Below are 72,089 nucleotides of genomic sequence, written 5' to 3'. Positions count from 1 at the left end.
ACTTCTGAAAAATTTGAAGGAATGTGATTCACAAACAGAAATCCATGCCCAATCTAACATACATATATGAGGACAATGACATTTTTTACACATGTAAAACTTGAAAAATTAATCTCTCATGCACCCTTACTGGGGAAAATGTTATACTTGAAGCAGAATAAATTAAGAAGACAACAATAGAAACAAATGCACCACAAGGATGATGATGATAATAAAGGAAGAGCCCAGGATGTTAGCTGTATGAGTCATAGAAAACAACATTTGAACTGAAATAAACCAGAGGCTTCAGACTGAAACTGACTAAGTGTACTGAAAGCTAGTGAACACTGAAGTGTTTGGGGGCTGAATTATTGACAATTATCCCTCAAAATATGCAAACAAAACTGAAAGAGAGGAAAAGAAAAGATATAATCAAGTAACTTAATAAGTTTTGCAAGAAAGAAGAAATAATTTTAGCAAATGGTACAGCTGAGCTGTGACTAGGACTCACATAATGATATAAATACACTTAATACCTGACTATATTACTATATTGGGAGGTGGAGAAAATGGAAATATATGAAGAGTGGAATCAGATTTAAGTGTTTATCTGAGATAATGGAAGTAATGCTTAAAGTATAAGATAAATAATGTTTATAACTGAAAAAATTCAAGAACCTATGATAGATATTAAGGATGTATTTTTTTTTAAATTCACATGACCAGGATCATCCCTGGACTGTTAAGATTGAATAGACCAATCCTTCTGTTTTTATTAAGTATTCCACATATTTTTTTTTAAAGAGAGAAAGAGAGAGAGAGAGAGAGACAGAATTTTTTTAATATTTAGTTTTTGGCAGACACAACGTCTTTGTTTGTATGTGGTGCTGAGGATCGAACCAGGGCCGCACGCATGCCAGGCGAGCGCGCTACCGCTTAAGCCACATCCCCAGCCCGATATTAAGGGTGTTATTGAGAGATATGGAGTTAAGGATCAGCTAAAACAGTGAAATGTTCTTCTGGAGTAAAGAATGTAACAGGACAGTGAAAACTGCTTTTTCATATCAAACCTAAAAGAATATTTTGACTCTATGAGGATATATAACCAATATTTTTTAAATAAATAAAAATGATATAGTCAAGTTATATTCAATTTCCAGTGATAAGGCCCAGGAATTAATTTTCCTAGGTGAGACCAAGGCATAGTCAGAATTAAGAAGCACTAATTTGGAAGGATTGTCCAGCATATAAAGCAAAACAGTATAGAAAAGATAATAAAATTACAGAACAAGTTCAGAAGATCTATATTCAAAAAAATAAGTGTTATGGAGACAGAGATATTGATAAGAAAACTATGAAGATACTGATAAGAAAACAAACCCAAGGTAAGTTAATGACTGAGCCAAGTTCCAATTAAAAAAACATGGGGTTGGGGATGTGGTTCAAGTGGTAGCGCGCTCGCCTGGCATGCGTGCGGCCCGGGTTCGATCCTCAGCACCACATACAAATAAAGATGTTGTGTCCGCCAAATACTAAAAAAAATAAATAAATAAATATTAAAATTCTCTCTCTCTCCCTCTCTCTCACTGTCTCTTTAAAAAAAAAAAAATAGATAAGCTAGTATTTCAGTCATGTAGAGCCATAGAAATTCAATTTAAAATCCCAAAGGAAATAATTAAGTCAAAGTATACAGCCAGGAAAGACTGAGCAACATATATACATTATTTAAGCATATGATAAACATAGGTAGAGTACCAAAACTTTCATTTCCAATGGACAAGGATTATGGATCTTAACATTAACTTTTTATAATGCCATATTATATAAGGAAAAATACAATTGCCCCTTTGGAGCTCCTAAGAAGGAAAAAATGAAAAGAATAAGCCCCAACAGTGACTGACAAGCTGTTTTTTTTGACATATTCATATGATGACATTCACATGTATAACACATTCCCATGGGCATAACCAAAATTTTATTAAAGGATGTAACATGAAGCAATAGGTTATACTTAATTCCAAGAATAAAACATTATAGCTCTACTCTCATTCTTTCCAGTGTTCATAAAACAGTTGAGAACCGTTGGGCTAGAAAAGTCTCCACAAGAACATTAACAACTCTATAAATATGAAAATTCTGTTTTTTAAATTTAAAAAGTTGGCAAGGTGTGAATGTATTGGCAACTACATTTTCAGGTTAACTATATGTGGTAAGAAAAAAGATTTTTCTTTTCTTTTTCCCTGTTCCCTACTCCCAAGCACTGGGACTGAACTCAGGGCAATGCATGACAGACAAGCACTCTATTACGACTGAGCTACCCACAGCTTCAAAGATTTTTCTTTAAGAGATCCAGTAAAGAGGACCTTTTCAAAAGAGCTTAACTGAGGGGCTGGAGTTGTACCTCAGTGGTAGAATGATTGCCTAGCAAGAGTAAGGCACTGGGTTAGATCCTCAGCACCACATAAAAATAATAAATAAATAAAATAATATTTTATATATATAATATATATAAAATATATATAATATTATATATATTTTATATATAAATATATATGATATTATATATAATATCATATATATTATATATATAATAGCTTAATTGTGCCAGTGTGGTGGCACATGGAAAAAAAAAAAAGTCCTGGGTATGTGGCTCAGTGGTAAAGCACCCCTGGGTTCAATCCCTAGTATGGAAAAAAAGTAAAAATAAGAAAAGCTTAATTTCTGTAACTTACTAATTCCCTTTACCACCTGATATGATACCCTTGAATTTCCTAAGTAATTTTTAAATTAAAATAAAAATCTAAGAAAAAAATGCAGTTCAGTTTACCTGTGATGAACCATCCTTAACTTCTTGGAAGCTTTCAGATACAAAAATGTTATAAGCTGAGCGAGGTCTTTTTGGTTTTCCAAGCATTGTTAACTCCTGAATAAAAAATAGAGGGGAGGGTCAGGTATAAGTTTTAACCTCTATAAGACTTAATTTTACTTATAGAAACCATTCATTACTACATATTATAATTAAAATGTCATAGTTTTATATAAAGTATGTGATTATTACATCTTGTCAGAATTTGTTGATGGCACTACATTTTAAAAATTGTAATAGATTTTATGAATTATTTTCCAAAGATATTTCCTTTACATTTTATTTTCATGGTCTCTACCGACTGAATAACTGAGCATATAAATACGAAAACTTTTTAAAGGATATAACAATCCAGTTACATGCATTTCAACTCTTTTTTTCAAAAGAAGAGTATTTCAGTGATACTCACTCTTTTTTTTATTAAAGCTTTCTTTTTTAAACGTTTTTGCATGATTTCTTTTTCCAAAGATATCATTTGACTTGGAGTTAGCTGTTCCTGAATTCTGTTTATCTCTTCTTTGTATGCTTGCCAGTCTGCCTTATAAGCATCTTCATACATCTATAAGTTAAAAAAAAAAAGTCAACAAACTATTGTTGGCAAATTCAACATAGCACATCTGCCAGAGAAAGAAAATCACATGACTTCAGATGAAGACAGACTGATAGTGGGAGAATAATGTGTTCTGAGATGTCTTTTTCATATACTTGCTAAACAAGGTAAGAGCATATTGCCAATCATTTACCTTCATTCCTATACATCGATACTCTCATCGTTTATGTATATCAGAAGGTATAAAGTGCCTTTGTTGACAGTGTTTAAAAAAATGTGGGCCATCTGGTCCTCTAAATAACATGACAATTGTTCCCAGTTGTAGAATAAACGGCCAACAATGTTGAAAACCTATGTGCTTACTTTTTTCTGTGATTCAGGAAGTTCCCTCCAAAGCTCAGCAATTCTTCTAACTAGTTCTGATATTTTCGCATCTATGAATTGGAATAAAATGAAATAAGATGTCACAGTTTTATATCTCAGGATTTCTTTCTTTCTTTTGGTATTGGAGATTGAACCCAGGACCTCACAAGCTACTACTGAGCTATACCTTCAGTCCTTTTGTTTTTGTAATTTTATTTTGAGACAGGGTCTCATTAAAATATCCAAACTGGCCTCAAACTTGCATTCCTCCTCCCTTAGCCTCCCTAGCACTTGGAATTACAGGCATGAGCCACCATACCTGGTTCTTGGGATAAATTTCTAGACTTCTAGGAAAATAGACTCTTTTAGCACTAAAAATCAACTTATATTTCAGACACAGCTATGCCATACTTAATAACAAGATTTAACTTTTCTTATCCAACGAATTTAATGTAAATAATCTAAAACTTTATATGACATTAATGTCTATTCTTTAAAACTAAATAAATTTGGGCTGAGGCTATAGCTCAGTGACAGAGAGCTTGCCTAGCATGTGTGAAGCACTGGGTTCCATTCTTAGCACCACATAAAAATAAACAAATAAAGGCATTCTGTCCATCTACAATTACAAAAAATAAAACAAAAAACAAAAACCTAAATAAGACTTTAAAAATAAAGAACAGATCACCAAAAACAGTCCTTAAAAACTGACTACTTTCAAGTAGCTGGGTAATCAACTGCTTCAAGTGTTTTACTTTCATTATATTTCAATCAAGTCTTTCAGGAATTACTAAGTTCATAAAACCTGATTAAAACACAAAATATAGTCTTAATTCATATAACACATCTTGTACTTCAATTACAGAAATATCATTTGAAAGAAAAGTATTCTAAAATTAATACATGATTCTTCATTTCCATCCTTGTCTTAACTGGAATGATGGGGAGCAACTGCTTTATCAACTACCTGTTAGTCTCAAGTCTATAATGTGTTATTATTGTTCTTCCGATTTTCACAGGTGACCTTGTGAGGTACTAAATGTAAAAGGGCTTTAAAAATCATAAGCAAAAATTAGTTATTATTAATTTAGCCTATAGCTTTATAAAACCCCAAATGATAGACACTATAGCTTTTCTAAGGAGTTAACAGATCTCCTATTTGGGTATCTTTTTTCAGGAACTCAGAATTGAAAATGTTTTTGAAATTTGCAATAATTTGCATACAGGTTTACAAATTACAGAACAGTTCTATATAAATTATTTCATTGCAACTGTATGAATACCCTAAAGAAGAATAAGCAGACAACTAAGCAAGAGATAACCTGATTTGTCTGTGACCATGTAAGCCAACCACAACAGGCCCCAAACTGAGTTTTTGCATCCTCTTGTTTGGGTGTTTTCCACACTACAGGTTATTTTAAAAACATTTTTCATTAGTTCCCTTTTATATTTAAAGCATTTCTATTTGATATAAAATTACATTTCCTATTTTACAGATCCAATAAAATAATTGTTCCAGTAGTCACTAAATGCTTTGGTAGTGCAAATCAGGTTTGCAATTTAACTCTTAGTGGCCTTTTTATTACATAATAAGAATACAAACCCCCAAATTCCTTACCTGGGTTCTGAGCTTTAAATATGGGTAGCTGTTCCTTAGAAAATCGAAGGTATGAACTCATAGGTTTCTTAGGATAACTACCCAAGGTGGATGAAAACCACTTCGGAAAATACACGAAACTACACATAAGTAAAAGAAAATAAATAACCATGTCAGGTATTTAATTGCCAATATTCATAGGTACATGAGCACAGATTCCAAATGAGATGTCAGCGAGATGCTATATATCAGACACCTTCAACAACAATGCTACTGACTTCTTTATCTTTTGGGGTTGTTTGTGGTATTCAAGATTAAATCCAGGGCCTTGTGCAGACGGGGCGAGAGGTGCACCACCAAACTACACCCCTATCCCTAAGAAATGATTAGAAACCCTGCTCTAGACAAGGGGAAGGGCCCGAGGGCTTAAGTCTGAAAGCTGCTACCTTATAGAATGGAGAAAGCATCTATACTCCAGCTCCTGGACTCACCTTCCCCCTGCCTAGATGATGGCGAGAGATTCTGGGGGACAGGTGCTCTATCAGAGGACAGGTGCTCTAAGGTTGGCCGACAGGTCGGAGTGGGAGGAGTGGGGGAAGGGGCAGGGAGGGGAGGGGGGCAGGAAGCCAGGTACGAGGTACTAAAGATATAAGGCTTACTCGAAAAGCCACAGTACATTTGGCAAGGTCGAGACTGAATCACAGGGCCAGCTTGGCTCTGGCCTCCAAAGAGGCAGAAAGTGTTTAATTTCCAGCCCCGAGACGTTCTGGGCCCCGCCAAGTGCGGGAGCGCGGTCTTACCTGAAGGGTGAGCGCAGACGATTTCCACAGCCGGAGCACAACTCCATTCCAGACTTTCCCAGTTCCCTCAGCACGCCCCACACTCCCCGGAGCAGCGCCATGGCGGCGGTGATGCCGACAAGGCAGTGGCCGGGCCCAAATCCCCGAGGACCCTTCTCACAAAAATCTAACGGCCTCAACAATGACAACTCGCTGCGAGTGGCCCGACTGGATTTGTTATCATGCCCGCCACTCGCGAGGCACTATGGGAAGTCAGTGAACATCCGGTCGGGACTTAGGGGGCGGGACGGGGCTGATCTGGCGCCGGCGCCGGAGGGAGTCCCCCCCTGTAGGCGTGGCCAAGGGAAGGAGGAGGAGCGTCGGGGCAGTGAAGAGAAACTGCGCACCTCTAGCCTGCGGAGGGCCGGGGCCTCGAGGGGGCGCTGCTGAGCCGCCGCTGCCCCCGGCCGCCCCCCGCAGTTGGTTGCAATGCGGGGCCTGGGAGTTGGCGGAGGGACAGCGGTGGCCTCGCCCCTAACAAGCAACAGCAGGCGTCGGACAGTGACGGCCTAGGGGCTGGCTGTACGTAACAGACAGTCTTACAGCGAGGGTACCCGACAGCTGTGCAACCCGTTCCTCTGGCTGCTGTGCCCCTCGGTTCAAGCCCAGAAACGGTTCCAGGAGACTAGGGGATCAGTAAACCTATAAATGCAGATTCCCGAGACTTGCTGCAAACTTAAGTCAGTCTGTCTTTGTGGGGGCTCTAGAATCTGCGTTTTAGGCGAATTCCGCTAAGTCTAACAAGTTCTCATGTCAGTGGTCTTGGGACTACATTTAATGCAAACTGGATTTCGGCTTCCATCTGCTGCACAGTCTTGACTTCTAGCCCTGCTTAATTTGAGCAGAGGAGACTTTTTCACAGATGTGATTTCTAGTTTCAGCATTAACGTTAATGCATCAACGTCTTGTCCTGGGAAAGTCGTATTCCCTTGCCAAGATTTATTTTCTGCCTCTGCAAATGAAGATGGGCTCTAGGTGAGTTTTCCCAACAAAAGCCCCGAGAACGTGTGACAATTACACCTTGAGATAGTGATTGATGTCATGTACAGTTTTTGGTTTGTGTTGTAGAAATACCATTTCCTGTATACGAAATGACCTGAGAAAGATAAGGAAAATCTAGATATCTAAGAGCCCTTCCACTATTTAAATGCCGTTATTTAAAAGATAAAACACTTTTTTTTTAAATATTTTTTTTTAGTTGTTAATGGACCTTTATTTTATTTATTTGTATGTGGTGCTGAGAATTGAACCCAGTGCCTCACACATGCTAGGCAAGCGCTTTACCACTGAGCCACAACCCCAGTCCCGATAAAACACTTCTTGAGACAGCTTGTGTTCTATTGGATAGTTGTTTTGTAAAAAAAAAAAAAAAAAAATTCTTACGGTAATATTGAGTGGAGTATTGCCTTCCTGTTGCTTCAAAACATTGGCACTTTGGTGCTACAGAAGACTAAGCCCACTTCTTCTTTTAAGTGGTAAACAATTATCACCACTTCCCTTTTCATAAACTCTCAGGGTTGAAAGGGATCTTCCAGGTCACCTATTCAAACCTCCCCTCTGTCATAGAAGCAACAAGTTTTTTGTTGTTGTTGTTGTTGTTTTCTTCTTCTGAGTATATAGTATGTATAAGGCCCCCAACAGTCAAAAGACACAAAACTTCCCCAAATAGTTGCAAAGGCAAAGAATTAGACAGCACAGTTTTCTAAGAAGAAAGTGAGATAGAATTCCTTATACTTACATTCAAAATGATTGCTAAAATGATATTTCCTTTCTATTTTTCTAGAATGTTTTCATTCTATCAGATGTTTGATATAAAGTTAAACTTCTCTTGGATAATTAAAAAATATTTTTGTTTTCAAGTGTTACTTTGAAAAATTTGCTGCAAAGTTCTTATAAATCAAATTGATCACCTTTGTTTTCAGACACTAATCATTACAATGCAGTGATAATTTTAAGTGCAATATTTACAAAGAAATATAACTGTACCTACTTAAACTGCCCTCCAACAAAAGGACACACGGTTTTGTTTACATTTGCTTTATAAAACAAAGACTTATGGCAGCCCTTTTACAGAGTTCTGTCCTTTACTTTGTTCTTTGTGCATGGTGGTGCACACCTGTAATCCCAGTGGCTCCAGAGCCTGAGGCAGGAAGATTGCAACTGTCAGTTATATCCATTGGTCTCCCCATATTTTATATTGAATCCAGACCTTGCCTTTCAGTTTCATATCTGTATGTCCACTGTCTTCTGGACATCTTCACCATTGCTTCTGATAGGTACCCATTTCAACATTTCCCTGAACAAAATTCACTCTTCCTGTCTTGAACTCTCTTAGTAAGAGGTGCCAGTTTCCTATTCAATCATCCAAGTCAATAACTTGATAAAACATTTTAAAATCTCCCCATTGACACTCTTCTCCCATTAATCAAGTATGAGTATTGCTCCATCTACATTATTCATCCTTTTAGTCACCATGGGTGACTAAAAGGATGAATAATGTAGAAATGAGAATAATTAGGTCTTCAACCCAATACAGTTGCCTCCTGTCAATGGTTCATACTCTGACATCTTTTCTCAAACTTCGACAGTAATCTTCCAACCTTCAGTTTTACATGCCTCCAAACCAAATACCACAGTTATAGGGGCAGTCTTTGTAAAAGGCAAACACATTCATTTATTCATTTCATATGTATTGAGCACCAACTAGATGTCAGGCAGGCTATGATCCTATTTCTGATCTTGAAACCTTCAGTGGCACCTGACTGCCCACAGAATCAAGTCCAATTCTCATATGCAGCATACAGGTCCTCTATGAAATAGCCTTTCTGTTTCCTCCATAGCTTTATCCCCACTATGCCTTTTCTTGAAATAATTTATGATTTAAACACTTATTTCTTCTATTTAATAGAAACATCAAACCATTTATTTTAGCTCTGAGTGTACCATTGCTTTTTGTGATATGCCAGAGTAATGGAAATCACTCAATCAAAATACAAGCTTAAAAGTAAGACAGATCTAGGTTCAAATCCTGCTCTTATACTTATTAGATGTATAACCTTGACAATAACAATCTCTCACCCAGAGATTCCCCCTCTCTTAAATGGGAATAATAATGTTTGACTCTTAAGACTGTTGTGAAGACTAAATTATATACTGGCCAAAAATTTCTTAACAGAGTCCCTAGGATGTAGCAATGGCTCAACAAATAAAGAATGGCTATTTTTACCCTCATAGTTTCAGAACAATTACAATTACCCTCAAATTTATAGATATTGATTATCTTCCAACAAAAATCAAATCTGCGTCATTGCTAAAATGGAACCCAGGGCCTTGTGGGCACTGGAGAAGCACTGTGCTCCTGAGCTATATCCTCAGCTCCTCTTCTAATAGATCCTGTAACTTTTCTTAAATCAGTAATTTATATCACAAACACTGTGGTAGATGAGAAATTGAAATAACACACCCTCAAGTTGGAATCATACATTAATATTTTCAGAACATCCTTATATAATTTTGATTGTATGATTTATAAATCACCTTAAAAGACAAAAAGTTATCCGATCATTGTTCCCAAGTACCAGATGAGAAAAACGAAATTCAGAAGGTCCAAGGGATATAGTTCTAACAATGAGTTGTGTAAGTGAAAAACTGGTCTTCCAATTCATTGTCTTGTGCATTTCAATTATATCAGATCATTCTTCAGACTTAGTCAACACGCCATACCACTCCAGCCCCAAGTAATCCTCAGTTCTTCTAGAGTTGTGAGCTCATATCACTTATTGTGACTTAACCATATACCACTCTTGTTTCTAATCACTTCTATATTTGCATTTCTCTCCCTCAGTAAATGGCAAGCTATTTGATGGCATCCCCTCAATCTTGATAGGTAGGCAGGTAGGTAGGTAGGTAAATAGAATCTGTGAAAAAAAATGAGCATCTGCATACATTATTTTTGTACAAATTTGGCCCCACAGAAAATAACTTCCTGTTAGAAATATCATTTGCCAAAAGAAGGGACAGTTATATGAAGATATAGGAACCATGTACAATTTTGGAATATACATATGAAAGTAATAATCTTTGTTGATATTTGTACTTTGGTAAAGCAGAAGGCAGAACCAATAATAGAAGCAGTGACTAGAGGCCTGGATAATTCCCCGCTGAATAATAGACTTAGATATGTGAATATAACTAAAATGAAGGGAAAATATTCTTAAAGAGAAAGCAGTATTGCTTTTAAATTATAAAGGATTTATAACTTAGCTCCAATAGAAGCAATCCCCCACAGGTCAAGCGCAGAAAACAGATGTGATTTTGAATTTAAAAGCAAAATATATTTCTGGAAGTAAGATAACACCAGAAGCACTGCATTCATAGATAATTTATTCAAAAACAACAATATAGCACCTTGATAGAAACTGGAAGTGGCACACAATGATAACATATTACTGTTCCAAAGAGGTCACTCCAGCCAGGGAACAAATTATAGACACAAATTACAGAAGTATAACAATCCTTTACAGGGCTGGGGATGTAGCTCGGTGGTAAAGTGTTTGCCTAGTATGTGAATTCTTGGGTTCAATCCCTGGCACCATAATAAACAAATAAATAACAATCCATTACAACAATATGAGAAAAAATTTACAATTTGTATACATCTCTTAGATTACCTTTTCTGTAAATCAAGAGTTTAATAAATTATATGTATAACAACTACATGTATAATTTTTTTCTTTCTAACCATTTTCATTTACTTAGGGTCTATTTTCACATCATTGGAGTTTGCCTTTAAAATTATTATAGAAAAGGAAAGAAGGGAGAGAGAAATCAGAAGAAAAATATTTTGCATAGTAAAAGTTTGCAGCTATTCAAGTTATTTTATGAATTATTTGTCAATTAAAACAAGTCTGCATATCAGAATTATTTTTAGCTATTGCTGTAGCAGCATTATGAAGAATAAATATAGCTTTTCTATTTTAAAGCTGATTGTATGAGTCAGCAGGAGGTAAGACAAGCAAAAAGGACAGCTATAATTTTATGCAAATTCGTAAAACCTTAATTCATATTACCAGACATTCCTGAAAGTTGACTTAAAGATTGGAAGAAATCCATGGTTGACAGAATAATGCTACTAATAAGACAATATAACTTGTGTCTACTTTCATATTGCTGAAGCACCTAGTTCATACAAACAATAATTGTAATTCGTTGCTAAACTATGTCCTAAGCATTCTACGTACATTATTTCTAAACCTTTCATAAATCCTACAAGGTGGTATTATTTCTATTTTGTGGCTATAAAAACTGGCATTTACATATTACATATATATTTATGTATATATGAGAATATCTTCTGTCTTGCAAACAAAATTTTCATCACCAAATCCATAGCTTGTAGCTTTTACATTATCTTTTATTCTATGTAGGTACAACAGAGCCAAATCAGTCATAAAATTGTGGGTTTGTTTAACACTTGCTCACATCCTATTTCATTTCTATTCCCATAAGTACTCTTTCTTGACTTCTTTAACTGAGTGAATTATTAATATAGCATCTTAATTTATTTTATTTACACATTCATCCAGTTATCCAAAAACACTTAGTAAGCCTCAAACAAAACAATAACATTACACAAAATCAGTGTTGTGGCTCATGCCTATAATTCTAGCTACTCAAGAGACTGAGGCAGGAGGATCACAAGTTCAAGGCCAGTCTGGGCAACTCTGACCCTGTCTCAAAAAAAAAATAAAAAATGAAAAAAGGACTGGGGATATAACTCAGTAGTATAAGGACCCATAGGTTCAATCTCCAGTACTGCAGAAGAAACAAACAAAAATACTATACATATCATATTGCATGGGTATGCATGTGTAAAAAAGTTCAGAATAATATAAAATTTGGTTTAATGGTGATTATACCAGTATTGCTGGTACTCATTATATATATATATATATATATATATATATATGTATTGTTTTCATTTTTTAAAAAATAAAATAGTAATAGTCACCTTTTTGTAATTTTTTCAAACTTGGTTCCTAGCAGAGGCCAGTACTATATTAGATACTGTGATAAGTTCTAAAAATACAAAGATGACTAAAGCATGACCCATCTGTTTAAATCTGCCTGGGAGATTAGGGGATGGTTTCATGGAGTACGTGCCATTTGAACTGTTTATTTAAGTGGAGCAAAGTGGAGGTGCTTTCCAGAAAAGGGAAACAGTATATGCAAATCAGATACACAGGAAGGCATGGTGTACTTAAGAAAACAAAGTATATGTGGAAAGGAGTGGTCTGAAACAAACATAAAGAGGTTGGGTGGTAGTAGCTTGTGAAGGTCTGTGCATAATATGCTGAGTTTGTTAGCAAAGATAGCAGAACATCTTAGGCAGGTTAGAGGCACACTTGTTTTTAGGAAATCTCTTTGGTAAGAACATAGTGATGAAAGAGAGGAGACTGAAAATGAGATCAGAAAGGAAGCTGCTGCTCTAATTCAGGAAAAGAGTGGGGAGAATCTGAACTGACATAGTGCCATGCTTCTCAATCCAAAGACATTTCTAAGGACAACAGGGTTCTACTGTCCAGTGAAGCACACGGAAGCTAGGAAGTAAGAATTCTAGCTTGATGGACTATTCCAACTACACACTCTGGTAAGTAAACATTCTTAAGCAAATGCTTTCATTATATCACTTTGCTGTTTAAAAACTTACACTGACTTCATATAGGCAATCAAATCAAGGTTTCACATCCTATGGATCTGTCTTCACCTAATCTTTTCGCTAATTAATTGCACACAAACCTGCTAATGTTTGTCTCACTTATTTCTACTTTATCTTTGTTTGGTTTCATCTATTTTCATTAATGCCTTCCCCATTTAAATATGCCAATTAAAATCCCAAGTATTTCCCAAGGTCTAGTTCATTTGCTTATTTATTCAATAAATATTTGAGTACTTGTGTGTTAGATCGTGTTCTATGTCTCAGGGAGTTGAAACTGGAAAAGAACACCACGGAGCTCATAGTTTAATGAAATTGATAGAGCAATGTGCCAAGGGCAATTATAAATTTGCACACAGGGTACCATGGTAACACTGATGCAAACTGCTTATTTCCTCAAAAGGTAAAAAAGGAGGGAGTGACATGAAATTAGATTTAAAGATAGAAGAAGAGGGTATTTTAGGCAGAATGAATAGTTTGGAGTCGGAGTATGAGAAGCACCACTCTAAGCTGGGGAGAGGCTGGGAACCAACGAAAAGTGCAAGAAATTTGGTGGGAGGCTGGGAATGGCAGATGAACCTAGAGATGCAAGCCAAGTCAAATCATGATGCATATTAAGTACTGAGTATTGTCATTCTATTGAGTTTTAAACAAGGAGAGAGAACCTGAGAACTCAGGGAAAGGACCCTGATTGATATATAAAACAGATAAAAACAAAATTTACTGCTGGCTACATTGGCAACATGCCTGTAATTCCAGTAATTCAGGAGGCTGAGGCAGGAGGATTGCAACTGTGAACTGAGTACCAGCCTCAACAATTTTTTTTTTAAAGAGAATTTTTTTAAAAAATATTTTTATTTATTTATTTATTTTTAGTTTCAGGCAGACACAACATCTTTGTTTGTATGTGGTGCTGAGGATTGAATCCGGGCCACACGCATGCCAGGCGAGCGCGCTACTGCTTGAGCCACATCCCCAGCCCCAGCCTCAACAATTTAGTAAATTCTTCAAAATAAAAAATTAAAAGTAAAATGGGAAGTTAGGATACAGGGCCCCCGGGTTCAATCCATAGTACCTAAAAAAATAAATAAATAAATTTTTTTTAATTGATTGAAATAAAATAAGGTCCAATTCTAAACCACCATACTCTTCCATCCTCCCCTCCCCCCACCAATTCCTTTGCAAAACCACTGATTTGAAAAATTTTAAATCTGATGCCACACAAGAAGAAATTTGGGTTAAGTAGCATAATTTGGCACTTCAGAGGACCCAAGGATAAGAGGGGATCTCAAGGGTAGGTAGGGGAAAGACAGAGGTTGTAATAGTGACCATCAATAAATGAAGAGGTAGGGATTTCTGCTTCCAGATAGATGGGTCACTGAGAATATGAAGAGCTGGACACAGGAAAAAAAAATGTAATTGAAAAGGTCTGAGCAAGCTGCAGAAAGCTTGAGACTCTCAGAGGTTGAGCTCTGAATATCTACAGTCATTTTTCTCCTGGAATATTGGCTATCAGCTGAGAATTTAGGCTTAGCACAGCAGAGGCCCACTGCTAGGGGTCTGAGAAGTTTTTTGGTGATTGAACAATGCTGGAGTGGCAATACTGAGATTTAAGAAACTGGGGTCTTTTTTGTAAGGAATTACAATCAAACTTAGGGTGAAAACTAACTGAAAAAAACTAAACTAGGTGTATACTCTTTGTTTAAAGATTTTAAACAAATACACCCAGTTTAGCTAACTTCAAATCTCAAACAGCCAAAAGTTTAAATAGTGTTCAAATAAGGCAAACACAGAGCTGTAATCAGTTGGGCTGTCTGTGCTTCATTTCCTTTTTTCTATAGCTCATGTCTGTTTTCTGTCCAGAAATGTATCCAACCAACAGGACTGCTCTGAACCTTTCTTTATTCTGAGGGCTGCCCAATTCTAGAATGGCAAATTAACATCCAGTTAGGAACTGTGAAACTAGAATTGTCGTGATATATATATATATATATATATATATATATATATATATATATATATTTGGTTTAGTTGGACACAATAGCTTTATTTTTGTTTTTATTTTTTATGTGGTGCCGAGGATTGAACTCAGCACCTCACACGTGCTAGGCAAGTGCTCTACCATAGCCCCGCTGAGCCACAATCCCAGCCCCATGAATTGTCATTTTTTAATAGTGGCAAACTGACCCTGATGATTTACTATCTTTTCTTTGGGCACTTGTTAAATTCAAGGTGGCTGGAAGGCTAAGAATTCAGGCTTTATCCCTTACCTAAGACTCCCCTTCATGACAGAAAAATAGGTAGCACTTTAGTGGTTACATAGAGCAAATGTAATGAAATTGCTGATCTGAAAGGCTATAGATACATAGCTGTTGTCCCTTCTCCAGATGTCTGTGTAAGTCCCAATCTCAAAAGAGCAAAAGGCTAAAACTCTGAATTAAAACAATTGAAAAGCAGAGTGGAATATCTTGCAGTCTTTCTGTGCTGAGGAAACAAAAGAGAGTCCTAGAGGGCTATGCACTATGAACAAGGGTAAACCAGGCCCAGCTTGAGTCTGATTCAACCGTAAGCCTGCCTCACCTGTGAAAAGGACCGGAATGCATTAAGATCATCTTCTTCTCACTATTTGACTAGCAGAGCCAAAGCTGAGGACTCTCTTGTGGAACATAACACCATCTGAAATTTCCATAGTTTTTATACACAATGTTTGGCATTCGATAAAAGCAAGGACACAGGTAATTTAGATACTGAAGTTTGCAAGGACTTTAATAATACATGAAACAATTTAGGAACTCATCAAAAAGCTGAAATATGCAAAGAATCAAATGGTAATTCTAGAACTGAAAAATACATCTGTAGGTAATTATAATATCTGAAATTGAGTGGATGGAGCATAATGAACAAAGCTGAAGAGAGGATTAACAAACTAGAACCAAACTGAAGCACATAGAGTGGGAAAAATGACAACACAAAACAGTTTTGGAAGCACATGTGTTACAGTCTATAACCGTCTAATATATTTTGTACTGGGGTCCTAAAGGGAAGAAATAGAATGGGACAAGAGCGATATTTGATGAAATAATAGGTGGGATTTCCTAAGCCTGATGAAAATTTATCAAACTACGGATTCAAGATATTCTGTATACCTCAAGCAGAATAAAAGGAAAACATCATTGTAAAACCACTGAAAATTAAAAAAAGGAATGACATTAAAAGTAGAGAAAATTAGCATTTTACTTTTAAAGCAGCAAAAATAAGACCAAAATCTGATTCCTCAACAAGTTATGGAATTCAGAACATTAAAAGGACAATATGTTGAATTTGCTAAAAGAAATACCAATCTAAAATATCTTCCCAGTGAAAATGCCCTATAATAAAAAAGGAAAATAGAATCATTTTCAGAAAACAAAACCAAACCAGGAAATATGCACTAGAAGAAATACCAAAAGGAATTCTTTAGTCAAGAGAGCAAATGATCCCAGATGGAAACAGGAAAGCAATGAAGAAGAGTGCAGGAAAAAGAAAATAAGGAAGCAAATATTAATGACATGACAGACAAAACATAAGTGTCTTATTTTACACCTATGTAGAATTAAAATACATAATAATAACAATGCAATGGGGGTGGATAATAGAAACACAAATATTCTAAGGCTCTCATATTCTGGGGAAAATGATACAAAAGTAATACTTTGTATTAAACAAATCAAAGATCAATTTTTTTTTTCTTTCTTATGGCACTGGGATCAAACCCAGGGCTTCAGGCATGGCAGGTCAGTGCTCTCCACTAAGCTACATCCCTATTCCCACATAAACACACAGATCAAAAAGTTTCACAGGTTATCAGAGTGGTAAAATTGTACTATGATAAAAATAAATGCAAAAGGCAAGAATGGAAGAAAAAATAAAATATGGCTTAAAAGAAAAACAAGAGCAATATTGGTGGTATAAATTCAATTTAATCAATAATTCCCTTAAATGCAAAAGGATAAAATATTCCAATTAAAAGATGAAATGGCAGGATTCTGTGGCACCAGCTTGTAATCTCAACTACTTGGGAGGCTCTGACAGAAGGATCACAAATTTGAGGGAAGCCTGCCTCAAAATAAAAAACAAAATGATGTGAGGATGTAGCTCAGCCATTAGAGGCCCCTGAGTTCAATCCGCAGTATCACATTAAAAAAAAAAAAATGCCTAGATAAAATTCAACTATATAATAAGTATGGAAATACAATTTTTAAAAAGTCACAGAAAGTTCCAAAGTTAAAGAGTAGAAAAGAGATATATCGAAAACACTAGCCAAGCAACCACTAATATTAGACTTTAAGGCAAAACCATTTGTTTACGTAAAGAGAGGCCTTTTCATCTGATATTGGAGATTGAGCCCAGGGGCTCAAAGGCTAGGGAAGCACTCTACCACTGAGCTGCATCCCAAACCCTTTTTATTTTATGACATGGTCTTGCCAAATTGCTCAAGCTGGCCTCAAACTTGAATTCTCCTGCCCTAGTCTCTTGAGTAGCTGGGATTATAGTTTTGTGCCACCGTGCTTGGCTGCAAAAGACATTTCTTAATGTGACATTACAATTTCATGAGGGTGTAAATAACTAATGAGTTCAAAATGTAGAAAGAAAAAAATAAAACAGACAATTTCACAATCAAAAAGGGAAACTTTAACATATCTATAATGGCCCTGAGAACAAGCAAAGAAAAATTGTAAACATAACAAACAAATGATCTAATTATGTAAACACTAAACTTAATAACAGAATTTATATTCCTTTCAACTGCAAATGGAGTGTTTAATAAAAATTTTCATATGCTGGGTCATAAAGCAGGCTTCAACAATTTTGAAAAATTGAAATTATTCAGATTGTCTTCTGGCCATAAAAAAATTAATCCAGAACTCAATAACAAAAATATAACTTTTTTAAAAAAGCAAAATAAAACCAAATTGTCTAGAAGTTGAACAATACATCTCTCTACAAAACTCCTATGTAAATGACAAATTCAAAGCAGGAATTAAAACATATTTTAATTGAATTATAATAAAGATATTTCAAAATTTGCAGGATGTACTAAATTGGTGTTTAGGGGAAATACATCACCTTAAATGCATATATTAGAAAACAAGAAAAGGTATCAATTAGGTTTTAATCTCAAGAAGGTAGAAAAAATAAATCAAAACTAAAGAAAACATTAAAAAATCAAAATCAATGAAATGGAAAACAAATACATAAGAGAAATTTTAAAAGCCACTAATTCTTTGAAAAATGAATAATACTGATAATCCCCTAACAAGACAAATCAAGAAAACAAGGAGAAATTTAAAAGTGTAATTAGATGACAGAAGTCACTTATTAACATAAAACATGATAATATGAACAACTCTATGCCAAGTAGTTAGACAACTTAGAAAAATTGCACAAATTTCTTGAAAAACACAAAACTGAGAGTAACCAATAAAAGACATATCTTAAGAGATTTATCCAAAATTTCCTAAAATTTTAAGAAAAAAAAAAACAACTCTAGAAAGAAATGGCTTCAGAAGAGTCTTCAAAATATTTAAGGAATAACACAAATCTTATAAATAGTTTGACAGAGAATAAAAAGGAAATGTTTCCCAATTCTTTTTCTTAAGCTACTGTAACTTGAGGTATCAAACTTGGCAAAGCTTTCAAGAAAGGAAATTATGGACCTACTTTTCTTGTGAACATAGATGCAAAAATCCTCAACAAAATATTAACAAAATAGAACCCAGTGATTTGTAAAGAGAATTGTACATCTCAACGGATTTTTATCCAGAAATGCAAGGGTAATTTAAGAAGTGAATATCATTAGTTAATGTTACTTGTACTACATTAAATGAGGAAAAAGATAAAAATCACAATAAGAATACCAATGAAGAGGCTGGGCATAGTGGTGCACCCCTATAATCCCAGCAGCTCGGGGACTAAGGCAGGAGGATCACAAGTTAAAGTCAGCCTCAGCAATTTAGCAAGGCCCTAAGCAACTCAGTGAGACTTTCTCTAAAAAGGCTGGAGATGTGGCTCAGTGGTTTTGTGGCCCTGGGTTCAATCTCCAGTACCCACCCCCCACCAAAAAAATACTGATGAAGAAAAAGCATTAAATTCACCTTGCAACTCAACAGTGATAGACAGGCTTAATGATTCAGAATAGAAAAAGAACTTCTTTACTATGAAGGAAATATCATACTTAGTTTGAAATAATAAAAGTTCTCCCTTGGATATTAAGAAACGTGGCATATAGATTGGAAATGAAAAACATAAAATCATCACTACTTGTAGGTAAAATGATTATAAGCGTAGAAAACTTTAAAATGCTACAAACTTTTAAAAAGTGAATGACAAGGTTGCAGCATACAAGTTGGATATTATAAAATGTTTTTCTATGTATCAAGAACACACAAGTGAAGTGAAATGAAGTGACTTTCGTGAGAGTTTTCGATACCTAGGAATGAGTCCAATGAAAAATGCGCAGGAACTCTATATAATAACATTACAATTAATGCTTACAAAACAGATAATTAAAAATTAAATATGATCTAAGGACACTGAGTGATGTATTCTCATGGAGTGATGTATTCTCATGGAATAATTCAACAGATTGTGGTGGTGACCCTAAATTCCGTTCTATGGAAACGTGGGTTTGTCTCCCCTTTCTTTCCACTTGAGTGAGCTTGACTACTTCAACCAATAAACTGCAGTACAAGTGATACTATGTCTTCAAAAGCTAGATCTTAAAAGGTCATGCAGCTTACTCCTCATTTTCTAAGAACCCTTGATCTCTAGAAACTCCTTCTTGGAACTGAGGTGCCTATCATGTTGAAAGATGCTCAGGTCATGTAGAAAGGCCATTAGTAGCCCATTTGCTTCAGTAGTTCAAACCTGCCCAGATACAAGCAGATGAAAGGAGAATGACCCAGCCATTGGAGTTACCCCCTAGCTGAGGACCCTAAGTACCATGGAATAGACAAGCAATTGCTATTATGCTCCATCCCAATTTCTGACCACCCCCCAAAATTCATGAATATAATAAAATTGTTGCTCCTTTACAAAACTTAGTTTGAGATGGTTTGCCATTCATCAATTAGATAACCAGAACAAAAAATTCTAATTTACTAAAATTGATTCATTACAATTCCAATGAAAATCTCAGCAGGAGAAGTGGGAAAAGTGATTCTAAAATGCATCTGTAATTGCAGGGGAACTGAAGAGCCAAAATAAAGAACTAAGTTAGAAGATCCACACTTCCTCATCTACAAAGTTTCTACAAGGCTACAGTAATCAAAATTGTGTAATACTTACTGGCTTAAGCTGATTGATGGGATAAATCAGGGCCAAGAAATAAAACTCTATAGTTAATTGGTTTCAACAAGGGTCCTAAGATCAAAAGGGGAAAGAATTGTCTTCCTCAAATTATATGGGCCGGATTTTTAGAAGTGCCTGTTTACAAGGTTTACCTTTGGCTGACCTCTAGGAACTTGGCTTTTTAACCTTTTCCTAAGTATTAAGGTTATGTCTGCTCTGCTAGCTCAACTATATTTTTAAACAAACAACATGATTTATGGTGAACACCTGGGGCACTAGAATTTTGGAGGACAAAGGGTGCCTACATGATTAGCTTGCAATAAAAACCATAGACTTGAATTTCAAACTGGTTTCCCCAGGCAGAAACACTCTGCTGGAAGAGTGTGTTCTTGTGTGGCCCCTTCAGGAAGAGCACAGGTAGTCTGCACATGAATGAATCCAGACTGGATTTCTTTTCCCCTCAGTGACCCAGCCCTGTATACTTGCAATGTTATAATAAATCTTAGCTGAGGATGACCATGTGCCAAGTCCTGTAAATTCGTCTACCAATATGCCGAATATGTAGCTGGCTAAGTCAAATAGTGTCACAAGTTGTCCCCCACAAGCATATTAGGAGTTTATGTTAAAATATTTCATATACAACTCACTGTGATCTTTTGCACTGAAAAAGATCTTTTTTCTTTTTGGTGCTGGAAATTGAACACAGGGCCTACTCATGCCAAGCTACATGTTCTACCTATGAGCAACACCCCCAGCCTGAGAGAGATCTTAATAGCTTTTCCCATCAAGTAATTCATATGGGAAAGCATATTTCAGATCTTACACATGTCAGTAAGTATAATAAAAGCAACTTCCTCATGAGGTAAGAAAGGCACATCTCACCCTTCAAAACAGTCATATCTAAGAGAGTATTAAAATTAGTTTTTAAACAAATGTTTTATTATAAAAAATGCCCCCAATACTAAAATTCTTTTAGGTGAATTTTTTCTCTTCCTATTAATTCAACTCTTTTACAATTTAAAAATCACATTCTTATATAACAGAATAGGAGCAAAATTTCAATTGTAATAAAATAAAAATAAGTGATATAACATCTATTAGACTGTCATCAAGACAGTATTGTATTACAAAATTCTTTAATTGAAACATCAGTTGTTTATAAATTTTCAACTATCACTACACTATAAAAAATAAAAAAGAAAATTGATGAAAGCATATCAAGTCCAAAGTTTAAGAGTTCAGAGACACCACTATGAAAAAAGTGCAGAAATGACTATTTATACATGGTGATATTTACAAGTGAAATTAGATGAATCTTCACCTGCTACCTCATTTATAAAATGCAATTGTCAGAACAAAAAGAACCAAGCATTGTAAATAATAAGAGAACTGTGGGTGTTGCTCAGTGGTAGAGTGTGTGCCTCCTAGGCAAAGGGGCCCCAGGTTCAATCCCCAGCATGGAGAAAAAAAAAAACAACTAGACAAGGACTTTCCCAAATGATACACATTACATTTTATGGCTATTAAATTATGACTAATCTGCTTCAAATAAAAAAACTTTTTGAAAAATCAGCTTATACAGGGATAAAACTGAATTTTTTGAAAATTCAGAGTGTCTTATGTTAATAGCCATATAAAAGATTTATATAAACTAAGAAGATAAGCAGTATTGTCAATCATCTGAATATACTAAAGCATTATACATTAAGCCATGGCTAAAGTAAATGTCATATTTTCATGACTGCACCTGAAAACAACTTATTGGGACTGATGATTCTACTGCAGAACTCAAATTTTAAATCATCTAGCTCAAACTAACTACTAATAAATATAGACATGACATAAATAAATAGCTTCACAACCAAGAACTTCTTTTAATTTGAAAGGAAAATTAATATTCCTAGTCTCTCCATCTTAAAAAATACAGAACTGGGCCAGAGACAGTGGCACATGTCTGTAATCTCAGTAGTTTGCGAGGCTGAGGCAGGAGGATCCTGAGTTCAAAGCCATCCTTAGCAACTTAGCTAGGCCCTAAGCAACTTAGTGATACTCTTCTCTAAATAAAATATAAAAAGGGCTGGGGATGTAGCTCAGTGGTTAAGCATCCCTGGGTTCAATCCCTGGTTCCAACAAACAAACAAAACCCCCAGAACTGAGTCTAGGGGCAAGCTCAGTAGTAGAATACTTGGCCAGCATGCCCAGCATGCAGGAGGCCCTACATTCTATCCCTTGCTGTGATAAAATCAGAGAAATATAAAACTACAATTGATATTATTACCATTCACTGATATTTTTTAAATTGATGTTAACTAATGTTTCAAGACATCAATTAACTCCTTTAAATATTAACTGTTAAGGCTGCCCTTGTTACTCTGTTTGTGTATATGTCATCTAGTATATTTGGTCTTTTTAAATTGACAGTAGTTGATACACAAAATTAGTGTTTAGTTTTTTCCCTACCAGTTTAGGAAGGGTGTAAAAGGGAAAAAAAAGCAAAAATGAATAATTATGTATAATTTCCACAGGCATATGTGCAAAGCTTGTATGCTTTGTTGTGGGGTGGTGTTGAGATTGTCCTTAAAACTTTTATCTGGGGGGGCGGGGGGGGGACTTGTGTCTGACTTATTTTACATGTACAAATATCCAGAACCCAGTTGGAATGTTTTGCAACTATACCTCAAAGCACCACAACTTCCTATTTTCAACACTCCAAGAAGGTGCTTAAAAGGCTTTAAGCTCAGTTTTAAAAGATAATTGATGTTCTCTTTGTTAGAATTTGTAATCAAAAAATGATATCCCCAATATGATGATCTATCTGATCACTATGCCACCACTGAATTTAAGGATTTTAGTTAACTATAAGAACGTTGGCTTACTCCTCGAAAATCTGGTTGTACAATTCAAATGTAAGCAAAGGCAAACAAGAGTTAGGTAAGATTCAGAACTTTTAATAAAGAAAAAAAAAGACACTTCCAAAAATATATGACACACAAATAAAAGTTTAAAAAAAAAGTAAAAGATACTTAAACAAAATCCTCTACTGTCAACATATAAGTAATACTTAAAATCTTAATGATGTTGAATCTTCAAATTCATGGCAAAGATAGCTATTGTAGTGTTTTTCATGATATTGCTGTTTTAAGACATCAATTAATATAGCTACTTTACTATATTTTCTTAAATATCCAGTTCACAATTCATTTAATTATCTCATAAAGACACATATTTTCTAACAACAAGTTATTTTGTACTTTAATAATAATGAACCATGACAAAATAATCAAGTGGCTTAAAAGGTTTGCTAATGACTACCCCACCAGGGGTGCCTGCACATTCACACACCTGTTGCAACAACCAGAGGAGCTAGGTATGCTCTTTAATATGATGCACTCAGGTGGTATGCTTGCTAAACATTAAAGTTCAAGTAATACATTTGAACTTTCTCATTTTCTTTAAAAATCTAGAAAGATAATCTGCTTATTTAGATCACTTTTACCAGACAACTTATAAAAACAGAGGGAAGCATCATTTTAGAATTCTTTTTGGGGGTAAATTTTATAGTGAAAAAAAGGGATGTTTTTCAAATTGTGACAACACTAAAATCCTACTTTAGAAACTCTAGATTTTCAAAATGTTAAGAAATATAATGTCAGTTACATCTACAGGGTAATTTTAATGAATGAATCTCATGATTTCTTCAGGGAAGGTGATACTACCTTACATTCATTTTGGTACTTCCAGAAATAATCCATCTTAGATGTGATCCAAGACAAACCCCAACTTCTGAATTCTCATCTACAACTAGTGGCCAAGGTAAATAATCAATAATCTTACAGACAATTGAGTAAAGAGATGCTAATATGATAAAAATGTATATATAACTAGTGATGATTAATGCCAAATATAATACATCTCATTTTCATAATTTGGAAATAATTTTCATGTAAAATTTTATATACAGGTTTAATTCTTACCTATAGATAAAGTAATGTTTTAAGTAATCAAGACAAATAGTAGAAAAAGCATTTTATTTATATGGAAAAAGCTACAGTAAGATCTGTAAAAGGTGTCAATATAATATTGCCTATACAGAAAAAAAATTCAAATGTGAATAGCAACAAATAAAAGTTACACACCTTCCTACTTAGCAGTGCAATTAATTCACATTGCAATAAAGTTAAGTCAAGTATAACAAAATCAAAACAAGTGTTTCTCCATAATCAGTATACTGAGAATTACAGTGTAAAGATCATTTCAGGTTTAAGAAATCTGCAATCAATCTAAAGAATATCCTAAGACAAGGGAGACACAGTTAATTCATTTAATTATCAGCTGTTGGGTTTTTTCAATACTGTTCACAGGAAAAAAGTAATGAGCTGACATACATGTAAATAGAATATATTTAGTCTATACAGTAAAAAAATACAAATTATAAAGTGAGCTAACAAAGAATGAAATCTGAATACAGATTTATAAAAGTGACGACATCTTAGACAACACATACAGTATTTCTCATGTAAAAACATCTAGTTTCAGCAAAAAATAATTTGGTTGCTTTTTAGCTGCATTGTAGATCTTGTAAGCTGAAGATGCAGATGTCCAAGTATCTTAAAAACCATAATAAATGTCTTTCTCAATGCATACAAAATGATAAATGCTCTCATCACAGTCTTAAGGGTATTTTTGGAAGTTTGTTTTGTCTTGCTTCAGAAACACATTTAAAATGGGTTAAAATCAAAGGGTTTCATGGTACAATGAAACAGTAAACAGTGCTCAATTTACTGCTAATGTTGAAAAAAACCTAGATTTTACAGTACTCTGGTATATATGAAAGTTTTTTTGATTTTACATTGCATATTTCTGAGTCCATTCTCTTGCATGTCTGTTGTATCTGTAGGCATACAAAAGGGATATAGTAAAAATATACAAATTTAATGTTTTAGAAACATCTGTCTATATGGAACTATACATTCTACCTTCTCACGCTTAATTGCAATAATCACACATATACCAATTATTAGATCAATATGACACAGGCTCATGCATAAGTAAAACAGAAATAACTTTTTAATTCATGTGTTTTTCCGTAACCTACAGGAAAATGTACCTAATTATAAAATAACCAAAAACTATAAAACCCAACTATGAATGAGTATTACCTGCAAAATATAAACAAACCTATGGAAACAGCAGAATGAAATGGTTTGAAAACAAGGTCAGTCTGGCTGGGGATAGAGATAACTTCTTTTCCCAGGAGAAGACAGAAAATACAATATAGAATACTTCCAATGATTAAATTCTCTTATTTAAAATTTACTGCCTAGAATTATATAGTTAATTGTATAAACAAAAAACATGTACTATTAAATATTAAATGGGAAAAAAACACAAAATTTATTTTAAAAAAGACTTTAAACTCATTGAGAAGGGTTTAAAAAGAAAGGTCCAATGCATTGGAAAAAGACAAAATTAATATACACTTAATTAAATGTACTTAATATATTGATAATACTCATGTTTGGGAGACTATAGAAATGCATTCAAACAGAAGCAATATAAATACTTACTTTTCTTTGTCTGATTTATAGATTTGTGCAATATCTGGAACTAAGGGGTCATCAGGATTAGGATCACAAAGTAGAGAACATATGGACAATAAAACTAGATTTAAAAGAGAACATCAAATTAGATAGTGATCTTTCTACTTTAGACAAGCTACACATGTGAAAATAGTTTCACTGACTATAGATATTGAACTTACAAAGAAAACAAAAATGTTTTATTTTTATGTTTTATACTAACTTTGGTTGGAAGCATATCATTAACTTTTAAAATCATAAAATCACCATAAAATGCACAAAATAGAAAATTATTACTCCTTTTGAAGTTTTAAATTCTATTGAATTTTTTATTTATTTACAAAATATGCATCTCCAAAGTAGCTACTAACAACCTTTTCAACTCCAGTACTCTAAAAAGCAAACTGTTTTGAACATTGTGCTCATGGGCTCTGTTCCTTTGCCTTAGTGCTACACAGACTGTCTATAAAGAAGGAAGATTTGTGAGATTTTCTTCAATGAAACCTTTATTCCATGTACCTTACTTTTATTTATTTTTTATTTTTTTATTTTTTTTTAAAGAGAGAGTGAGAATTTTATTTATTTTTTAGTTCTCGGAGGACACAACATCTTTGTTGGTATGTGGTGCTGAGGATCGAACCCAGGTGGCACGCATGCCAGGCGAGCGCGCTACCGCTTGAGCCACATCTCCAGCCCGTGTACCTTACTTTTATTACATGCATTTAAAAATAATGTGAACAGCCATCTTTAGATAACTTGTCTATTTTAAAATATCAATGAAACTAAAAAGTACTTGTTACTATGTCAAAACACAATGTAAACAGCTACATTTGGGGGGAAAAATTCAAGTATTTGAAACAGGAAGGAACAAGAACTCTGGTCCTAATTTGTCTGTTTCATACAGGACCACTTCTGAGGGGCTGCATTTGGAACAACCTCTTATTTCCACCCTCTCCTCCTCTGCTATGTTCCTTCATCTTTTCCTACTCTTTCCAGTCCAAAGGGGACTCTTTAAATGACAGGGAAAGGGGATCCTAAGGACTGGGGAAAAAACCAGCATTTAAAAAAAATTTTTCTCATTGCCCATCTACCCAATGAAACTTTAAGTCTCTGTATATTAAACCAAAAGGGTAGATTTTTCTGTGGTTACTTGTTTATCTCCAGAATGTTTTCAGACTAAACTCTTGATAAAAAGCAAAACAAGACATTTAAAATGCAGGAAAGTGAAAAGTGCACAAATAAATCATAGAGGTATGAGCTACTTCATAAAATAACAAGAATGAAGTTCCTGAGTCCTGCTGCCTTGAGTCATTTGCCCTGATTTCACTATCAAGCACACAAACCAAAGGTTTTAAGATAAGGTAAAAGACAACAGTTAACATTTACCTGAATGCTAACTTCCTGCCAGGGGCACAGTGACCCTAGGTGGTTGGTAATCCTATTTCACATATGAGGAAAAGGAGGCTGTTTTTAAATTCTCAAAAGACAGTTTTTGTAGAAGTCAACAATACTTTTTTTTTTTTTTTAATAAAAGCCATCTTGGTTGGAGGATAATTACTTAGCATCTGGCAGTCTGCCATTTCTTTTAAATGATAAGGACTTAGCTGCTTATGCCAAATGACATTCATTTCATGACACCATTCCATGAAAGAGTACTGTTAGTTTGAAAAACTATTTGACACAGAATCTTTCCTTTATTCAGTGCATATAATTTCACTATGTGAAAGATTTTTTAAAAAGATATATTATATAAAAATTTTAGATGAGCACTTTAGGTTAGAAAAAAATACCAGTCATAATTGACCTGAAGCCCTATTATTTACTAATACCTGAAACAGTTATGGCTGTGGACCCTACTTCCTATAAACTTATCACTTCAAAAACAAGCTATAGGGCTAGATGTGGTGGTGCATGCCTGTAATCCCTATGCAGGAGGATCAAAAGTTCAAAGCTAGCTTCAACAACTTAGCACCTGAGGCCCTAAGCACCTAGTGAGACCCTGTCTCAAAGTAAAATATAAAAAAGGTTGGGTATATAGCTTGGTGGTTAAGCACCCCTAGGTTCAACCCCTGTACCAAAAAAACAAAAACAAGCTATAGGGCTGGGGCTGTGACCCAGTGGTAGTACACTTGCCTGGCATGTGTGAAGACTGGGTTAGGGTTAGGGTTAAATAAAATGAAGGTATTGTGTGTGTATGTATGTATGTATGTGTGTGTGTGTGTGTGTGTGTATATATATATATAAAAGACAACAACAAAACTAGATTTGGAGCATGGTGATCCAGGCCTGTAATCCCAGAGACTCTGGAGGCTAAGGCAGGAGAATCACAAGTTTGAGGCCAGCCTCAGCAACTCAGCAAGACCAGTCTTAAAAATGTAAAAAAAAAAGGTTGGGAGGTAGCTCTCAGGTAAAGCTAGATTCAATACCGAGAACTAAAAATAAAACAAACAAAAAACAAGCAACAAGCCATATATTTGGGTAGCATTTAATTTAAAACATAAAAAGTGGTGGGGCATGATGGCACACACCCATAATATCAGTAGCTTGGGAGGCTAAGGCAGGAGGGTTGTGAGTTCAAAGCCAGCCTCAGCAATTTCATGAGGCCCTAAGCAACTCAGTGAGACCCTGTCTCTAAATAAAATATAAAAAGGGTTGAGGATGTGGCTCAGTGTCTAAACACCCCTGGGTTCAATCCCCAGTACCAAAAAAAAATTTTTTTTAATGACCACAAATTCTCATAAATTCTTCAAGAGAAACAATTTTCTTGAATTTTATAAAAAAGTAAAAACGTGATAGTGCTTGCAGGAGCAGATGCTTCTGACCCAATCAATATTTTCCAATTGTCAAGTTCCATATTAGAGAAATAAAACAAAAAATAAAGAATGCTGGCATAGTAAATTGGTTTTTTTTTTAAAGAGAGAGGAAGAGAGAGAGGAGAGAGAGAGGAGAGGGAGAGAGGGAGAGAGGGAGAGAGGGAGACAGAGAGAGAGAGAGAGAGAGAGAGAGAGAGAGAGAGAGAATGAATTTTAATATTTATTCATTTGGGTTTTTTTTTAGTTTTTGGCGGACACAACATCTTTGTTTGTATGTGGTCCTGAGGATCGAACCCGGGCCGCACGCATGCCAAGCGAGCCACATCCCCAGCCTGGCATAGTAAATTGTAATGGCTAACGAAACACAATTGGCTTCAGAGACCTATGTACATAGCTGACAATTTAGCTAGGAACAGGGCTACACATCTGCATCTCTCAGCATAATAGACACCTAAGAATGTCCTGCATGTTGTCAACTGTGCCTGCTCAGAATCCGCATGGATTATGTGTCAGTCATACTGATGCCATCAATCATTCAAAATTTAAACTTACATGCTACCTATATTGCATTATTCTAAAGTGTGAAATATGTCACTGCTTTAAAATCACTTATTTCATCAGCCGTATCTGTAATTTTTTTCTTGGATGAAGTAAACTAGCTATATAGATTTATTCATTGTTGTCAAAGTCCCATGTCATGAATAGGCAACTGATGCCAAAATCTTTTTATTACTATCCATTATTCTTTTTTTAAGACAAAAGCAAGCTAAAAAGATAGTCAATGAGCTTATCCTCAAATTTATAACTATGACATTTTAAAGCTTTTCTCATTTTATGATTTAGATTTACCCATCCACACCCCACATGCCCCAAAAACTGACTGTTAAAAGCCAACATAACATAGAGTTATAAAAACAAAGCAAAGTCAAAATAGGAGAAAGCACAAATTTGTTTTTTAAAACTTTGGTTCCTAAATACTTGAAACAAATATTTTTCTGTCTCACTGTTACCAATGTTTTAAGTCTGATAAGTGAAATTACCTTTTGATACAGTCAAAGCTGGTGACCATTGTGACCTCAGGATATCAAGACAAATACTTCCATTACTGTTTATATTTGGATGGTAAATTTTTGTTGTGAAAGCAATCTAAACATAAAGCAAAACAAAACAACAGAAAATGTAATATGCCATGAACTATGAAAAAAACAAAACCAATTTACTCTGGGGTAACAAATCTTCAACTTTACACAGCCTTAGAAGGAGAAATGCAGTCTATGCAAGCTGAATGAGCATCCACTCTGGGCTACAAGTAGTTGTAAATACTGTAAATTTGGAAGCCAAAATCTCAATTTTCCTCATTTCCTCCTCAAAGAGTTGAGAAGTATTTGAGAGTGTAAGAAATCTGTAGTAGTTAGGATGACTGGTAATCAACCTCTCATACCTAAAAGTAATCCTTTTCTTAATTTAACTATTAGTAGTACTGGATGTGCCACTTGGATCTTAGAGCCTCTGTTAACCTGTCCTAAGAAATCGACCAAGAATTCTATCTTACACAAGAGTTGCTGTGCTACCATGTCAAAAATACAAACTTAATCAGGTGTTTTTAAAAACCTGAACCATTTCCTGATCGACAGAACTGCTCATTATTTCCCTCCTTGATATTCTCATCATTTATTTCCTCTTTAGACTTCATCTAAATTAAATCTAATAAGAACATGTTTTCATCTTTTCCCAGTGCCCTCCTGCCCATTAAATGAAGGAACCATACCACGTTCACTTTTGAATTTCTCACTGTAGCAGAACATAGTAGGTGCTCAATAGTTACTAGATGTTTAAAAATAATCCTGTGAATATATCAGTTTGATTCTTGACCATAAAAAAACTTCCTCAATTGCATATACCTCATAAACAGGAAAAGAAAGTCAAAGAAACTCATTTATAACATAATAGATTCTGCTTTGAGTATCTCACTCAATGTTTGAGTAAGAATGCAAACTTTAGGATTTGGAGGTTTTACAAAACAGTTTGAGCATGCTCACCTACCCACAGTCTTTGATGTCATGAAACCATCTCTGGAAAAGGAATAAAATCCCTGACATGGCAATCACATCAATCATAAAAAGAAAAATACCTTTGGTGGTTTAAAAGGATAGTCTGTCGGAAAATGTACAGTGAGAAAGAAGACGCCACCTTGATATGCGCTATCAGGCTGAAATCACAAAACAACGTACATCAATGGTTGAGTAATTATATAGTAACTTAAAAAGATACCCCCAAATACTACTGGTTTGAAAAAAAAATGCCGTATTTTAAATGGTTTCATCAAATATTACCAGTTTGTTTTTTTTTTTTTTTAATAATCATTGTGGCCTAAATTCAAATCATTTACCTTGAAAACAGGTTTCCCTTTGCAGGTATGAAGAAGGATTTTCTAACAATCATGTCAGTATCATAAAATTTAAAATAAAACAAAAAACAGACACACTCAGTGGTGTGTCTTGCCCAAATAAATCTGTTTATGAGTACAAACTTTTAAAGGTCAGTATATATGCCAATATTTTCTGCATGCCAATATTTTCTGCAGCAGCAATCAGTATTAAAAAGGGATTGGAGGAGTATTTATATTTTAATTTATAAAGCTTAAGTTCTGGGGGCTGGGGATGTGGCTCAAGCGGTAGCGCGCTCGCCTGGCATGCGTGCGGCCCGGGTTCGATCCTCAGCACCACATACCAACAAAGATGTTGTGTCCGCGGAGAACTAAAAAATAAATATTAAAAATTCTCTCTCTCTCACTCTCTCTTTAAAAAAAAAAAAAGAAAAAAAAAAAAAAGAAAAAGCTTAAGTTCTGATGCTTACTTAACAGCAAAGTAGAGACCAGGAGAGACCCAAGTTATAAAAAAAAAAAAAAAAAGATGACCAAGTGAATTGTTAAAAACAATTTATCCTTCAAACCTTCACTTAGAAAATTTACAAAATAATGTAGAAAATGCAAAAGAAGTCCAAAACAAAACTAAATAAATTCATGGTACTATCAAGTTAGGAATCAATGCAATAAGAATTTAAATTTGTATATTCTAAATGGCCATTAGAAAATATTTAAAACATTACAAGCAAAAAAGAAAAATTTAAAAAAGCAAAAATTGTAATAAAATATACTTGAAATTCTATCTGAATTCCTTCATATTTAATTAAACATATCATGTTATATTAACAATGTGGTAATAAAAGCAAAGACTGTCATTACTTTTTCTCTTAAGTTTCTACATACACATTACTTCTTCCCTTAAGTTTCTACATACATATTAGAGGACTGTATGACATAATTATTCTTCCTTTTATATATATTGTTTAATTCTAGATCATCAAAAATATAATTATGAAATATAATAATCAAATTACATAGAAATGTAAACAAATTACAGTGACAAAATGGTCTGCTTAGATATTCAAATGATTATGGAATACTGTAGAGCATATATTTGCATTTCTAAAATAAGGGAGATAGAAATACCACAAATGTAATAATTTGTTACATGTGCTCACCTAATATTTATAAAGATCTATTTTTCAAATGGTAAGGGTGAACCTTTAAAAGATAGTATTTTAAAGGTTCTTAATAACGAAATACAAATATATGTAGGTTCATATTGAAAATTGTTATATAAATACGTTACATTTTTACATTTAGTATAACAACTAACATAATAATTTAGGAATCTCAAGACAATTTTCCAGTAATCTTGCTATGAAATTCAGTACTTTTTTTGCTTTTAAGTTAAATAGAAGATAATATGATTCAAAACTCCATAAAATAAACCTCCTTTGGGGAGCAGGCAGAGACTGATATTCATGAAAACATGATATTAATGTACTCTCACTTAGAAAGCAGATTGAAGCTTATGCAATTGGGTTTTTGTTCATAGAAAGAAAAGATCTGTTTCAAGTCATAACTGCCTCTCAGGTATAAAAAGAAATAAAATTAACAAAGATACTAAGTATTAAGAGAAGCTCTTTATAGCTAAACACAACAACACACATTTGTAATTCCAGAAATTTGGGAGGCTGAGAAAGAAGAATCTCAAGTTCAAGTCCAGCCTCAGCAACTTACGGAGATCTTATCTCAAAGTAAAAGAATTTAAAAAGGTCTAGGGATATAGCTCAGTAGGTAAAGCACTCAGAGTTCAATCCCTAGTACTGGGGAGGGGAGTTAAGAGGAGTCAGTAATAGAACAGTAGGTAATTTGGAGTTCAAGATAGTGCAACAATATTAAAAGCAAAAAACTCAAAAGGTGGTAAAAAAAAAAAAGACCCACTGCAACATTTATCAATTCTCCTTCATAGACAAGAACAGTGATGAAACTTCATGCAAATTGGTGCTTGTTAGTTGGAGGAATTCCATGACTAGGTTAGACTTACACCTAACATTAAAGCTATGGATGTGGGAATGACTATGCTTAGTTAAAAACAACTGATTCTTTGTGTCTTAAATAAATAAGTAAAGCAAACACTCTGTTTGCAAGTTGGGGGTGATTCATTACTATGTGTAATGAATAAGGATCTGGCAAGGAAAACATCCTAGTGTTCCTAATTAAGAAATTGCCAATAATGCTTTAGAAAATCATCATAAACCTTCAATCATATTTTGCTTCCAGCGAGATTCAGTGTACAAGAAAATTCAACCTTATTCACAAACATCAGATCAAAGGTAAAAAGGCAAGAATGAAGCATGGCTAGGGGATTAATTTCATATATATGAATCATACTTACAGGCCCCATAATAGTTGCTTGCCAGTGGAACACTGAAACAAACAAAGGAGTTTTGGAGTCATTAACAAATGTTCAAACCTATACTTTTAATGGTAACAAAATCCTAGCAATAGAGCAAAGCTTACAGTCATCTCCCACAGGTCCAGCTGAACAGTGAGCCGGTGGATCACGTTGTAGATCACTTAATTCCTGAAGGAAAACAAAAATACTTAAAGTTAATTCTTTCTTTTTCCAAAACCATATAATAATTCATTATAATACAAACTACCAGGACTGAGAGATGAACTCAGTGGTAAAGTGGGCCCTGGTTCAATTCCCAGCACTGCAAAACACACACACAATTAACTTTGCTTTTAACTATTTTAGGCAGTTTTATTCAAAATAAGAAAACAAAATGTACTCTTTCATTGACTGGAAAAAGAATATGGAAGAAGATATTAAACTCCTTTGTGAGACAGCTCGAGTCCTTGAAATGATTTAACAGATTAAAATACTGTTTTTATCAATAAGACAAAAAATATTTAATTAATATCTACTGTATGCAAAGTAATTTATATAAGTGCTAGGTAGATAATATACAAAAACAGGTCCTAGCAGTGTTGTAACTCATCCCTGGGTTGAATCCCTACCACCAAAGAAACTACAAAAAAAACAGGTCCTACTTCTAATAAGTTATGGCAGGGAATGAAGGTTTAGAAAGATGAACATTTAAGGAAAACTAAAGGCTAAGTGGAAAAAAGGGAAGAGAGACCACCAAAGAAACTACAAAAAAAAGCAGGTCCTACTTCTAATAAGTTATGGCAGGGAATGAAGGTTTAGAAAGATGAACATTTAAACTAAAGGCTAAGTGGAAAAAAGGGAAGAGAGTGGTTGGAGCATATTTTTTAATCTAGTATACTGATTCATATGCTCTTTTCTGCCCTGAATGCAGCAAAGGAAAGATCACAGGCAGAACATATCTTTAGAGCTGGCCAGCCCTGGCTTGGAATTCCAGTTCTAACACAACTAGATTTATGACTTTGGGGAAGTCACTTAACTTCTTTAGCCTCAGTTGGGAAGGAACCAATCATCCCCAAACAAGAAAGAAGTTCAATATAAAAGACTGTATCTGAAGAACCTAATTTAGTTTGGAATATCAAGGAATGTCTGTCTCGGAGGAAGTGACATTTAAGCCGAACTCTAACAGATGAGTGGGAGTTGGTTTGGGGGGAGATGAAGCCAGGTGGAAAAAAGAGAACAGAACACACCCTATTAAGGATTTGGGGTGCTATACCAAGTGCATCAGGAGGGGTTTTACCAAATGGCATGCTCTGTTTTAAAGGATGGTTCTTACCTTAAAACATAGAAAAAAAAAAAGAAAAGCTACAAGATGAGTTACTACAGGTAAGAAAAATGGGGCATAAGTTGGAGAAGTGACAATGAGGTAAGAGGCATTGGACTTGTTCTTTCAAGGGCTAACCTATCACAGGATCTGATGAATTACATGTGCAGAGCAAGGAGAGGTCAGATATGTATGATGAAGATTAGTGGCAGCTAGCATTAACCTAGTGTCTTAGTCACCTTAACAATTCTCAGAGGCAGGTGTATAACCGTTATCGGATGGAAATGGGATTCAAACCTGGGTAGTCTGACTTTTTACTTTTTAGCTTCACGTATGTACAACTGAAAATGTCATTTACTGAGATGGAGACCACTGAAAGACAAATGGATTTGAAGACAGACATCATGAATCTGTGATCCCAATGATATCAAGAAAAATTCAATTCAACAGATAAGGCTGGAGCTTAAAAGAGGGTGAGGGTAGAAATCAGAAAGTCATTATATATACCCAGTAGTTTAAACTGTGGGAATGGTGTAAATATTTTTGTGGGAGGACATATAAATAAACACTGCATTTCATCAAATCCAAGATGTCATCAGTAGTAAATCACACCCTTATTTTATGTATCAACAATTAAGGGAAAATGTTGCCAATTAATTTTAAACACCATTAATTATAAGATGCCTCCAGATTGTAGAAATATTAAAATATGAAATACGTGCACCATAGAATCACTGCTTATGGTAATAAGTTCACTGCTCTACTAAAGACAGACAAGAAGAGGATACATGAGCTGAGTGAGCCAAGTGCTAGCTCAGGTATCCTTTCAAGTTCAATGTTCTTTTACAACTTATCTCAGTACTTTGATTTTTGTTTTGTGATTCTTTTTCTTGTCTTTTTTAAAAAAAAATAGCTGGTGCTGTGTTTTCCCTCTAACAAAAATTAACTAACACAGTGGCTTCTTTGGTCTATGTACAGTTAAGAAATAACAGAAGGATTCCAGTCTTTGATTTAGCTACAGTGGTTAAAAGCAAGACTTTGAAATTCAAGTCTGGATGCCACCATTCACTTAAAAAACATGATCTTGGGAAAACAATTTTTTTTCCATTCCAAACCTGCTTTCTTTCATATAAAGTGGAATTATAACCTTCATCCACAGTTTCTATGGTAATCAAGTGATATGACACATGCTAAGTGTATAGCACAGTCTCCGGCACATAGCAGGCATTCAAATAAATCTTAAGATAATATGGAATGAATGACAACCATCCAATTCTCTAGTAGCAGAAAACAATGATTTAAAATAGCTGAAAAGAGTGGGAATGAAATTCCCAAGTCACAACTCCATATTAGAATGACTGTGCCTTCTAACAATTTTCTAATTTGGGCTTTGGAGAGATTGCTTTTGAAATCAGATTGCTTCTGAATAACGTTGAATTTTCCAACATTAAAGTAAATAGTACTTCTTTGCCTTCATTTTTAACTAAAAAACTAGTTAATTAGAAATGGCAGTCTCTAATTGTAGTTTAAGAAAACTTAATTATTTACATGTATACATTTTATATAGAAATAATGTGTACATGAATGCATTCTAAATATAAATAATGTGATTTATTAAGAAGAAAAGCCCAAGGCTTCAAATTCAAATAGTTCTTCTTCAAATTCATTTGAAGTATTTTATAAAAATTAAAAGTTATCTTGTTCCTTGTTATTTTTAAAATATTATTATTTTTAAGTGTCCTGATCCTACCTCCTTTTTAGAAGATAGCACTAAGGAAGAAAAAAACCCCAACAATCAAACTTCTGCTAAGGCAGGTTTTTAAGTTCACTGTTTAAATCTCACCTTCTATGGGAAAGAGAGCTGACACTACATCAAACATCTTGAATATTCACATGATCACTACTTACTACTAGTAATTACACTAATGCTTTGTTAGGAGACTTACACATCCTAGACATCTTAGGAGGGCCTAGATTTCTGATGTTTTATCCCTTTGCCAATCCAAATGTCTAGAATATGTCCTTGATATTGTTTAGAAGTGTATTAGCTGAAGTTATGATGCATATGTATGGAAAGACAAACAGAGAACAAAGGGGACAATATACATATATCCTCCTTTGCCCACAAAAATGCAAATCTTAAATTAAAAGAGAAAAACAGAGAGACTCTAGAGATATGCTAATGGGGTGAAAATATAAAACTAACAAAAACTGAAACCAAACAAACCATATCCCCATCTTTGCTCTTTAGTCTACCCAGCAGCTAGTGTACTTTCAGATGACACAAAGAATGGAGGATCACTTACTCTGAGTGTCTCTCAGACCACTTTATTATCTGGTTTAAGCTTTCTCTGCTATAATGGGCATCCTTATTTATCTACTTCTAGCACTGTGGCCACATATTTGGTATTAAAAATAATTTAGTGATTCTTTGGTAACTCCAAAAGGACATGTTAGGACTAGCAGTCCCTTCCCGTGCTCCTCTCCCCTACTAAGAACTGATGCTGAATGATACAGCTTGCTCAAGAGCACAGAATTCTCAAAAAAGCCAGGCTTCATCTACAATTGCTGCTGCTACAAATCCAAGTCTCTCAACAATGATTTGTGATCACAGACTCCCACTTCTTGAACATGTTTTTCTAATCCACCAAACCCTGAAATCTAAGATGCACCCTATAGAAAGCCTCCTAATAACTGCTTCATGAGCTCCTCAGGCCATAACCGAGACCTCCACATGGCCATGCTTTCCTATCACGCCAAATTAAAAAGATTTCAAAGAACACCCTTGCATGTGCTTTCAAAGTCATTCTTTTTAAAATTAAGTATTGTATGTACATGTGAGTGTTATAAAAGCAAAACAGTGATTTGTAGGGGAAAAAAAATACCATAATGTATAGTTAAACACCCACGAGACCATTTCCCAAACCAAACTACTGTTAACGGACTAGAATACTTCATTCATAGCTTTGTTGGGAAATAAGCACATCACTCACTGTTAGAAGGAGTGTAAGTTTGGATACAACCTTTTGGAGGGCAATTTAAATAAACTACGAAAGTAGAAAATGCCTGTGGTCATTGATCCAGTAATTATAACAAGGTAGACAGACAAAGTTACGTACATAAGGATGTCTGGTGCAACTTCTTATATAAGCATGAAAAACTGAAAATAGTCTAATGGTCCATCAAAAGAATGGCTTCATAAAATAATATGTTCATATACACTGGGTAGCCACTAAAAAGAATGACAGAGGGGCTGGGGATGTGGCTCAAGCGGTAGCGCGCTTGTCTGGCATGCGTGCGACCCGGGTTCGATCCTCAGCACCACATACCAACAAAGATGTTGTGTCCGCCGAGAACTAAAAAAATAAATATTAAAAATTCTCTTAAAAAAAAAAAAAAAAAGAATGACAGAACTGCATGTTGACATTGAAAGATGCTGAAAGAAAATAGGGCTAGAGTAAAAAACACAGTTCCAGGACAGTAAGCCCATTATGATCTCAAAATATATATGTAAACCATAAATGCATAAAAAAAAATAACAAAACACAAAACTGTTGACAGCACTTATCACTGGGAGCAGGTTGCTAGTTTTTACTTATATCTTCTACATTGTCACAAATTGCTACAATATTTTTATATCTCTTTAAAGAAAAAAATGCTTTTTAAGACAATGAAAGAATGAATTACTATCACATATTAGAGGATAAAGAGTAAGAAGACCCAATACTACATCCAATATGATGGATGAGTGAATACTGGAACAGGAAAAGGACATTAGCTGGAAAAATTTGAAATCTGAGTTAGGACAGTAGTTGGTATTATACCAAATCTACTTCCCTCATTGTAATAACTATGATTATATAAATTGGAAATATTAGCAGAAGTTAGGTTAAAGATATATGTGAACTTCCTATGTTACTTTTTGCAATTTTTCTATAATACTACAAACTACCTCAAAGCAAAACAAAAAAAAAATTTATACATATTCCAAACTTAACTATTTTCTCTCCCAAGCTTGACTTCTTTCCTGTATTCCCAATATCAACTAATGGGACAACAGCAACCCTGTCACCAGGCTCAAAATCTTAGCATTGTTTTGATCCCTCTCTTTCTCTTGTCCTTCATATATAGTCACATGTACAGTACAATATATTCTTCCTTAATACCCATACAATGTTTACCTTGCCACCAAAATCAATTACAGTCCAATACTCAATTACTTGCATAATCATTTTCTAAAGGGACAGCTTGTTTGAAATTTTATTCTTCTGTTTTAAAAAATTTCAGTTGTTACCCATTGATTATTTAAAAATCTAATTCTACCAATGAAATTCTTTTCATTATTTAGCCCCATTATAAAGCCTATACTTTCAATTGAATGTTCCCCTTCAAAAATATTCCAAAGAGCTCTTTCAATTTTCTAAATTAGGGGCTGGGGATGTGGCTCAAGCGGTAGCGCGCTCGCCTGGCATGCTTGCGGCCCGGGTTCGATCCTCAGCACCACATACCAACAAAGATGTTGTGTCCGCCGAGAACTAAATAAATAAATAAATATTTTAAAAAAAAATTTTCTAAATTACTTTCAGAAAGTCTATAAGGTCAAAAATAACCTCACAATTACACTAAGATGTTATTTGCTGTTTTCACTATTAATATCTCAGGAGTACACAATGGAGTTTTCCAGAGATTTAATATGAATGCATGAGCAGATGTTAGAATCCAGTTGTCATCTGTAAGCCTGACAATAATGAAATTTAAAAATTGTATAAAACGGAAAAATTGTTTTAAAAAATATAATTATTTTTCATTAAAAAGTAATTTATAACACTGGCAAGAATGTGGGGGGAAATTTGCTGGTAGGACTGCAAATTGGTACAACCACTCTGGAAAGCAGTATGGAGATTCCTCAGAAAACTTGCAGTGGAACCATCATTTACCCAGTTATCACACTCTAAGTCTATACTCAAAGGATTTAAAATCAACATACTATAGTGGACACACCCTCATCAATGTTTATAGCAGCTCAATTCACAATAGCAAAGCTATGGAACCAACCTAGGTGCCCTTCAACAGATGAATGGATTAAGAAAATGTGGTATATATGCACAAAGGGATATTACTCAGCCACAAATAAGAATGAAATTATGGCATTTGCTGGTAAATGGATGGAACTGGAGACTGTCATTATTAAGTGAAATAAAGCCAGTCCCCAAAAAAACAAAGACTGAATGTTCTCTCTGATATGCAGATGCTAACATACAATAATGGTGGGGAGGATAGAAGTTCATTGGATTAGAGAAAGGGGAATGAAGGGATGGGATAGGAGATGGGAATAGGAAAGACAGTAGAATAAATTAGACATAACTTTACAATGTTCATACATGAATATATGATGAGTGAAACTCCACATCATGTACAACCACAAAAATGGGATCCTAATTATAAGTTATACTCCATGTATGTATGATATGTCAAAATACACTCTACTGTCATGTATATATAAAAGGAACTATTAAAAAATGTTATTTATAGCATGTGCAAGGCCCTGGGTTCAATTCCCAGCATTGTAAAATAATAACAATAATAATAATAATGATAATAAACAAAGGCCAAAAATTATTTATATTAGCATATTTACTGTAATTTTAAAAGTATTTCTTATTTCGAAATATGTATTTAATTGCTCATATGGTAAATATCAACAGATATAGTCCACACCAAGAAAAGCTTTGTGGGGTCTTCAATACTTAAGAATATAAAGGGGGCTGGGGATGTGGCTCAAGCGGTAGCGCGCTCGCCTGGCATGCGTGCGGCCCGGGTTCGATCCTCAGCACCACATACCAACAAAGATGTTGTGTCCGCCGAAAACTAAAAAATAATAAATATTAAAGTTTTTAAAAAAAAAAAAAAAAAAAAAAAAAAGAATATAAAGGGGTCCTGCTGGGAATAGTGGCCCTTGTCTATAATCCTAGCTATTCAGGAACCTGACAGGCAGAAAGATCTCAAGTTCAAATCCAGCCAGGGCAACTTAGCAAGGGCCTGTCTCAAAATGAAAATAAAAAGGAGTAGGATATAGCTCAGTGGTACAGCACCCCTGAGTTCCCTCCCCAGTATCCAAGCTGGAAAGAAAAAAGACTATAAAGGGATCCTGAGGTCAAAAAATTTGAAAAAAAACTTGGATATGCCCAGTACATGGCTAAGTTTTCTGTTCTTTATCATTTTCCTTCTCCTAATAACACATTCCTTCCATCTATTCATTTTTATTAACTGTGGCTATCTTCTCAAAGGCCATTTTAATTTTAATTTTTATTATTATTATTATTATTTTCTTTTTTTTTTTTTTTTTGGTCAGTGCTGGGAACTTAACCCAGTACCTTGCACAAGTTATGTAATCATTCTACCACTGGGCTGTACCTGCAGCCCTCAAAGGCTACTTTAAAAAATACGGGTTGTAGCTTTAACCAAAATGTATTCTTTAGCAAATCTCACTATAGTACCTAGTATATTTCATCATGTCTAGTACAGCAGTCTCAGATACCCAGCAACTAGTGAAGTGCTGCCCTTAGCAGATGTTAAAATGAAATCTGTTTTGTCTCAATCCAGGTATTAAAGATTTGTAATGTCAAATAAACAAATGCTTAAACAGAAAGGGAAAAAAAAATACGAGTTGGAGTCAGATATTGATCAAATCTGTTTTGCTGCTAAGCAGTACTAGCTGTGTGACCTCGAACAATTTACTTAACCTGAGTCTCATGTATTATGGGGACATCACTGATTACCATGAAGAACTGTACCAAGAAGAACATGTAACCAATTAGCTTTAGACCTGGCATGTATAATAGATGCTTAATAAATGCTGATTTCCCCTTCCTTTCCTCTTTCACCAAAATGTTTTTTTAAAACAAAAGCTTTAATGCATTTTATTTATGGATTCTTCCATAATACTTATTAGCACAATACCTTTTATATGTAAGTATTTGTTATTATTGGGTCAAATAATAAAATTTAAAGAATAATGTGATTGGCAAACATAAGTATCTCAAATCTCAATCTTTCAGAAATACAAATGATTAGATTTGGCAAGAATAAAAACAAATTACTCCTTTATACAGATATGCAGATTGCATATAGTAAAAAGTTTCAAAAGTATTAAGAGAACAGTGCAGGTCCTTTAAAAACACTACAGAAACATAATGATATCTAAAAATGAATATCAAAAGAACTTTCATCATTAAAAAGGTTTTCAATTTACAGAATGTATGATATATTCTAGAGAAGAATCCAAAGCCACATAATTTTTTGAGGGCTGGTGGTATAGCTCAATGGCAGAGCGCTCGCCTAGCATGTATGAAGCCCTAAATTCATCCCTAGCAACACACACACACACACACACACACACACACACACACAATTTGTTTTGGTGTTTCTAGTTTAGAAGACCTCAAAATTCTAAACATTCCATCTTTATTATTTATCTAGGGATGCTGTTAACCTACTTTCAGGACACAGCTTTGGGCTGCTCTTCCAAGTGGACTCCCGGGTTTGTGATGAGCTAACTCAGTCTCAAAAAGTATTTTTAACCACTGCCAGTCCTTAGTGACAGAGCTGCCATGGACAGGGCTGTAGTCTGTGACGTGGATGGAGATTTTTTTAAAAATGTCTTCCATGTTCAACTTAACTAGCTGGACTAATTATAAAAGTTTATTAAGTACTTCCATATCCTCTCTGAGGATGTAGCTCAGTGGCAGAGTGCTTCTCTAGCATGTGTGAGGTCTTGGGTTCAATCCCCAGCACCACAATAAAACCAACATCACCACATCCTTCCTAACAGGCATTATTCTGATTTTATAATTTTACTCTGGTTCTAAAGTTTTAAAAATTTAATTTAATAGTATCAGATTATGATGCTAATAAAACTCCTTCCAAGTCACTGGCAGGCACATTTGCTGATGATTAAAATGGGGCATGAAATTCAAGAACTAACTCATTTGTAGAAACAATAAATTAACAGGATGTAGTTTGATATAGGAAAAAGGTCCTCTGTAGACCCTTAGAAGCTTAAAAGTAGCTACAATAGCTGTACCTCCAAGGTAATACAAGAGTAGTGCTAAGCCTCAAGGATCACCTTCCGAATATATTCAGTAAAGTTTAGGACACTCTAGGGAGACCTGAAAAAAAAAAGTTTCTCCTAGACAGAAGACAGATCTACTGAGGAACTACTGTAAAATATCTTACCTGATGCAAACTACTACCTAAATAAAAAATAAACACTGATATGTGAAACATTTAAAAAGTCAGGTTATAAGATCTGGTAGATTCTGAAAAGTTACAAGGATTGCCTCAGAGTTTACCTTCTATCCTTGTGGCACACATCAGTACCGTCTTTAAATATAGCCAGCACTCCATATCAACAGAGGCAACCAACTGCAGGAAAAAAACACTGGGGAAAGAAAACTGCATCTGTACTGAACAGGCAAAGACTTTTTCTTTCCCACCATTCCCTCAACAACACAGCAGAGTAATTATTGACATAGCATGTACGTTTTATTAGGAAACAGAAGTAATCTACCATCGACTGAAAGTAGATGGAAGATGTGCATAGGTTATTTGTAAATACTATGACATTTTATATTCAGGACTTGGGCACAGGCAGATTTCAGTATCTATAAGGGGTTCTGGCACCAATCTCCCATGGATGCCATGCGACGACAATGGTATAAATGCCCTTATTTGTTAAAAGGTGGATTACTAGAGGCATATAAAAAGTTAACAAATTTTTAAAAACTTGCCAGTTCTCAGAAGTGGTGTTCAAGGCTATTTCTTTTTGTCATACATGTCTTTTTAGAGAGAGTGACAGAGGGGAGAGGGGGAGAGAGGGAGAGGGAGGGAGGGAGAGAGAGAGAGAGAGAGAGAGAGAGAGAGAGAGAGAGAGAATTTTTTTTAATATTTATTTTTTAGTTCTCGGTGGACACAACATCTTTGTTGGTATGTGGTGCTGAGGATCGAACCCGGGCCGCACGCATGCCAGGCCAGCGCGCTACCGCTTGAGCCACATCCCCAGCCCCTGTCATACATGTCTTGAACTGCCAACTCCAATGACCCTCACAGACTACAACTGAGGGGGGACTCCCAGGAATTCCGCAATGCTTTATTGCAGAAAGCTGCACATAAAGGAAATGAACAAGACATTCTTCAAAGCCAAGGTAGATGTCATGCCTGTTTTGGATAAACAAATAGCACTGCTGATATGGAAGCAAAAGTGCAGTATGATGTCGTTCTAGTAGAAAGAAGTTTTTTCCAATAGACGGTACTGGGTCAATTAGGTATTCTCGTGAAAAAAAAAATTTAACCTTAACCTCCTATCTCAAAACATACATAAAAATTAATTATAAATAAATTCTAAATTTAAATATGCAAAGTAAAATATTAATGCTTTCAAAGGAAAATATAAAATGTCTTTATGACCTTGGAGGAGGCAGAGATTTTTAAGTAGTACACAAAGAGGAATAACCATAAAGGAAAAAAAATGGAAAATTTGCACTTGATTAAAATTAGGAACATCTGTTCATCAAAAGGAACATTAAAAGTGTGAAAAGGCAAGCCAAATAGGAGACAATATTTACAATACATATATTTGATAGAAGATGCATCTAGAATATGTAACAAATATTCCTACAGATCCATTTATTTTAAGAAAGACAGCTTAAACAGGCATTTACCAAAAAGGCTATCTAAATGGAACACACACAACACACACACACACACACACACACACACACAACACACACCCAGAAGGGTCTCAGCTTAATTAGTCATCAAGAATATGCATATTAGAACCAAATCTTATGCCATTACACACCCAACAGAACGGTTAAAATGAAAAAGAAGAACTACAAGTGTTGGCATATATGTAAAGCAATGAGAACTTTGCTCGTAGAATAAGAAAGCTGATAATAACCAATAATTAAACATAGAAATACAATGTGATCTAACAGTTCTACTGCCAAGTACAGAAATGTGAATATACATACTCACTTTAGTAGCATCATGTGTAACATCCCCAAACCAAAACAACCCAAATGTCCACCAACAGTAGAATAACTTATAGCATATTCACATAATGAGAATGAAGAATCTACAGCTCCATGCAATAACAGACAAATTTCACAGTACACACCACAATTCTTAAATTCAAAACCAGGCAAAACTAATCTCTGATGCTAGGCAAAACAGTGATTTACCTTAAGGGCAAAGATAAAACTAGGAAAGGAGAGGGGCACCTTGGTCCCTTAGAATGCTATTTCTTGAGCCAAGTTTTGAATTCACAGTTGTGTTCACCTTGTGAAATCTACCAGGCTATATGCCTTATGTGTGTTTATTATACTGAAACAAAAAGTTCATGAATTTTTCCATGATGAATAATAACACAATGATGATATCAAAAAGGTAGGCAAAGGATATAAAGAATTCACATAATGTAAAATATGGCTTTCAATTAATCAGACTAGTTACAAAGCCATAAAAAGAATATGCACATTTGTGTATAATACATATGTTTTGTGTTTCAATTTCATTTCCAGTTACTTTTAATCTAAAAGTGAAACATACTGCTGATTTTTCTTTACCTTTGAGACAAAGAAAGCTTAAAACAAACCAACCCTATATCTAAATATAGGTCAAGCAATAAATACCATCAAACTGACAAAAATATTCCCCAGATGAAAAGGAGTCCATGCCAATGAAGCAATTTTTTAACCCAATATGATTAACAGCCAAATAAAACTAGGGAGTACCTAAATTTCAAAATAAAAATGTAAGATATTAATGAGTGTCGGATTAGAGGATAGTGTCCTTACATCATGACTAGAACCACAAAAACACTGACAAGGCCATAAAAATGTATATTTAGAGGGTTTATATAGCCTTATGTGGCTAAGCACTTCTATTCTAGTTCAGATTTCTGTAACCGGCTAGACACAAAGAAAAGTACTGAAAGGCCTGAAACTGAATTTAAATGGGCACAGATGGCATGTTTATAACACCCCCACAATATGCTGAGTGTTCTCCATAAAAACAAGCTAGACACAGTCCCTGCCTCTAGGGGACTTAAAATCTAAAAGTAGATGAGGCAGCTTAATTCAAAGAAAGCAAACCAATAAAAGAAAATAAAGACAGGAATGTAAGAGAAGAGGCCTGTGTTCACCCCTGGTTCCCAGAAGGGTAACAGTCCAGTTGGAGCAGTAGAGAATGCACACTAACAAGCAAGAACTGCCTTATTTTCCATAAGAATTAATATGACACTATTTTTGCAATAAACAGTTCCTAAGAAATTACACTGACCAGACTGAAATTGCTTTGCTGTTTTCTAGCTTCACTAATCAGAAACTCTAATTCTCTGTAAAAGAGATAATATATACCACACTGGGTATGTGTAAAGGACATCACACACAGTGAAGTATTGAAGTTGATTTATGGCCCGACATTTAAATTACTCACTCCTAAACATATGAAAGCATTATTTCAAAAATCCTGGCCCAATCATCAGTTAATTAATATGACATAATCATCTTTACTTCCAAACCCGTAAAACAAGGCAGTGATTCTTACTGGATTGCATTTTTGGTGTTGTCTCTAAAGGGATTAAGAGCTATATTTGGTTTGTCTGTAAATAAACATTTCCTGGGCTTACAGTTCAGGCTCTGATCTTCTGAACAGAGCTGATCTAGTTAACTAGAACGATTTCAATAGAGATGTCAAACAATCGCCAGATATATCTCCAAACACAGAGTGTCTTTAAGCCCTTGAATTAAAGTACATCTTCATTTAAAACTATGTAGATGCTTCCCAGAAGACTTCAAAATGCTGTGGACAGGGGTTGGGCCTAGGCAGAGCTCTTGCATAGAATGTGTAAGGCAACCAGTTCGATCCTTAGCACCACAACAAATAAATAAATAAACAAACAAATAATATAAAAGCATCATGCTGTCCATCTACAACTACAAAAAAAAAATTTTTTTTTTTTAAATGCTGAGGACAACCAATTAATTTGGTTGTAGGTACCAAACTCACTTCAACAAACTGGTTCTGGCAGCTTTGCTGACTCCCCTGGCAAAGTTGGCTTATTTAAAAAACAAAAACAACAACAAAAAAAAAAAACAATGTGGCCAAATTCCACCAAAAGAGGAAGAAAATGAAGAAAGCAATGACCTTGCTGATTTTGCCACATCAGAGTAATATTTATTGCATTTTAGCTACAGAGTGCAATTTAGAATAAAAGGCTGAGGTCACAATTAGGGGCATTATTTACCAATCATGTCATACATGCAGCCACTTTCCAGGTGATCTCTACCTCTACACAGCCATGATGGCTCCATTTCCCACCATGCTGCTTTGCCTGTACTTTAAGGCATGCCTTCCTTTTAAATAGAAGACTCTCAATTACTACACTACACATATAATATTTCCATCAGAGAAATTATATAAATAAAAATCTATTTTAGACAAATCCAAGGAAGCCAAGTAAAAGCTGCATCTGAATCTACTTTATGGATCTACTATGAGAATAGTAAAATCAGATTTATTCATTCCAGGAACCTAAACTCAAAACTTTAGAATCATCATCTGATTCCATTCTCTTCTCTTGTCCCACCCATTGTTACATCCTCCCATTAATTAGTGCCAAATTATTCAGATTCTCCTTCTGTCCCAATCCCTCCCCATGAAAGCATCCTGGAAGGCAGTTTTACAGACAGCTGAGGTCCAAAGAGCAGGAGCACTCAGAAGAGCCAGAGCAGAGACATCCCAGGGTAAGAAGCCATGTTGACCCCATTCAAGCATTTGGGGCGGAGTGGAAAACAGAAGGACACTGAGACTGTCTACAACAGTGAACCGTTGAGACTTGAGGGGCCAAGAAGGTGTATACAAATCAAAAGGGCCAAGCAGGATAAACACCCTATAATTTTTCTCACATAAGTTCTCCACCACCCTGACTGGCTCAGGCCAGCCTTGGATCTCACTTGACCTGTGGCCTCCCTATTTCTCTACCTTACACACTGCTGGCAAAATCATCTTAGGGTACCATGTCAAACCTTTTCAATGTCTTCCATTTGCTTTAAAGGCTTATAAATCCTCAAAGAAGCTTAACAGACCTTCCGGGATTTGACTCCTCTCTGATTTCTTATGTGAAAACCTTTTTTTCCCCCTAGTGCTCTCTGCACCAGCCAAAATGAACTTTCAATTCCACAAAATGCTAACTTGCCTCTAATTTTAAACATGGCTTCTTTTTAGGTAGAAGATTCTTTTAAAAAAAAAAACAAAACAATTTTTTTTAAAGAGAGAGGGAGAGAGAGAATATTATTAATATTTATTTTTTAGTTATCGGCGGACACAACATCTTTGTTGGTATGTGGTGCTGAGGACCGAACCCGGGCCGCGCACGCATGCCAGGCGAGCGCGCTACTGCTTGAGCCACATCCCCAGCCCGGTAGAAGACTCTTAATCACATTCCTCCCAATATACATTCTATTTCTCCTTGTACCTAATTCATTTTTACCCTCATGTCTTTTTCTTTTCTTTTCTTTTCTTTCATGCATGCTAGGCAAGCACTCTACCACTGAGTAATATCCCTAGCCCTTTAAAAAAAGATTTTTTTAATTTCTAAATATTATTTCATTTTCAGACAGGATCTTGCTAAATTACTCAGGCTGGACTCCAACTACCGATCCTTTTCCCTAAGCCTTACAAGTAGCTGGGATTACAGGCATGCACCACCATACTCATCTTCGTGTCTTATTTTGTTTGTTTGTTTGTTTATTTATTACCAGGGATTGAACTCAGGGGCACTTGACCACTAAGCCACATTCCCAACCCAATTTTGTATTTTATTTAGAAACAGGGTCTCACTGAGTTGCTGAGTTCCTCACCATTGCTGAGGCTGGCTTTGAACCTGCAATCCTCCTGCCTCAGCCTCCCAAGCCACAGGGATTACAGGCATGCACCATAGCACCTGGCTTCAGCTTCGTCTTATTTTAAACATCATTACACTTGTAAGGAAAGTTTCCTTGACCCCTTCAGTGTGTCCCTGCTGTATTCCTAGAGTACTCTTGTGCTTTCCTTTCCATGACATTCATCAAAATTATAATTATAAACCATGTACAATACTGAGTTCTAGGTTGCATACCCCACACTATGGTTAAGAATGGTACTTCATGAGGTGGGACATGCCTGTAATCCCAGCAGCCCAGGAAGCTGAGACAGGAGAATTATGAGTTCAAAGCCAGCCTCAGCAACAGCTAGGTGCGCTAAGCAACTCAGTGAGCCCCAGTCTCTAAATAAAATACAAAATAGGGCTAGGGATATGACTTAGTGGTCAAGTGCCCCTAAATTCAATTCCTGGTTCAAAAAAAAAAAAAGGTACTTCCTTACTGAAAACCCTTCAATTGCTTTCCCAACCTTCTGCATATGTATTTCTCGGCATGGGTCTTCAAGGTCCTCCACAATACAAAACATATGGTTTACTATTTCCTGAATGCTTCCCAAGAGCAAAGACGATCTGTTCCTTCCCAAATAAGCCACACAAATTTCTAATGTCTTCGTTTCTCTTTCTCTACAAACCTGGCTTCCCTATATCTTTTAGAACATTACTCATTCTTCTAAACCTATACCCAATTCACCTTTTCCACAGATATCCTCCAAGTAATTTGGCCTTTCCCACCTTTGACTTCCTTCCTGTGCAAATATGTTGTACTTTCCTTATGGTACTCTCCTAAGTCCATCTATTGGTTATAGTATTCTTCTTACCCTTATTAATTCAAAACTTTTTAGATAATGGCTTTATAACTCACCTTTCTATAAAATTCCTTAATGCATTTAGGATATACCTTCTATCAGAAGGTGCTCTGTAAATGTACTAACTTGAATCTTATAAATCTATTACATATAAGGGAGCTGTATAAGGCAATTGTTAAAATATGTTGATTAAATAATTTTTAAAGGACAAAAGACACCTGTGAAACAGATAGAAACTAAATGGAATAAGATGGTATGTTATGTTACCAATACATAATAGAAATATATATTATTTGCATCATAAGCAACTGCTTTTTAATCAAAGAGTAAGACTTATTAACATTATATCATACATTAATCTTCCCATATTTTTTTTCAATTCTGACATCTCAAAATAATTTTAACTCAAGTCTCATATAGCTATGGAGCACAGTGCCAATGCTCAAAGTTTATATGTTTGCTGAACAAAAACAGCATGAAACACTATTTGGGTTTGCTTAAAATTATACTGGTGGGCTGGGAATGTAGCTCAGCAGTACAGCTCTTGCCTAGCACACGTAAGGCCCTGGGTTCAATCCCAGTACTAAAGAAAAGAATTATATAGAGTAAAAGAATATACATGTACATATATATAGTTAGGTAGATACATACATACATACATACATACATGCTTTGACATTACACACATCCACAGATGGGACCACAAAAACTATCAAGTCCAACTCACTGAATTTACAGATGAGAATAAAGACTTGGGCAAGCAAACAAAGCTAAAGCCAGGGCAAAGGTCCAAACCATCTGATTTCCACTGCAGCTCTCTTCCTACCTAGAAGCTGACTGACACTCAACTTAAGACTGTGATAACTAGAGCACATCATCCTCAACCATGCTCAGTATTGAATTAAGGCCATTTGCACACTTTAACCTTGTGCAAGAGAAACAAAAGAGTGAAGAGTGAAGGAATGAAAAAAAGTTCTTTTCATCTTTCCCAGGAGGCTTATTATCTTACAAAAGGTAAGAAATGAAGCTACTTCATAAGCCTTGAGGATAGTATTTGTATTCAGACATTCTGAGAGGCAAGTAAAACATGATAGGAAATTACATACACCTTTTAAAAAATGGATAATAGGGGCTGGGCTGGGGCTCTGTGGTAGAGCACTTGCCTAGCCTGTATGTGGCCCTGGGTTCGATCCTCATCACCACATAAAAATAAATAAATAAAACAAAGGTATTGTGAAAAAAAATTCTTTAAAAAACATGGGTAATAAAATTCTGACACTTAAGTGAATATGTTACATATAGCATTCTGAATGCTACATTATCCAAACTTATTATTTATTTTATGGTTAACCAAGACATGGTGTTTCATCGAAAACAGACAAAACTTAGGTGCCAATTTCTTAAAATGTACATAAAACATTTACATACCTGCCAATACCTGCCAAATATTTGTAATTAAATACTATATATATATTCCTAACAAATGGAATACAGTAAGCACTTATGTGTGCATAAAAAGTAATCTTAGTATTACCCAGAGTTATTTTTGAATTCTGTAGTTGGACATCAGTGACTATAAAATACTGCTACTTGTAACCAGGCACAGTGGCACACCCAGCTGTATTTCCAGCTACTTGGGAGACAGCGACAAGACTGCAGGCTCGAAGTTAGCCTGGGCAACTTAGTGAGACCCTGCCTGAAAATAAGGGACTGGAGATGCACTTCAGTGACTGAGCACTTGCCTAGCATTCATGAGCTCCTGGGTTCAATCCCCAGAACCACAAAATATAAAATAAAATGCTACCTCTAGTAGAAGACAATGAGTATTGACAGTCTGTATCAAATGGAAATGTTTCCAAAATTAGAATATTTTTAATTAATGTATATATCCACATGTATGTTTGTATGCCTGTTTATTAATTTACTTTCTGTCTATAATACACACATATGTAAATATGTATACATAGGCTGGCATTATTTTGGGCACCTTTTTTTTTTTTTTTTTTTTACTATTTTTAGTTGTAGATGGACACAATACCATTATTTATTTATTTTTGTATATGGGGCTGAGGATGGAACCCAATGCTTCACACATGCTAGACAAGCACTCTACCACTGAGCTACAACCCCAGCCCGGCAACATTAATTTTATATAAGGATCCTATACTATGCAATGGTGATTTTCAAGCTTTCCTTACAGCAATATATAATAACAAAAAAGATCTGACATCATGACTTAGGACACACACATGCACAGTCCCCTCCACAGAGGTCCAGCTTTACTACTCCCAAACTCTGCTCACAGGTGGAGATGGCCACTTGGAGTGAGAACAAGCAGATTATTACTTGAGGGAGTTTCAGGTGACAACTCCCAAGCTCACCTCCTTTGGAGAGGCTTTCTTAAGTCTGAAAGGAGCCTAAGAATCTAAATAAGCAATGTAATGTCACTGAAGGAAATGAGCCACACAAACAGGAGCAGAGGAATAGAAATCAGTGGGTAAAACATCGAAGAAGAGGCAAGATAGGAGGTTGTGGAGCATGGTCGTGTGGTGGGCAGCACAGGACTATGCTTCTAGATGGCAGCTTCCTCCCCACACTCAGGACAACTCCTGAACATGCTGCCTCTTACTGCTGTCTAATGTGTGAAACTGAACCCTCATGGATCCATTCCAGAACCAAACTGAATGCAGAAAACCCTCAGCTTCTCAGAAGCCATTTAGATCAGGACAGTCCAGAAATAGAACCTGTCTTGGCCTTCCTGCAGATGCATGTTTTAAGGTAGCCTAAGAATCCTTCCAATCCCAAAATTGCAAATCTGGGTCATATTAAGAGGACAATTATCTTTATACCTGTCTCTACTACAACATCAATTCATCCACTATTTTATAAAGGGGGAGGGGCTAACATGTTGGTAGACAGCCATTAATTCAGACTGTTAACTAAGTTTTAAATATATTATTTTAATCAGTAGTATTCATTAAATGAAAATAAAGGGCCCGAAGGTTTCCTGTTTGTATTTTAGGGAACTTAGGGAGTAAGGATGCTACTCTGCTTTACCAGGAGCAAACCCACATGCTTTTGGTTTTCACATGTGCCTGGGCTCCTAAAATAGGCCTAAAACAGTCTTATTTAGTTCCATGCTATTTATTTCCACAGAGGAATCTCAGAACTTTTAAGCTGTAATATATTATCTCGTCTTTCTATACTTTTTGTGATGAAGAAATCAAAGTACATACAAAGGCAAAAGAAAGACAGCTTAATTACAAAGATTTAAAAGCAGAAAGATTTACATGATGGCTTATTAGAGAAAGAACACTTTCTCCCTCTCATCTCAAGACAAACCATTTATCTAACAAAAAGTAAAAATACTGTGTTCCTTTTTTCTTTTAAGTTAAATCCTTTCCTGAAAGAACTAGAGTCTTGGATTTAACATTGTAATTTGAACAGATTATTATTCAAAACCACTACAAGAACCAAACTATTATATCGAGTTATAAACAGTTATCTCAAAATGAAATTTCTGCAATGAAATGATACTTCTGACAGAACAGTTATGAACTACAACTAATTTTTCTAAGTTCTTTCGGAGAAGACAAATTTACAATGATGAACAAAGTAATATTACTCATTTACAATGTTAAAGGATCCAGTAATCGCTCTGGATCAGAGATGACAAGGCACAATCAACACAGTGAACAACACATCTGTGAGAATGATTAAATATGCCCACATCTTAACTGCAACACTACTTTACACTTGTTCTGACATCATAGTTTGCAAAGTACTTACATCCATAAACTCATGTGACTCTACACGTTTTTCATTTTAAATACAATAAATATAGATGAGTCCATATGGATACGTTGTATGTACTAAAGTGTTCTCTAGAGCCAACTATCTGGTTTAGAATTCCAACATTGCCACATATTAGATATGTGACCCTGAGTAAACTACTCCATGTCTCTGCCTCAGTTTCATCATCTACAAAATGAGGGTAATACTGTTTCTACCTCTTGGGACTACTACAGATTAAACCAATTAATATATATCAAGAACTTAGAAGAATGTCATGCACAGAGTAAGCACCAGACACATGCTGATGGTCAGCAGCAGCAGCATACTTCATGGATAAGAAAGTGAAGATAGGAGCCACAGAGCCAGGACAAAAGCTGGACTTTCTTCCCCTAGAAAAAACATAGGGATGGTTTTTTCAATATCCTGTTTTCCTAGACTGACACCAGCCGTTTAATGTAGAACTCTGCAAATAAAAAATTCAGCAACTCAAAATATTTGTAAAATTGTATTTTAATGTCTGTTCATATATGTACTTCAGATTAGATTATAAAAAAAGAACTGTTCCATTTTGGGGACAGTACTATACACTAAGGAATTATCTGTGTTGCTATATTTGTAAAACAAAAGTCTTTTGTTTCACTTTTCAAAAGACAGACCAAAAAAGGCACAAGCTTATCATATCATGCTAGTAGGATGATCATTACCTCAAATTCTTTATAGAGTAAAATAAATCTGATAGAAAAAGACCAAGATGCAGATAACTATATTATGATTTCCATTTTTCTTCCAGTTTTCAAAGCATTCAGTATTGTGATGTAATATTTGTAAGTTTAAAAATGATTCCCAAAAAAAAGCATATCAACGACTGAAAATAGCACTGAGAAAAAAAAAACCTTAGAAATTAATTCTAGAAAACAATAGATGCTCAGCTGAAAAGCTCCTCTTTTTTAGACATGTTTTTAGATTTCTTTCCTCATATTTTGTTCAGTTTTTTTTTTCCCTTTAGTGATTTAGGTGACTGCAATAACATCTTTCACTGTGTCTAAAAATAGGGCATGGGTGTGTAAATTTATGAGCTGAAATGCAAAACTGGCACAGGATGTCTAAATTAAAGCATTAAATCACTTAGCATATGCTAGTATAGAAATATATTTTAAGCACTGATACATACATGCTTTCTGTATACATACAATTTTAATCCAACCATTTTATTCTTTTTGTAGTGAAGAAATGTGAAATTGTGAACTTTACTCTCAAATATGCCATTATCATTTATGAGATTAATCTTGGGCAAAGCACTTCTCCACTCAAGGACTTCAAATAAGGAGAACAGACAAAAACATTGATGATTCTCAACCCTCTTTCCAACCAAACCCATCCAGGGGATTCAATCTCACTTGCTTTACAGCAGTGGCAACAATCTGAAAATATCCTACAAGTGATTCTGATACACTGCCCTAGAAGCTGTTTCCCTGCCTTCTAGACTTCTTCCACACTACTATAGACTTCTCTGAAGTTCTACAAGTTCCAAGGCCTGCCACTTTAGATACAGGAAAATTACAACCCATTGACCTGAAAGTTATCTGACAGTGTTATTTAAATACACTTAAAAAGAAAGGTGAAAAGTTAATATACATTTTCACTTGATGGAACAGTCAAGAGTTAAATAAGAATCTGGGTACTGAAGATATCAGAGGGCTTTATAACAACTGTTCACATGGCAGAGAGCAAATCTGACCTAGAACTACTTATGAAGAAGGTACAGAAAGGAGGATAAAAAAGGAGAATCAATCAAAATAAACACCTCAATGGTTTGAATGTGTGATTAATGTGATTTAAGTCAATTTGCCTGATAATGGGAAAAAAGAAGCAAAAAATGGACATGTATGTAGGTGGTATTATATAATCCCCAACTGCTTCTCCAAAATATCAACCTGTCATAGGTTTTACATCATTTTTACATTATACAGTTGTTATAATAACCAATAACTACTTAAAATATGTAGACATATGTCATATTATAACATAAATCAAATACACTGGATCAGCATGGTGGTTGACAACAATATGCAAGCATGGTATTTAAAAATGGTGTCCTTATTTCTTTGAATATCCACTTGCTATTGATAAATTCCACAGTATCTAAAAGCTATTTATTGTATGTGGAAAGTCATGTGAAAAATTCTATGAGCTAGGAAAGAAGGAAATGGAATTTGAAAACTTCCTTGGAAAATGCATGTTGTCTGATCCAATCATGAACCAATATTATATCATCCTGAATAAGTATACAAGGAATAGTGAAATGCTAACCAGGGCTTCAAAATTAGGATTATTTGTATGAAACAAAGTGTAACTGCATTATCTTCAAAAGACAAAGTATTAACATTAAATAAATGCTGTTAACTGTATATTTTATACTGAGATGACCCTTAAATGGTACAAAGAATAATCAAAATCCACAGATTTAATATTTGAACCAAAAATAAACAGAAATTTGGCTGAGTTCAAAAGTTGCTGTCCTCTGTACCAAAAGATACCACCAGTGGTGATTCAGAATACAATGTATACATGTCTACAACTGCTGTAACACATACCATTGTTATATTTTACTGAATTGTGGTTGAAAAAAATCGATAAAAATTTTTGGTAGGCACTGACTTCTTCTGAAATAAATTTCAAAACACACAGTCCATTGTTGGCTTAACTTGCTCAAAACGCTCCCAAACAATGTGAACTCTAACTATAAAACTTCAAACTTGGGTCTGTAAACAGACCAACAGCCTAATAATAAATAAAAATGAAGAAAAAGAAATGCCCAAATCCCAATTTTGGAAAATGTTCACATCTGAAATGGTTTGCAATAATTTAATACCAAGAGAAGTCTTGATCGCTTACATGAGTTGGGATGGATAATATTTGTTGAATGAATATACACATTTCTTCCTCGTTCTACAGCCATGTGTCAAAGCATCAAAACAATTTAATTTGTATCTGTTTCTGTTGTGTCTTGAACTTTATATATAAGTTTATCATGAGGAAAAAAAAAAAACCTGTTTGGCTTGACTCACCATGAATCACAGCCAGGAGGTCATCTTGTTGTGTATCAGCAACTATGTTTTCACTACAGCTATGTGACCTGAAGTGGCAGCAGCAGAGGCACCAAAATAGAAGGGGCAGGAGCTTTCTCCTGGCTTCTCAGCCTCAAATGGGCTTTTCCAGCCCATTCCGGCAACTGAGCAAGAGCCAACCGCAGAGCACAGAAAGAACAAACCCGACAGCTCCGAGGAGAAAGGCTGCAGGCCCACCGCACCTTTCTAGCCCTCCCGGGGAGCCCGGAGAAGCGACAACATAAAAGGGGACAAGCTTAAGAAACAGTGTAGAGAAAATACATCATGACATGGGCCCAAACTAGCTTGGTGTGGGGCAAAAAAAAAAAAAAAAAAAAAAAAAAAACCAGCTGTGACCGTGAAGCACAGATTTCGGGAAGGTCTGGACACAGAGGAGGATTTCCACCCCGGGGCTCTGGGCGCAGCTCCGGCGCGAGCGCGCAGCGAGACCCCAGTCTCCGAGCACCTCCGGCCACCCGGGACCTGCCCGATTCCCATCTCACCTGTCCGGTGCCCGCGGGCCGGGCAGGCACCTCTGGTCCCCTGCCCCGCCCCGGCCCATCCTCCCATCCCATACCCTCCCGGCACGTCTCTGGGGACCAACGGCCAGGTCAGCATGGGCAGGGGTCAAAGCCCGCTCCGCCGCCCCAGGCCCAGCCCCCGGACTCACTTTCTGAATCCGCTTCAGCGCCATGGGTCAAGGAGGGCAGCGGGGACACCGGCCGGCGGGGGGCGGCTGCGTGGCTCGGGGGCGTGGGTCGTCGCGGGCTCCGCTCGCTGGCTGCTCGGCTGGCTCAGCCCTGTGGGTCCCCGGCTCGGCGTTCGCTGGCTCGCTCCGGGAGCCGGTGCCTGATCCGTGTGCGCCCGAGCGCGAGTGTGCGCGAGTGTGCGGGCGGGGACGCCGGCGAGACTCTTTTGTTTCCGCTTTTGCTTCTGGGAAGGAGCCTGCGCCCTCCCCACCGCGCCCCGCCCCGCCTGGCACACTGGGAAGTGTAGTTCCAGCGGTCCTGGCCGCCAGAACCAGGACGCTGTCGGGTTCCTCACGGGTGACCTCAACCAGGCCGCCTGGGGTGTCAGCTGCCCAGCCTGGAGTTGGTCTCTGCTGTTGGATTTAGAGTAAATTACTGAAGCTGGGTCTGCGCATCTGTACGATGGGATAACAAATGAGCTCCTAACGCATTTACAAGAATTTCTAAATTTTCAGAGTTAATCATTCCTTATCCAATACATTTTACAGCTGATCTTGTTATTTTTATCTTTACAGAGTTCACTGACTCTTCTGAAATATATGAATTACCTCAATTTCTCACCCTCCACACATGCGCTGACTCATACCTATTATGATTCTTACTTACCTCCTTAGTTCTTATTTCAGAGGGAAAAAAAAAAAGTGCCTTCCCTGTCTAGGGCAAATCTTGCATTGTCTAACCCTCTTTAGAACTCAGAATTCTGAGCCTCGCTCTCATAAGTAGCTTTTTCCCTTAAGTTGACGATACCTGCCAAATAGTCTAGCACACTCCTCAATCCTTCCATTTCCATGAACTTGTGTACACATTCTTACTTTCAGCACCAGCAAAATCAGTTTTCACTGAGGACACCATTGAGCTTCTTATTACTAAATTCAACTCACTCTTTATCCTGAGCATGTTTTTGAATGATTTGCCTAGCTATCCTTTTGATTTTCAAAATGCTCATCTTCTTCCCTTTTACTTTCCACTAGCTCCTTTTCCCAAATATGGGAGATCTTGTACTATCCCTGAACTGGGAGGCAACCTAGCAAGGTCTTAGGAGCAAGGGCCTTGTAGATGAACCATGCACATATTTCTGCTTCTCTCTGCACATCCATCCACCTCCTTTTTCCAATTACCTCTAGTTTCTCTCATATGACTTGGGCTTGTGCAACCCTTACTCTGCTTAGTGATGCTGTTTAGCAACTGCTCCTGTTGCTAAATGGCCAAACCTTTTTGTACTCCCTGATTCATCTCGTCAAAGGGAAGAACCTGAATGATGCAACTCAACTTTCTATTCCAGGCTATAAATTGTCAGCTAGTGATGAGTTAGGTGTCCATTGATGGTCTTACCAGCTGGGGAAAGTTTGATTGTGTGTGTGTGTGTGTGTGTGTGTGTGTGTGTGTGTACTCACCCGTGTGTGTATGTATGCTGGGGCTGGAATTCAGGGCCTCTTGCCTGGTAGGCACAGGCTCTAACATTGAGCTACATCCACAGTCCCAGTGTGGAAAGTGTGAAAGTACTTTTGGACAAAGGGGCTTCTGGAAAACACTAACAAGGTCCTGTCAACTGTACAGAGAGGTATATTTAGGCTAGCTCAAAGCACCATTTTTAGAAAGAAAGAGCTCCATGCTAAAAGGAAGCATGAGATTATTCATGTAAGTAAAGTAGGGTACATCACCTTTGGGAAGTTGCATTCCCATACTAATAGCATATGATATCATGTTAGATGTGAGGCCGTGTTCACTGTTACCACTATGGTAAGATTTCAGGTACCAGGCAACTCAGAAAAAAACCTCCAGGGTCATTCTGTGAACAATCTGGATCATCACTGCATGAACAACAACAGCAACAACAAAACACACTCAAGCAGAAGCTATGTATAGGACAATTTTGTTCAAAAGTCATTGAGGGCCCAGGACCCTGGCATCAATTTCTCCCTATAAAGACTCACTGCCAAGATCACTCAATTGCTTAAAAAACTTTGTTGTATCATGCCTCAGTATAGTGCAATTTATTTCCATCTTTTGCTCACATACTACAATTAATACCATGTGCCTTTGCATGTCCATTCACTCTGCAAAGGATGACCTCCTTCCATTTACCTGGCAAACTTCTTACACTTCTTCTAGACCCAATACAAATGATACATACTCTGTGAGATTATCTTCTACCTATTCACTAAAGTGGATTTTTAAATATTTATATTATTCTTTTAATTCCAGAAGCAAGATATACTTTAGGGATATCACTTTGTCATGACTGGTTGTCTCATTAGAATATGAATTCTAAGGACACATGGAAAATGTCTTACTTTTCTCTTTAGTAATGTAAAATTTACATACCATGAAATGCCCACATCTAAGTGTACAGCTTGATGGGTTTTGACAAATGAATATACTTGTGTGATAATTGAGATCTAGAACAATTCTATCACCACAGAAAATTCCCTCATGACCCCTTCTAGTCACTCTCCATCCTGGTAGGAAATTAAAGCTCTGGTTGCAATCACCATAGACTTATTTTCACCTGTTTTTTTTTTATGTTTTTAGTGAGAAGGAAAAATTATTTTTTAAGCCAACAAATTTTGGGGTGGTTTGTTACACAGCAAAACTGTCTGAAATAGTATATAATGAAATGCATGTTTTGAAATAGGGATCTAATTAATTTTAAATACTCTTCTTAAATTGTCAGAAGGCCAATCCCCAAATCTTTGCCATAATTACCATCAGTTCTTTTTGTTGTTATTTTGCATTACTGGGGATTGAACACAGGGCCTCTCACATGCTAGGTAAGCTCTACCACTGAGCTATATTCCCAGTCTTTTCATTTTTTTTTTTTTTAAAGAGAGAGTGAGAGAGGAGAGAGAGTGAAAGAGAGAGAATTTTTAATATTTATTTTTTAGTTCTCGGCGGACACAACATCTTTGTTTGTATGTGGTGCTGAGGATCGAACCCGGGCCGCACGCATGCCAGGCGAGCGCGCTACCGCTTGAGCCACATCCCTAGCCCCCAGTCTTTTCATTTTTAAAAAACTTTGAGAAAAGGTCTTGCTAAACTACCCAGGCTGGCCCCAAACTTGTGATCCTTCTGCCTTAGCCTCCAAAGTAGTTGGGATCATAGGCAGGAACCATTGTGCAGGGCTTTGTCTGCTTTTGAAAGTCATATAAAGAGGCTGGAGATGTGGCTCAGGTGGTAGCGTGCTCGCCTGGCATGCGTGGCCCCTGGGTTTGATCCTTAGCACCACATACAAACAAAGAAGTTGTGTCCGCCAAAAACTAAAAAATAAATATTACAATTCTCTCTCTCTCATATAAATGTAAGAATAAAATACATACTCTTTTATGTTTCAATTATTTAACATAATATTTTTCTTCCATTTTGTTGCATGTAGTAATAGTTTGTTTGTTCATAACTGCTGAGTATTATTTCCTGTTATGAATATACTCTAATTGTTTTTTCTTCTTTCTCAGGATAATGAACACTTGGGTTGTTTCCAGTTTGGGTTTATTATAATTAAAGTTGTTATGAATATTCCTGCATATTTCTTTTTTAATGAACATATTTTATAGTTTTTTAGGATAAATTGTTAGGATTGAAATTGCTGAATTACAAGATAGTATAAATATAATATCATAAGCAATTATCAAATCGTTTTTTAAAGTGGTCATACAATTTTTTTTTTAAAAAGAGAGTGAGAGAGGAGAGAGAGAGAGAGAGAGAGAGAGAGAGAGAGAGAGAGAGAGAGAATTTTTAATATTTATTTTTTAGTTCTCGGCAGACACAACATCTTTGTTTGTATGTGGTGCTGAGGATCGAACCTGGGCCTCAAGCATGCCAGGAGAGCGCGTTACCGCTTGAGCCACATCCCCAGCCATGGTCATACAATTTTAAAGTCTCAACAGCACTATGTGACTGTTTATTCTACCTTCTCATCAATATTTGGTGTCCATAACTTAATTTTGGCCATTTTCTTGAATTTTAAGGTATCATTATGGTTTTAATTTGCATTTCCCTGATGATGAATAATGTCAACCACATTTTCACCTGCCTTTCAGTTATTTCTATACCTTCTTTTCTCCTATGCCTTTCTTCTATCTTTTGAGTGATTTAATTTACTCTTCTTTTTTCTAACTTCTTAAGGTTAAAAGATACAATCACTTTAAACTTTTCTCCTTCTCTCATAGAAAACTTTGAAGCTATTTTTATGTACTATATTTGCAAATTTTTATATTTTTGCACTTTCCTTTGGTTTTAAGTATTTTCTACTTATAAATATGCTTTCTCTTTTTATTCTCCCATCACACTATATGTCATTTAGAAATGTGATGTTTAATTTCCAAATGTATATTTAAAGCTTTTTTAGATATAATATTGTTACTAATTTCTAACTTAATCATTTTGTGGTCAAAGAAGATAGTCTGTAAGATTCTGTCATTCAGACTGAGTCTTAGTTAATGTTCTAGCATATGATCTGTATTGGAGAATACTCTATGTAAACTCAAAAATGTGATTTTTGCAAGCTCTTAGGTATAAATGTAAAGAGCTGTCAATCAGATCAGATCTTCTTTATCCTTTGTAATTTTTGTTCAGTTGTTCTTTTTTTAAAAAACAATTTTTAGTTATAGGTGGACATAATATCTTTATTATGTTTATTTATTTTTATGTGGTACTGAGGATCAAACTCAGTGCCTCACGTGTGCAAGGCAAGTGCTCTGCCACTGAGCTACAACCTCAGCCCTGTTCAGATGTTCTTTGATTACCAAAGAAGAGTGGCAAAAATAAAAACTCCTATTAATTGTAAGTTTGTCTATTTCTTCCCCTAGTTCTATTTTTGCTCCATGTATTTTGAAGCTCTGGTGTTAGCTCATTATCTCATGATAATCAAATGATCATACATTTGAATGTTATACAATGTACATGTAAAAGTTCTCTTTGAGTTGTACACTTTGTCTTGAAATCTAATTGTATGATGTTAATACTGCTATGTTGTCTTTATGATGCTTACCATATACTTGGTATATTTTTTCTTATTTTCAATCTGTGTTTTTATTTATTTGTTTGTTTGTTTATTTGTTTATTTATTTTTGTAGTTGTAGATGGACAGAATGCCTTTATTTTATTTGTTTATTTTCATGTGGTGCTGAGAATCCAACCCAGTGTCTCACACATGCTAGGCAAGCGCTCTGCCACTGAGCTACAGCCCCAGCCCTGTCTGTCTCTTTTTAAAGTTAAGTTAAATTAAGCCTTAACTAATACATTAAAAACATTAAAATTATACATGTTAATGGATACCTGTGTCTTTACATTTAAGTGAGTTTCTTGGAGCTGGGGATGTAGCTCAGTGGTGAAGCACCTCCCTAATAGGTGTGAACTCCCCTGGTTTCATCCCCAGCTCTGGGGAAAACAAACAAACAAGAGCTGGTGTTTAGGAAATAAAATGAGAGAGAGAGAGATGTCACCACCAGGCTAAAGATTTGTATCCTGCTAAAAATATAGGTGTCACCTTAAGTCATTTTCAAATTACAGTATGCAAACCTGAATGTATATTATAATCAACCAGAGAGTTTTAAAGAAAGACCAATGTCCAGGCCTCAAGGAAATCTTGTTAAACAGACTACCTCGAAGACTCTGGCAAGATTTTTTAAGGAGGAGTTCTTTAATTCAGTGGTTCTCAAGTGTGAACATGTTCTTAAGTAGAAAACATGGATCAGAGTGTCTGATGCAATAGGTCTGGAGTAGGGCCTAAGGAAATATGTTTCTAACAATTTTCCAGGTAATACTGATGCTGCTGGTTCTGGAACTACACTTTGAGTACTGCTTCTCTGGACTTTTGCAATTGAAAATGTGGTCCATGGGTATCCAACATCAGCATCCCCTGAGGACTTGTTAGACATGGAGAATTTCAGGCCTGACTGTGGACACACTGCATCCAATCCTGAAGCTTACTTAGTAAGATCCCCAGGTGATTCAGATGAACATTGGAGTTCAAGAAGCACTATGCAAGAAGCCTCTGATATACAAGGGACTGCTAAAGATGCAGATTTCCTTTAAAGGATTTAATTTAATAAGTCTAGGGTAAAGATCTGGAGTCTATATTTTTTACCTTCCCTGGAAAGTCTGAGAGAAGGGTCAGAGAACAACATTTTTGAGAATCTCTACCTTGGGCAAATGTGTCTAAGCATCAATGTGTCAAAGCATCAATTTCCTCACCTATAATAAAGCAATGAATATTGTATTTGCTTCAACTAAATGGAGCTAAAATATATGTACCCTTCCAACTCAACTTGTACCAAAGAACTATAATTTGTACCCCCTCCCCCCCAAAAAAAAAAGGAAAAAGAAAGAAGAAGAATGATTTTTCTGTTCTTTATAAATAATAAGAAACCTAAAAAGAAATCTTACAAGGTTATTTTTGTCTTTCCCAGGATAAATTTACCTCCCAAAAAAGATAAGTAGCACTTTAAAAAAATCTACTTTGGAATAAAAAATTTTTAAACATCTATTTTGGCATCTTAAAATAATAGTTTGTGCTTGGAGATTACATTAAACTTTTCAAAACATTTCACACATATTTTTGAAACATGCATATACATATGCAACATATAGTAGTTCAAATTTTTACTTAGTCTTTCGCTCTTTCAGGGCATGGTTTCAAAACATTGTTTGCAGTAAACTTCATAATTAACTCAAAAATATTAGTTAATGCCTACTATAAACCAGGCATTGAAAGTACATTATAAAGAAACCAGATAAGATCTCCTCTCTCAAACAATACATGAAATCCTGTGAGATGGGCAAGGGGAATTCAAGGCTTTTTAAAAACTGCAGTTTTCTGGGAATCAGCCTACAGCATTAATAAACAATCCTTATCCCTAGGATTACCTCTGTTGGGGGCATTACATTGTGCTAGGTGGTAAGAGATATGCAAAAGAAGATTAGACTTGCTCCTACTTTCCATAAACTTCAAATCTATAGAGGAAAAAAATCTCAAAAAACATTAAAATAAATAAGTAGCATTCCTTCATAAATTCATTTAACAACAACAAATTTGCCAAATTAAATAAGTAGTACCCAAGATAAGGACTAAGTTTGTTTTTTTTTTTTTTTTAAAAAGGGAGTCATCATAAGGGAAACCTTTGTAGAGATAATAAAACTTGATGGAGAGAAGCATTTGGATAAACAAAGGAATAGATGAGCTATTTTCTATCATAAGAAAATGAGCATGGAAATGAGTATGAAATGTTGCACACAGAGGCCAAGGTTCCTGGTGGACAATAGTAAGGAACTACAGCTAGTCAAGTCCAATGGTTGGGATCAGATGGTGAAGGACATTGACAAGAATATAAAATTGAGCCTAAATGCAACAAGAGGAGGAGGTTTTTGATTGGGAGAGTGATATATTATGACAGTGATGTATTAAATGGGAGATAGCCTAGTGGAGGGACATAGGATGACTATATAAGGGTAGAATGGAGACAGGGAAACAAATTCAGTTGCTACTGCACTATTCAGGAGTCAAGATAAGAGCCTATCTAAAGATGATGGTACTAGAAGCCCAAAGAAGATTCTTCTGGAAAAAGAAATAATGAGACTTGGCTACCATTAGATATAGAAGTTGATAAGTAGAAGAGTAAATTTGAACTCTAAATTTATGAGGATAAAGTGACGGGGATAAAGATGCCAACATTGATGATTTTTTGGAAAGGGTATGGCAAATTGAGTTTAAAGTCATCCAGGGTTTGGAATCTAAGTGGAATTTCCTTGATGGTAAGTAGAGATATGAGACTGAAAATTACAGATTTGAGAGTAATCCTGTAAGAGAATGGATTTTAAAACTATAAGATATAAAGGGCAGCCAGATGGAGTGGTGCCCACCTGTAATCCCGGCATCCTGGGAAGCTGAGCCTGGAAGATAGCAAGTACAAGGCCAATCTCAGCAATTTAGCCAGACTCTATCTCAAAGTAAACAAGGAGAGCTGAGGATGTGGCTCAAGAGGTAACTGGAGCTCTCCTGGCATGCACGGGGCACTGGGTTCAATCCTCAGCACCACATAAAAATAAAATAAAGATGTTGTGTCCACCGAAAACTAAAAAAAAAATAATAATAATAAAATAAAAAATTTTCTCTCTCTCTCTCTCTCTCTCTCTCAAAATAAAGAAAGAAAGAAAAAGGGATGGAGGTGTAGCTCCATGTAAAATATCCTGAGTTCAATCCCCGGTAGCACAAGAAAAAAAAAAAAAGAAAAGAAATTTCTGACCACCTTGGGCCTTGGTATAATCACTCTCTTTTTCTTGAGGCCAGCTCTTAAAGTTGGCTATCTCTGTATTTTCGTTTTTCCAAATAAGGAAAGAAATACTGTATCCCAGAATCCTCAAACTACAACAATTTAATGTAGGAGTTCCCCACTCTGGCTGCTTATCAAAATAGCAAGGTAGTTGCATTTTAGAAGTAACTCCTGGCGGCTGGTCATCCATTAACTTGGGGGGGGGGGGAAGCATGAAGGGAGCCCCCACCAAGCATTGGTTTGCTGGGGCCTGACTTACCCTCCCTCAGAACCCCAGAATACAGAGTGGTTGCTGGATTGTGATGGGAAAAAAAAAAAAAAAAAAGAGTAGTCTAGAGGAAAAAGCAAAACGAAGATTGACAAATTTGGAAACATCTGTGGAAAGAATCTCTGACCAAGTGGAAGAAGCGAAATAAAGATCAAGCAGGGCATGTCAATCAAAACACATCTGATAAAGTGACAATGGGGCAGTTTATGAAGACTGTGGAGGAACTGACATATTGAACCAGAAATTTCAGAGACTAAAATGAAAGAAAAGGTCTGGTAAAAAAGATTCAGGCACTCCTGGCTGAGTTTGACACAGTGGAACAAGACATGGGCCAGGAATCCAGTGCAGTAGTTCCTCCACCTGGCCCTGGCCAAGTGAGGCCAGGAGAGTGGCCATGTGCTGAAAACACCACTGTCAGCTCTGCCCACTCTGGTACAGAAGTTATCTGATTTCTCCACCCAATGTCAGTTTTGCTTCTCCTCCAGCTGTTCTCTAGGAAGAAGAGTTTGACTTTGCAAATGGATGAGGCTCTCTTTTGTATTCTCTTAGTGCCTCTTTGTTATGACTGTTGTTGTTTTGTTGAAAAAGCAGTGTCAGATTGGATTTATTTGTCTAAACAAAGGCTTCCCCCACCCCACCCACCCAAGGGGATTGTTGGGGGATTCAATCTAGTACTTCCTGCATGCTAGACAAATGCCCTACCACTGACATACACTCCCAGCCCTCTGTGCCTCTTTGAGACTACGTTGTCTAGTAGATCCCCTTGACTGAAGGGTGCCCCCTGAGAGTTCCCAGGTCTTCTCACATATGGGTGCATTCTTTGGATAGCTGAGAATTCTTAATTGTCTTAAGGCAGTACTGAGTTTATAGACCACCCAGGTCGTCAGATACAACAGGACAATAAAAACAGAATCAACAGGAGTCCAGGCAGGAAAGTTGGGAACAGCTCAGAACTGGTGTTCCCCACACAAGTGTCTTTGGTTGGGTCTTATTTTCTGAATAGCTGTCTAGGTGGTTGGCTCACAAATTCCATCCTTACCTCTCATACTAGAAATTCTGTCCAGCTACAGGCCAGAAGATTTCAGGGGGAACATTCTTAGGTAGGGCCCAGGATGGATAGGCACTTTCTTGTCCCTTGCTTACCTCTGTAGGGTTAGAATCCAGCATCAAGTTAGTCTCTTTTTGAAACTAGGTCATAACTCTGGACTGGGAAAGGAATAGAGCAGAGAACTTCAAGAAGACAGAGCCAATTATATACTTCTCAGGAATGACATGTGCTTTTTTTATTTTTTTGAGGGTATTTCTGTAATGTGTACCCTATATTTCTTTCAAGACTGATCCTGTCCATTTTATAGTCCATTTTTTTTTCATTGATAATTAAGACCGGTTTTGAGCACCAAATAGGAAGCAGAAGAATGTTGAAACATTTGTTGTTCAGTTGGTTTTTTTGGATTGATGAGATATGAGAAGGAAAACCCCTCGGTGGTTCCAGTCATAATGTATTTTAAGAAAGTTCTGAGCAGCCGTGCGTGGCTAGAATGCTTCCCAAACAGGGGAGCTGTGTTGCCCCATTCTTCCCCCACAGAGCCTGTGAAACGCTCCCGATGGCACTCTGAGGCATTGAGGGATTTCACCATGATCCCAGAAAGTTAGGCCTGGGATTGTAGGAACTGGAACCAGGTGGTGGAGAAGGTGAACAAATGGATGAGGCTCCAGGCTCAGCCTCTTTCAACAGCTGCTGTAATTGGAGCAGTTCAATACATAACCTCTTTCCTAAACTATCTGAATGGACGTAGGGACTTGGTTAAGTTTCCTCATCTAAAACTTTGTTTAGCAGCTTACAGCTTGTATGATCAGAGGAAGTAAGTAATGAATAGTTTTCTCTATAGTGCAGAGAACGTGGTACTTGTTTAGAAAAATGTTGCTATTGTGCCTGAATTCCATATTCAAGTTTATTAGGAGAATGGCTTCTAATACTTGAAAAACAGGTTTGGAAAGCACTGATTTAGCCCACAGTCCTTGTTAAAAGGATTTTTTTTTGTTTTTGTTTTCTTTTGCAATTCCATAAACAATTTTATCCACTGCCTAAAATCTTGTGACTCTCTATGAGTATTTTCAGAAATTTAGTCCTTTCCATCTTTGATAATAATTTTAATTTTAGGTTAAATATTCTGGATAGAAACTTTCAATCCCATCCCTGCCTTACTCTATCACTCTGAGAATTTTTCTCTGGATTACAATCGTACACTGCCATCTAATAGTCTTCAAAGCAATAAATGAGTACCCTGCCCTGTTAATTTTTTTTTTTTTTTTTGTGATGCTAGGGATTGAATCCAGGTCCTGTGCATGCAAGGCAAGCACTCTACCAACTGAGCAATATACCCAGCCCTGCACTGTTAATTCTTTAAGTAATCCAGAAAAATATATTGCAATTTGCTAAGAAAGAGGAATTTTTGAAATATCACTCCCCAGTGTAAATAGTAATAAACATGTTAATGCTATAAATGTTGTTCAACAAGTCTACATGATACAGTGCTTTAACAAACAAACTTATTTCCAAGTGCCCTGAGTCATAGTTGGTTGTAGTTTTGTTACCGCTGTTGGCCGGTGAGGAGTCCTTGCTTCCCCGATGTTGAAGAATAACACTGGAAAGCACGCCAAGGCAAGGTCAGAGTAGAAATTAGAAGTTTTTTAAAGGACAGCAGAAAAGACTTCTGGAGGAAGAAGGGGACCCAAGAGGTGGAATCCGTGGAAGTGCAGTTGTCTCCCCTTTTTATAGTTTTGGTGATGGAATGTAGGTTGGAAGGCCCAGGGGTGGGACACAGGTGGGCCAAAGAAGTAATCTGGGCAGGAAGGACTTCATTATCACTTCTTTGGGATGGACTACCTCCAAATCTGTTGGGGGCTGTTTCCTGGGTTCCATTAACATTTCTTTGGGATGGACTTTTTTTTTTTTTTTTTTTATTGGTTGTTGGCCTAGGGCCTTTCTGGGACTTCATTAACATTCCATGAGTTGTCCTGCGTTTCCGTTTCCCCGAATCTTTCTCAGCATGGCCTCCATTTTAGATTTCACTGATATTAGACCTGATTTACCTAACTGCACTGACTACCTAACTTTAAATCTGGCTTCAGTTTTTTGCAAAGCTTAACAGTATCTAATTACAGGCAGTAAATGTAGAACCAACTTTATGATCAATTAAGAGTGGTGGAAATTCCAAAATCCAGTCCACTTAGGAGACCTTTCATGAAAAGGCAGAACAGCGATTATTTCTTACTGCCAAAGGAATAACACGTATGTTCCTAATTCTTTTCTTTACTTCCTTCTGCTTTCAAAATTTGCCTCCCCAATATCCTCCTTTTCTTCCCATTTCCTTCTTTTTCCCTCTCCATCCTCTGCTACTAAGACTGCAAAAGGCATTTTGCTCAAGCCTAAGGATAATATAGCATTTAGGCTTTTAAAACCCACACTTTCAGCCTTCAAAATAAAGAAAATTCTGACATATGCTGAAATGTGAGATGAAACGTGAGGACATTATGCTATGTCAAAGAGGCCAGTGACTAATGCTGTAGGACTCCACTTACACAAAGTATCAGATTCATAGACACAGAAAGAAGAAGGGTGATTTCCGGGGGGCGGGGGGTGGGGGGTGGGGGGGGTGGGTGGGTAGGTGAGGCATAGAAATTTGTTTTTTTTTTTTTTTTTTTTTTATTGGTCGTTCATAACATTACATAGTTCTTAATACATCATATTACACAGTTTGATTCACGTGGATTATGAACTCCCCCTTTTACCCCATATACAAATTGCTGTATCATATCAGTTTCCCTTCCATTGCTTGACATATTGCCTTTCTAGTGTCTGATGTATTCTGCTGTCTGTCCTATTCTCTACTATCCCCCCTCCCCTCCCCTCCCCTCCCCTTTTCTTTCTCTACCCCTTCTACTGTAAATCATTTCTTCCATTTGTATTATCTTGTCTTGCCCCTCCTTTCCTCTTATATGACATTTTGTATAACCCTGAGGATCGCCTTCCATTTCCATGCAATTTCCCTTCTCACTCCCTTTCCCTCCCACCTCTCATCCCTGTTTAATGTAAATCTTCTTCTCAAGCTCTTCGTCCCTACCCTGTCCTTGTTTACTCCCCTTATATCAAAGGAGTCATTTGGTATTTGTTTTTTAAAGATTGACTAGCTTCACTTAGCATAATCTGCTCTAATGCCATCCATTTCCCTCCAAATTCTATGATTTTGTCATTTTTTAATGCAGAATAATACTCCATAGTATATAAATGCCACATTTTTTTTATCCATTCATCTATTGAAGGGCATCTAGGCTGGTTCCACAGTCTTGCTATCGTGAATTGAGCTGCTATGAACATCGATGTAGCAGTGTCCCTGTAGCATGCTCTTGTTAGGGCTTTAGGGAATAGACCGAGAAGGGGAATAGCTGGGTCGAATGGTGGTTCCATTCCCAGCTTTCCGAGAAATCTCCATACTGCTTTCCAAATTGGCTGCACCAATTTGCAGTCCCACCAGCAATGAACAAGAGTGCCCTTTTCCCCGCATCCTCTCCAGCACTTATTGTTGTTTGACTTCCTAATGGCTGCCAGTCTTACTGGAGTGAGATGGTATCTTAGGGTAGTTTTGATTTGCATTTCTCTGACTGCTAGCGATGGTGAGCATTTTTTCATGTACTTGTTGATTGATTGTATGTCCTCCTCTGAGAAGTGTCTGTTCAGGTCCTTGGCCCATTTATTGATTGGGTTATTTGTTATCTTATTGTCTAATTTTTTGAGTTCTTTGTATATTCTGGTTATTAGGGCTCTATCTGAAGTGTGTGGAGTAAAGATTTGTTCCCAGGATGTAGGCTCCCTGTTTATCTCTCTTATTGTTTCTTTTGCTGAGAAAAAACTTTTTAGTTTGAGTAAGTCCCATTTGTTGATTCTATTTGTTAACTCTAGCGCTATGGGTGTCCTATTGAGGAATTTGGAGCCCGACCCCACAGCATGTAGGTCGTAGCCAACTTTTTCTTCTATCAGATGCCATGTCTCTGATTTAATATCAAGCTCCTTGATCCATTTTGAGTTAACTTTTGTGCACGGCGAGAGATAGGGATTCAGATTCATTTTGGTGCAAATGGATTTCCAGTTTTCCCAGCACCATTTGTTGAAGATGCTATCTTTCCTCCATTGCATGCTTTTAGCCCCTTTATCAAAAATAAGATAGTTGTAGTTTTGTGGATTGGTTACTGTGTCCTCAATTCTGTACCATTGGTCCACCCGCCTGTTTTGGTACCAGTACCATGCTGTTTTTGTTACTATTGCTCTGTAGTATAGTTTGAAGTCTGGTATCGCTATACCACCTGATTCACACTTCCTGCTTAGTATTGTTTTTGCTATTCTGGGTCTTTTATTATTCCATATGAATTTCATGATTCTTTTATCGATTTCTACAAGATATGCTGTTGGGATTTTGATTGGCATTGCATTGAACTTATATAGGACTTTTGGTAATATCGCCATTTTGATGATGTTAGTTCTGCCTATCCATGAGCAGGGTATATTTTTCCATCTTCTAAGGTCTTCTTCTATGTCTTTCTTTAGGGTTCTGTAATTTTCATTGTATAAATCTTTCACCTCTTTTGTTAGGTTGATTCCCAAGTATTTTATTTTTTGGGGGGATATTGTGAATGGAGTAGTTGTCCTCATTTTCGTTTCGGAGGATTTGTCGCTGATATACAGGAATGCCTTTGATTTATGCGTGTTGATCTTATATCCTGCCACTTTGCTGAATTCATTTATTAGCTCTAATAGCTTCTTTGTAGACCCTTTTGGGTCTGCTAGGTATAGAATCATATCATCTGCAAATAGGCATGGAAATTTGTTAAATGGGTTCAGAGTTTCACTTTTGCCAGATGAAAAAGTTTTGGAGATTGCATAAAAATGTGAATAGAATTAAGACTACTGAGCTATAAATGGTAAAGATGATAAATTTTATATTATGTGGTTTTCACCATTTTAAAAACAACACATCTTATTTAAACTTTTTTTGGGGGGTACTGGGAATTGAACTCGGGGGTCCTTAATTTGCTGAGGCTGGCTTTGAACTCAGGATTCTCCTACTTGAGAATCACTGGAATTACAGGAATGCGCCACCACATCCGGCAAACGCCTTATTTAAAAAACAAATGTTTAAGAGGCTGTAGAAAAACAGGATCCTGGTTGGAATGTAAAATAGCACATCATATTAGAAAAACACTTGTGTCATTTCTTTTTTTTTTTTTTAATAGTTAAACCCAACATCGGTGCTTTTATTTTATTTTATTTTTTAAAGAGAGAATGAGAGAGGAGAGAGAGAGAGAGAGAATTTTTAATATTTATTTTTTAGTTCTCGGCGGACA

The 72,089-nt window shown here is 36.0% G+C and overlaps 2 protein-coding genes across 2 annotated transcripts in view; both read right to left on the bottom strand.

Moving 5' to 3' along the window:
- Nucleotides 1–6,419, bottom strand: part of Tfam (transcription factor A, mitochondrial) — a 9,357-nt gene extending 2,938 nt beyond the window's left edge. The window contains exons 1-5 of the mRNA XM_026409044.2: nt 6,156–6,419; nt 5,377–5,495; nt 3,759–3,829; nt 3,255–3,404; nt 2,807–2,902 (exon numbers count right to left, since the gene is read on the bottom strand). Coding sequence (XP_026264829.1) covers nt 2,807–2,902; nt 3,255–3,404; nt 3,759–3,829; nt 5,377–5,495; nt 6,156–6,256 — 537 coding nt within the window. The 5' untranslated portion in view covers nt 6,257–6,419. The remainder of the gene's footprint in view (nt 1–2,806; nt 2,903–3,254; nt 3,405–3,758; nt 3,830–5,376; nt 5,496–6,155) is intronic.
- A 16,751-nt stretch (nt 6,420–23,170) lies between these two features.
- On the bottom strand, nt 23,171–57,307 carry Ube2d1 (ubiquitin conjugating enzyme E2 D1). The gene is made up of 7 exons (XM_026409043.2): nt 57,077–57,307; nt 33,522–33,585; nt 33,397–33,428; nt 30,762–30,839; nt 29,671–29,776; nt 25,806–25,899; nt 23,171–25,129 (listed from the first exon to the last, which is right to left on the bottom strand). The coding sequence occupies exons 1-7, from the start codon at nt 57,098–57,100 to the stop codon at nt 25,084–25,086; spliced, it is 444 nt and encodes a 147-aa protein (XP_026264828.1). The 5' UTR covers nt 57,101–57,307; the 3' UTR covers nt 23,171–25,083.
- Nucleotides 57,308–72,089: the final 14,782 nt, after the last annotated feature.

The sequence above is a fragment of the Urocitellus parryii genome, chromosome 5, assembly GCF_045843805.1.
Source record: "Urocitellus parryii isolate mUroPar1 chromosome 5, mUroPar1.hap1, whole genome shotgun sequence".
Lineage (NCBI taxonomy): Eukaryota > Metazoa > Chordata > Mammalia > Rodentia > Sciuridae > Urocitellus > Urocitellus parryii.
Note: the sequence above shows the minus strand (reverse complement) of the source record. Positions and strands in the feature narration are given on the sequence as shown.

What these genes read in the sequence shown, in the direction of transcription:
- Ube2d1 (XM_026409043.2), bottom strand. Translation starts at nt 57,100, where the DNA reads ATGGCGCTGAAGCGGATTCAGAAA. An exon ending in TGGACCTGTGGGAGATGACT is followed by an intron (nt 33,429 to 33,521) that starts GTAAGCTTTGCT and finishes TGTTTGTTTCAG; the next exon opens with TGTTCCACTGGCAAGCAACT. An exon ending in TATAAATCAGACAAAGAAAA is followed by an intron (nt 25,130 to 25,805) that starts GTAAGTATTTAT and finishes GTATGCCTACAG; the next exon opens with ATACAACAGACATGCAAGAG.